General features: G+C 41.8%; 1 protein-coding gene and 1 pseudogene across 3 annotated transcripts; one reads left to right on the forward strand and one right to left on the reverse strand.

The window, feature by feature from the left end:
- Positions 1-683: 683 nt before the first annotated feature.
- On the reverse strand, positions 684-22,916 carry VPS36 (vacuolar protein sorting 36 homolog). 3 transcript variants are annotated; one of them, XM_087716936.1, is made up of 14 exons: positions 22,780-22,916; positions 20,413-20,481; positions 17,234-17,304; positions 16,576-16,690; positions 16,165-16,254; positions 14,235-14,321; positions 12,345-12,377; positions 11,749-11,826; positions 10,912-11,046; positions 8,010-8,075; positions 6,822-6,886; positions 4,647-4,731; positions 2,337-2,413; positions 684-2,233 (listed from the first exon to the last, which is right to left on the reverse strand). In XM_087716936.1, exons 1-14 carry the CDS (start codon positions 22,873-22,875, stop codon positions 2,140-2,142), a joined length of 1,161 nt encoding a protein of 386 aa, XP_087573062.1. In that variant the 5' UTR covers positions 22,876-22,916; the 3' UTR covers positions 684-2,139. The 3 variants fall into 3 exon arrangements, with proteins under 3 accessions (XP_087573062.1, XP_087573064.1, XP_087573063.1); XM_087716938.1 differs by lacking the exon at positions 22,780-22,916 and adding an exon at positions 22,551-22,726; XM_087716937.1 differs by lacking the exon at positions 22,780-22,916 and adding an exon at positions 22,546-22,726.
- A 13,825-nt stretch (positions 22,917-36,741) lies between these two features.
- Positions 36,742-43,055, forward strand: LOC148045651 (cytosolic non-specific dipeptidase-like; annotated as a pseudogene).
- The last annotated feature ends 29,034 nt before the right edge of the window (positions 43,056-72,089 follow it).

The following is a 72,089-nucleotide window of genomic DNA, read 5'->3' on the forward strand; positions in this document are numbered from 1 at the left end:
GGTGGGGTTACTTTTCACTGCTTTTATTGAGAAATTTAAAAAGGGATGTTCCCAATTTTCTAACGATCAGGACAATGTTCAAGCACTATTTCTTAACTTATTTAACAGAGAATGTACAAAAAAAATCACAAAAAATGCTGTCTCAACAAAAGGATATATAATTGGTACCCTTCAGAGTGGTAGTCAGCAGGTTCTGACCAGTTCTGGAGAATCAGTAGTGGAAATTTGGAGTAGTTTGGAGAACTGGTAAATACCACCTCTGACTGGCCTTGCCCTCATTTATTCTCTGCCTCCCGAGTCCCAGCTGATCAGGAGGGAATGGGGATTTTGCAGTATCCTTCCCCTGGAGTGAGGAGGAAATGGAGATTTTACAGTATCCTTCCCCTGCCACGCCCACCAAGCCATGCCCACAGAACCGGTAGTAAAAAAAATTTAATCCCACCACTGGTACCCTCCCCTCAAAGTAATCACACAAGGAAATGGAGGGTGGTCTACTTCTTTACATATTTTCTTGAAAAGAAAAATGTCAAGAACAAAGGCACTGATTCTGTTTGCAAATTAAGACATGAACAATTAAGAAAGTTAATGTATTTTTCCCCATTATGGACAACCTATCTCCAAATGAGCTAAATTTTATTCAGAAGACTCCCTGAGAAGCACACCACTTACAATATAAACACTGGTTGCTTTAAAGAGATTTATTGAAATAGACAGAAACTGCTGCCAAGTATAGTCACAGAAAAATACTGTGTGTTCCTTCTTAGCAGTAATGCCTCACATACACTTTAATATCTGAAAGTAGCAAAATATTAGAAGTATAAAATCAGCTGTTATATTGCACAACAAAAATATAGTTTCATCAAATAATCAAAATGGGTGATGACAGCAACTTTTAAAAAGATTGCACTGGCAAAATGACTTATTCTCTAGGTTTTAAAATTTCAGTGAATTCAACTGAAAATACAAATATAGAGTCAGAAATGTAATGTAACAAACTACAATCCTTGTTATTTGTATTTTAGTTTACACATTTAAAATTAAATTGAATTTTATTGTCAGAATAAACATTCAAATGATTTCTATGAATACAAATAGCTACACTGACTTTAATACCTTATTTTGGTAATAATGTATGTTTTAGACATGCTTGATGCTAAAACTCTATTGGCTATCCAAGTGTTAATTGTGGATCTGGTGGGGAAACAGAATAACAGCTATGAGATTATTGGTATTTAATAGGATATAATCTTAGTAAAAAAATAACAGATAACTTGTGAAACCAAAGTTCTCTTCTTGTTTCATATAAAAACTGATACAGTACCAGCAAATGTTTCCAAGATAAAGAATGAGTAAATCTTTCATCTTTATTTTTTAATATAAAGATGAAACATAAAACACCGTCTGGCTTAGAAGGACCCATGGCGAATGTCTTTCACAGCTATGCCAAAGAAAAGACAAAAATAGAAACTTTGTAGAATCAACAATTGAAGAATGGAAGGAAGGAAATTTGAGTTCACAGCGCTCCTTGTCTTAAAATTCAGCATGAAGCCATACACAAAACAGTTTTTTGATCCATTCTTCCTTTGAAAATAATTACAAGCAAATGTAGATAAGGTTTGTTCCTAAAATATGGACATTGCTAAAATAAATTACATTTTTAACATTTTGCATTAGACTGCTCTAGAAATATTATTTTACTCCTGTTAATATTTTATTGATTTCAAGTGGCAGATGCAAATCATGGCAAAAGATGGAATAGAGAGACTACATTTAACAAATAAGACTGCTTGTTGATTTGTCTAGCTTTGCAAATATCTGAGAGTTCACCTCCCCTCCATGCTTTTTAAAATTACTTCTCTTCCTTCCTTCCTTCTTGAAAAAGTCATTAAATGGACCTTCATGGCCAATTTGCTCTCAAGACCTGAAATAGCTGCAGTTTCATGATATCTGTAAGCTTTTAAGAGTTTTATTCTCTTTCTACACATAGCTAATCCCTTCTTCCCTGCCTGGTGCATTACTGGTGCATCATTACAATTTAGCAAAACCATGATATAAATGGATATATCTCTTGACATTGTTCTCTTCAGACTGCATCTAGCAAACATATTTAAATAAGAGAAAAATAGAGGAAATGAATAATCAACTTTGGGTAAGAAATAAATTTGGATAGAATCGCAAGCCTTCTACAGAATCATCTCTGCAAAGCTGACCCATCTTTTCAGCTAACAGCAACCTGCAAAAAAGAGTAAAAGATGTTTGAATTATAATCAAGTCAATTAATTTATTAATTATAATTTCTTCTGTCATTAAAATCAGAATATGTGGAGAGGTTTTACCTTTCTTTGGCTAAAAGCACAGACATTCCTACAAGCTTTGCAAACTCTTCAGCGGTAAGAGATCCCTTCTCAGAAACCTAAGAGGGAAGAAAAGGTTTGGAGCTGAATAAATATTTGTACGTTACAATGCTTTTCTACCATCTTATCAGCTTTTGTCTATTATATAGTGAATATCTATTTTTCTACTATCCTTGATTCAACAGCTTTGCCATTCTGAGCAACTTCCACCTATTTTTTCATGCAAACGTTATATCAATAGTTCCCCAAAATAAACCTACTAGAAATAAGCACCACTGCTTTTAGAGATATAAGACAGTCTTGTTATGATTGTACCCGTAAGCCATAGATGACTGGTGGGAAATCAATCAATCCAAAAGCTAGTCTCCCACTAACCGAAGCCCTAGGAGTGGTTGATAAAATGAGGAGTAAGGCAATGAGAACTCCCATAATCCAGTGGTCCTTCTGAAGAAGATTGCATGCCTGTTGGCCACAGTGATACCAGCATGTTTACAAAGACAAGAATGAATCTTGCACATGAGTATGTAATTGCAATTATGAATAATACTGAAGCTGGCTTTGTAAACATTCCCAACAGGAGACATGGATACCACCTTTGAATGATTAAGGCTCACAAGTCATTAATGGCTTGCTTAGTAAAACTTAGTATTATATGAAAACACAGGATTCTAGTTCCATCTAACATCCACTCCCCATGTAAACATTATAATCTGATAATTTTTAATAACAGGTTAATAAGTTTATTATTCATTGTGTTGACTAGCTTGCTCTGGGCAAAGTCAGAATATTGCTTACATATGTCATGCTAAACTTGCTTAATCAAGCTAATATATTATCAGCCGCCCATCTTTTCCCAGATGGATTCGACTCTGAAGAACTTAACGTGACATGCAAACTGGCCTGTTCAATGGAACTCAAGACTATAAATTTAACAGGAAGAGCATGTTGTGGATTAAGGAAATGTGGAACATTTTTTAAGTTTATATGTTGGGCTTTCCCCATAGAGTTGTTGTCTGTGGGATTTACATGAGAAACACAATCCTTATCTGGCCTTGAGAAATCCCGAGAGTTCTGGGAAAACAATTCTCTCTTGTCCTCTTCCCCAAGAATGTGATGAGCCAATGTGATAATCCCATATCAGGAGTATCTTCTATGGGGAGGGAAAGGGCTCAGACTGAAGAGATCAGAATTGCAATGTTCTGATGCAAGCATCACCTCTTTTCTGTACAGGTAGTCCTCGATGTACAACAGTTCATTTAACGACTGAAGTTATAATAGCACAGAAAAAAATGACAATTTTTCACTTTTGACCACTGCAATAACCATGCAAAGGTCACATGATCAAAATTAGATGCTTGGCAACTAACTGATATTTATGACAGCTGCAATCTCCTGGGGTCATGTGATAATCTTTTGTGACCTTCCGACAAGCAAAGTCAGTGGGGAAGCCAGATTCACTTAACTATGTTACTAAGTTAACTGCAGTGATTCACTTAACAACTGTAGCAAGAAAAGTCATAAAATGTGGCCAAACTCACCTAACAAATGTCTCACTTAGCAACAGAAATTTTGGGTTCAATTGTGGTCATAAGTCAAAGACTACATATATGTGATGCAATGCAACATGAGCCCCCAAAAGGAATACACTTTGTGGCACAAAGCAGTACTATTTATCAGAGAGAGATTCTATCAGCTCATATACAATCAAGTTCTTGGCAGAAGAAGGGGTAACAAAGGGGTAATAACATTTGATAAATATCTAGCTTATCTTCAATCCATGTGAAACAACTATCCCTTTTTTCACATACTCCCAGAAACAGGAAACCTTTTGAAGCTAGGCCTATGCCCCTAAACTTTGGGTCAATTACCAGGCTTTTCCTGCTTTGCAATTTAATTTAACAAATTCATTTATTATTTTAAAAAGTAAGGGAGAAACAAAAACGTCTAATGTTTAAAAACAGGGTTTAGAATTAATTTTAAAATTTTCCAAACAAGTATTTCCATGATGAATAGTCTAGATGGAAACAAGGGTTACACATTGTTTGTATTTGCAGTATAAGAAACCTGTTTCAATAAAGATAGGAAATAATATATGCAGATAGAGGGGGATCTGTCAACATTAAAGTTAAATATATTGAGCCGAAAGCAGATAGATGTCTTTTCTCCTGGCAGATTTAAATGTGTGGGTCTCTACGGATGTGTGCTTAACAAAAGATAATAGGCGAAAGGAAGAAGCCCATCTAGATGCCAGGCTAGGCAATAACCATATGACTGTTCCCTTAAAATACATACTGTCTCTAAAGCAGAAGCCACCATTTCTTCTTCGTTATGTGATAGGAGTTCAATTACCATAACGCCACTGTCGAATATACGTAACCTAAATCCCAAAAAGAAAAACACAAATCTGAACTCTAATCTGTCACCAAAGAGTTGGGCTACCACAAATATGATGTCCAATGCTAATAGCAGTAGCACTTAAGACTTATACAACGCTTAGCAGTGCTTTACAGCCCTCTCTAAGTGGTTTTCAGTGTCAGCGTATAGCTCCCAACAATCTGGGTCCTCATTTTACCGACCTCGGAAGGATGGAAAGCTGAGTCAACCTTGAACCCCGTCAGGATCAAACTGCTGGCAGTGAGCAGAGGTAGCCTACAATACTGCCTTCTATAACCACTATGCCACCACAGCTCTTCTCTGCTTTGGTACACTCTTACTTCCTTTGCGCTTAAAAGGATACAATGAAGTAGAATACTTCCAGATGAGGATTTAGAGGCAGAGGTCCCATCAGTTCTATGGCTTCAGTTACACAATAGGTTCAACCTGGATACCAAATTAACCTGTCTTCTTGGTTTAAATAGAACTGTAAGATGATTCCACATTAATACAATTGATCAAGTTTAGCATGTTGCATAAAGGCAGTGCCCAAGTTTGTAACTGAACTTGTATGAACACAGCTTACAGTTAGTTGCTGTACATATCCTGATGCCCGCTGAGCTCCTTTCTTGCAAATGGGCAGTGCCCCTACTAGATTTTTTTTTCCTTTGCTGTGCTTTTTCTCATATCTCCATCACCCATGGTTTCCTCAAGTTCCTGTTTTCCTACCATGGGTTATTTTGGCTTGCTTTCTTTAGCCATTTTAATTAGTCTTCCCCAAACTCCTCCTGTTTCCTCATTGTATGCAGCCTGCTTTGATCTGAAGAACATTGAAGGTTTTTCCCAGACCTCCTCATCTCTTAGGTCCTTCTTCACAATTCCACACTTCCTCTTTCCTGTTCCTGTAATATTGTTTTTTTTATTTATCCACCTTTCCAATGTCTTTTCCACACTGCACATCTGTAACATCGCCATGACTTGCACACTCTGCTTGATTTACAACCTATGTGTAAGCTTTTGTCTCAATCCAAATGTCACATAACTCTTTCCTCGTGCATTTACATTGTTAATGGCGAAGTTCTCTATTTTTAAAAAAAACAAAAACCTATAAAACTATTCATTTTAAACATCTCACTCGTACAATTATTGGTCTATGAAATATTAGTCCTCTTGAACTGGAGGACTACAGTTCTATTTGGAAGGTGTGGTGTGTGTGTGTGTAAATAAATAAATAAAAATAAAAATTTCCATTTAGTAGGATAAGTAGCTGTATGTTTGGCAAAGAAATCAAATCAAATCTCTTTGTGGTATTTCCATTCCATTAGTCTGAAACACAGTTGCTGATTTTTAAAAATCATCTTTATTCCTGTGTCTTTAATAGCCTGACAAATAAATTTCTGTTAGCAAAGCTTTTTCTACATATGGGGACAAAGTGATAATAACTTGGTATAACTTGATTGCAAATGTCAGAGTACTGTGAAAGACATTACAGGGCAGATGAAGAACTGAAACGTTTAGTCCAGTATGATTTCTACACTCCATAAATGCAAGAGAAAGCAGCATGCCCAACCTTATGAGAATGATATCTGACTGTAATATGGGCATTTTCATATGATGAGAAAACTCCACCCATAGATTTGGGTTTTGCTTTTTCTTTTTTGCCACTTCCTAATTCTGAATCCCGTTTTTCTCCACATAGGTTTTATAAGGATCTGAAAAACACATAAATAAAGGTTCTATGTGCACATCTGGAGATCCTGAACAAAGGGCAGGATGTAAATCTAACAAACAAGTAAATAGAGCCATAGTGGCACAGTGGTTAGAATGCAGTATTGCAGGTTATTTCTGCCCACTGCAAGCAGTTCAATCCTGAACAGCTCAAGGTTGACTCAGCCTTCCATCTGTCCAAGGTCAGGACCCAGATTGTTGGGGGCTATATGCTGACTCTGTAAACTGCTTAAAGAGGGCTTTAAAGCACTATGAAGCAGTGTATAAGTCTGTTATTGCTAAATACAAGGAAGGGAAAGGACTGGGCCCCATTCCACCCTTTGAGAGGTTTCCCCTGCACCCCTTTAGAATTTGAAGACTTCTTACCTTAGAGGTAACTTTAGCGATTCCAACATCTTACAAGCATTTACTAGATCTTCAGGGGAAAGCAACTAATGAGAAAACATACATAAGCTTAATCTTATACAGTAATAATCACACTTCTATATTTAGGATATCCCTACAAGGCTTTTGCATGCCTTTATGAGATTTAAAGAGCAATTAAGGGACAATGATTACAACTGAGTAATGTTGACATATAAACCCCATTCTTTCTTTAAAAAATGTGAGTGTGTGACACTTAAAGAATGGGATATAGCATACATTCATACTAGCTGAAGACTTTTGGAATGCTTCACTGTCATTCTTTAACATGATGTGTTGGATTAGATAACCTACAGTCCTACAGTCTTTAGTATCAGCCAGCTGTGATAATAGGCATTAAAAACTGATGCAGTTGGTTAGCAGCAGATCGAGGAAGCCTGTCCTACCTTGTTCTCCATGTCACTAAGCCTCTGGAAAGAACAGTGGAAGGCAGAATTTGCCACCATCTACTTCTTTATTTCAAACATTCTAGCCTCAAAATGCATAATAGATGGAATTCATCTCCCTTCCGTCACATCTGGCAATTCCACAGCAAGATGCTGGCAATGGAACTTCCCTTGGGTCTCCCGCTAGCTGATCTGTAGCAGAAAACCTTGCAGATATTCTAGTTTCTACTAAAGTTCTGTGAGATGTTTACATCTTCTAACCAGGTTTGTGCACATCCTTTAGCTATTTTACTCTATCAACAGTCCTAGGTTCTCAAAGCAGCAGTGTGTGTATAATGCAAACACAGACACACGTTAACAATTGGCAGACCCACCTTTTCCTGGCTTTCATTTTACAAAACTGAGCTATTTTTTAGCCATAGGATCCTCCTTATACTTTAACATGTGTTTACCTGTTTCCTAATAATAATCCTAGTAAGTTCAATGGAATTCCATTTCAGGTAAATTTGAACAGAGTGGTAGCCTTAAAAATGGCAATCTACACACTTGTTTACATTCTACTGATTTCTAATGCATTGCCAGATGACGTATCGTGCTAAGACAATCTTTATGCCGTTCACCAATAGCAAAAATAATGGTTAAGTTCCAGTATCTGCCATCAGCAATTACTCCAGAAAAGTTCCTTGGCATATTTAGTGAAGCTCAAATAGTTTCGTTGAAGTGGAGAAGACAATGCATTCCTTACCTCTAGGCCACGAGCACGATTCACCAGACAATAAACTTCTGTGAGGGACATTATTCCTCCCCGTTCCTGTTGATTTAAGAATAGCTCTTAAAATACAAATTCTGCTATCTCAAAGCAAATCTGGCAATCTGACAATATCAATATTTCCAGAGAGGGGACTGGAAAATTAAAAATGGTGCTGAAGTTAGAACCCGAGCAGATGTAGCTTCACAGCAGCAACATATCTGGTGCCAAAACCAACAGGTGCAGGACAGTGGTACAGAACATTCAACAGAGGCATAAATGTGTCAAATCCTTCCAGTCATTTTTTGCTAGTGGTACTTAACGTTGCCAAAAATATACCTCAAATCAACACTCTCTTTCTATCACCAGTAGAGATACGAAAGACTGATGGTGATAAGAATCCTTTTTGAAAATAGCCCACATTGAACAGTATAGCGCAGTCAAACATCAGCACAGGATATGTTTTATGACATTTTGAATTATGCCATAAACTGTTTTATAGTACCATATTTTTCGGAGTATAAGATGCACTGGAGTATAAGACACACCGGAGTATAAGACACACCAAGATTTTGAAGAAGCAAATTTTAAAAAAAGTTTTTGCATTCTGCAGACCTCACAAAAACGGGCCCATTTGTTTTCAAAAAAAGGGCATGAATAGACTAGGAAGCTTGTAGAGTGCTCCGGGGGGGGGGGCTCAAAAATGAGCCAAAAATGGCCTGTTTTTTCCCCCCAAAAGGGGGAATACATAGCCTTTCGGGGGCTTATAGAGTGCTCCTGGAGGCTGGGGCAAAATTGAGCAATACACGGCCCGTTTTTCACTCATTTCTGTCCTCCCCAGCCCCCAGGAGCACTCTGAAAGCCTCCTAAAGGCTATGCATGGCCATTTTGGTGAAGGGGGCAGGGTTTTGGGAGGCAAAAAAATGCTGTATTCAGTGTATAAGATGCACCCAGATTTTCAGCTCTTTTTTGAGGGGAAAAAGTACATCTTATACTCTGAAAAATACAGTAATTTTTATGTCATAAAATGTTCATAAAATTTGCCAAATTTCAATTTTATGGGAGTCATAGATCCTGGATTTTGGACGCGTTTTCCAAGTTAGCTCATTTGAGGCAATTTGGTGCAAAACATTTTGCCCTATGGTGCACCATTTCACCTTGTTAAAGATTATAGGAATCGAGTTTTAGTAATATGTAGATGTAAAGCAAAAAAAATAGAAACATGATCTATTTTTATATTGAAATGCCTCTGAATTGAATTGAATTGCATTATTTTATTTGCCATGCATTCAAATATCTCTCCTCTTAGCATGCATGGATGTCGATAACTACATTTCGTGTCCTACGATCATCTTTCAGAATGTGTCTTTATTCTATGGCATCCAAATTTAACATTTATGCTACAATAGATTTTAAAGAGCACTTCTGTACCTGACACAAATTCCTTGTATGTCGAATCACACTAGCCCAAATAAAGTTCAGTTCCATTCAATTCAATATTCTGTATGATGTTCAAGATGAAGAAATCTCTCTTGGATACTTTTGGTGTTCTCTTTAAACAACATCCAAACTATCAAACGTTTTATTTTTCATGTATTTTGCTGAGTTTTAGCTTCTACCTGCCTGGTTTTAATTTTTTTAAATTCTACTCTTTGTGCTATCTTTAAAGTGTCATTCTCAGTGATTTGCTTATCTTTACCGTAAGTCGGCTTTTTTTCCTGGGCCTGATCCTGGTTTTTTTCTCCCCACTCCCACCCTCTCATAGAATGGAGAAATTGCCTAAATAAAAAATCTCTTTTGTAGTTGTTTTTCAGTGCAGAGCTTTTAGTTTCGAGTTTCGAGTTTAATAAAATTTGTATGCTGCCCACTCCCATTGGGACTCTGGGCGGCTCACAAGAAGACAAAAGAAACATTTAAAATTTAAGAATAAAAAATACAATTAAAAGTCCACATCATCCATTCCATCTGGGGCTGGATATCAATCAACAGCCCCAGGCCTGCCGGAACAGCCAGGTCTTGACGGCAGAGTGGTAAGGGTCAGTGTTCCCCCAAAAGTGCTCACCCCAAATTGAGAAGCTCAGTTCTATGGTCTTAAATAGTTGGCTTGCAGATGCTGCTTGAAATTGAAACGATTTTAATTATTTTCACACCTTGTTTTTTGTTTGCCTCCTAAATGGCTCAGGGTTGGGAGCCAGGAGCGCCACCAGGCAAACAGCTGGTCCTAGCATATTCCTTTCCGATTGTGTGCATGCATCCTATCTTGTAATGCCTTTTCCTCAAATGAGTGTAAATACAAACATTACTTCTCTTCTTGTTAATTATTCCAGCATTGCGATGAACATCCCAAAGGACGCAGGAGTGGGGAAAAAGGAAAGCTGAAGGAAAATTGGAAGCGTGGTCAGTCAAGTGGTGTTCCACTTAATGACCATATCACTGAGTGACCAAGTTGTTAATCTCAATTGTGGTGACTAAATGAGGACTGCGTATTTTAATGGATGTATTTATAAACAGTTCTGATTTTATAAAGCAGTATATTTACTTCATTAGGTATGCTATTAATTTTTTTCTCTATTATAAGAAAGGAAAACAGAATTATAGTGGAGGAACTGAGATCCGTAGATTCAGGATGATGTATGAATAATGTATAAAATAAAGACTCCCTTAGTATCAAATATGTTAACTTATTTTTTTTTTTTACAACAGTTCAGTAGTGATTTTCCAAGATTTCCTTTTTCAAACTCTATATCTAGATGACAACCTCAGTATTTCCTAATGTTCTTTGATCTGTGTACTAAGTAGATTTGACTTCCTTGGCCTTCTAAGTTTGGCTAAAGTCACAATGTGCTGGTATATAAGGCTGCACATTAAAAAAAACAAAAACGACAGTTAAGTACTTTACCTCTAAAGGTGCCTGTAAAATTCCAGCTAATTGTTTTGCCAGTTGCATATGGTAATGAGTGCCAGATCCATGGGTTTCCCGGGTAACTGGATTGGCAATGCCCATGCTCAACAAGTAGGATTTGAATCTTATTGTCTAAAAAAAATGACAAATTAAAATTGAGAATATCAGATTCTTTATCAAACAATAAATAATTAAGACTATGTGAACTTGGAAGATCCTAATACACACACAAAAAAAAGAGGGAAAATTCAAAACAAAAGAATGATGTCCCCATACAGAAGAATAATAAAAGGAAGGAAGGAAGGAAGGAAGGAAGGAAGGAAGGAAGGAAGGAAGGAAGGAAGGAAAAAGAAACCATCTCACATGGTCATGATGTACACCTGGCATATTTGAAAAAAATGTAGCAGGGTCCCATCATTATTTTGTCACTTACTTTCTGATAAACAAATTTGAGGAAGTTTACTAATCCACAGTGGATTGGTAGATTTTCCATGAGGATATTCTATTTTGAGAAGCTTCCCTTAATGATATGGGAATCTCAGCTTGGGATGGCAGGAAAGAGATTTCAACTCAAGGGTAAGATAAAGTATAGAAATGGAATGAAATGGAATTTTCTTAAGTCCCCACTTGTAATAGTCCATGCAACCATATTGTGGACCACATGGCACTCCACTACATTGACTCTATTTACATAACACTAATCTTGTTTACCTTAACACTTGTTTACCACTATTCACTGAAAAAAATATCACACTGACCTAATTTACTGGAAAAGGAGGTGTTTTATAACTTAGAATGATGAAAGAATCATAATTTAGCAGATTATTAGCTGACCTCATCTTCAGTGATGTCACCCTGCTTTTCTCTAATCTTGCTAGCAATTGATTTGGACAATTCCACCATTTCCTTTGCCTATAAGACAAAATGAAACATAAAATCATGATGAGACACAACCTTGCTCCTTCATTGTGAGATCACTCTTCATGGAACAAGTCTGAGTTGCTGAACTGTTCAGCAGGCCAAAGCTAGGAAAGAGAATTCTTAGATTAGGTTTGGCTGGCATTTCCCTTCCTTCACAATCCAGTTAGGCGTCATTGAGTTGGAGTCAATTGTGGCTCACTGTATAGACAAATATCTACCATCTAGACATACTGTCAATAATTTTTCACTTTATTTATTTAGTTAATATGATAATAACTTCACAAGTAATCATTAAGTTATGACAATTCAAATAATGCACAGTATATGTATAGTCTGTGCATGTATGTATAGATATATATAGATATATGTATAGATATAGAATGATACAAGTTATACTTCTATATAGTCAAGTCCCAGAACCTCCCTCCCCTATTTTATTCTATTGAATAAAATTAGTTTCTCCAGTCCACAGTTAATCAGCACGCTTATTAATAAAGTGGAGGTATTACCTTTTCCATCAGCTTGCTGAGGTCTTCAAAAGCCTGAAATAATAAATTGATTTAGTAATACATAATTTCTTCCTATTGCAATAAAATGCAATTGCACCACACCTGTAATGTAACCATTAACTTTCCTCCCAAATTTTAAAAAAAACCAATCTGTTGCCATTTTTGGAGTTCAAGTATCAATAATTCTAATACATAAATAATTATATACATGATTCTGCTTTGTAATCTAAATGGATTTATTTCTGACTAGAAGAGCATACTAGAGACTTAGCTTTAAAAAGCCTATTTTCTAGCAACTCATTTTCAACATGGATTGAAAGTAGAATATTCTCATTTGACCTGTAATCATACATAATTTTACAAGCTGAAAGTAAATTAACACTAGGAAAATCTGGAAGAATTTAATAGGGCATGGTGCTATGTAGGTTTTTTTTTTACATAGATATTTGCAAAACTCACCATTCTAATTAAAATTGCATATTTACCCTTGCTCTCAACAACATAAACAAATTTCTTACGCAACAATAAAAGAAAAAAAATCTATGTCAACAGACAGTGTGTTTTAAATAATCCTTCTACCAAGTGATTCAGGCTTTACAAAGAAAAATGTTTATACACCTGAAAGGAACTTCCTGAGACAAATAACTAACAGAATCACTTAAAAAAATACGAATAGCTAACAGATGCAGGAAGTCTATTCTAAAATTCAGGGCACCTGTTTTAAAACTAAATGATCTGAAATTAGCATTACTTCACAATGGTTTCCCTCAGCAGACATCCATTCCTTGTATCCTCCCATAAACAGAGGAGGAAAGAGACAGCAGAGTTACATGTGGCTCATGGTCATATAAAAAATGCAATATTGGTATATTTTTGTAGTTCTGCTAAAAGAGTCTCCTTTGCGCTGGCAGTTCACAAGCTGAACAGTAGTGAGGAGATGACCATTTCTTGTAAAGATTTGTAGAAAATTAGGCAGAGAGCGACACACCCATGAATAGAGCTGCAGGATGTTTAACTTAATTCAACTTGGCATCTACCAGCTACAGAAAGCCTTTTGTTTGCCTTCATCTCTGTATGGCCAGGAAATGGATTTCAATTGTATTTGCTTTCATTTTATCACCTGAATCAGAGACTTGGCAGAAGCTGGGATAAGTAATGGGAGCTCACTCCGTTATGCAGCGCTAGGGATCTGAACTACTGAACTGCCAACCTTCTGATCAACAAGCTCAGCATCTTAGCCACTGAGCCATCACATCCCTAGAGGGTCAAAACATATGATTAAAAGTGGCTTATATTAGAAATGACCAGGGTATGCGCTGAACTAGGATTCTCAGTTCAGACAAAAGAAGAGGCTATGGTTTAACAAAAGCAACAATAAACAGTTTCCCCTCTTGAATGAGCAAGTGTGAGCAAGGGGTTAGTTGTGGTTTTTGCTTATGTGTTCAGCCATAGTTTGGCCTACACTAAAGGGAACATCTGCATTTTAACCGAATAAAGAATATAATCCACACTGAACAAAACATGTACATAATCCTGAATCGTAACTAGAAATATATCCAATAAAGATTTCCCAGCGATAACTATTTTCCACAAAAGATTTATTCTCCCCAAATTGAACATCCAAAAATAAGATAACCAAAAGTACAGAAGAAAAAAGAGAAAAAAGGTACACATTAAAAAAAAAACTTTTCACAATAGGAAATCCTCAGGTTTATAGAATTCTCTATTTCCATTCTTTTTGCGTGCCCCAAATAGGGTTTTCCTAACCTTGACAAAACATTTGTTATTGGGACAGGTCCCCTTCTCCAAAAGATGAATGCAATTTGGTCCACTTAAAATCATAAAGTATAAATGATTACAGTTATACTAGTTTTGAAGAAAATTACTTGCCTCAGAAATATTTTTATCCATCTCTTTTCTTCTTTCTTCTAGTTTCCTCTCAATGCCAACAATTCCAGCAGCTCTTATTCTTCCACCCTGAATAACATACGATAAACAAATTATAATGAAAAAGAAATACAAGGAAAGATGCAAGAAACACTCATAGCTGCATTCAGAAGCAGTATTACACAGTGACTTGCTTTTGTATCCAACAAAAAGCTGCTTTGAAGAAGGCAGAAAAAAATTAACAGTATTTTGCTGACACGAAAGAAAATAATATTAACAGTTCCCTAGTTTGTTTTCCCTTCTTTCTGCCTTCTTTATCTTGTATCTGTGAACTAGGTAGGGTGCAAAAATATAGGAAAAGAAAAGTGCTCACCTCAGTAATATTAGAGAAAATAAACCAACAAATCAAGTTTGCTACATGGTGATTTGTTACTTATAAATAAATAATTAAATCAATACAATTGTTTTTGCTCTAAGGCAAGAGTGTCAAACTCGCATCATCACGACATATCGGGACTTTTTTCCCCTTCGCTAAACCGGGCATGGGCATGGGCAGTGCATGATGCCTTCGGCCCGCGGGCTGTGAGTTCGACAGCTCTGCTCTAGGGGAAAACATGGTTTCTTTCCAGGTTCTGAGGTGAGTTGGCTGAAAGAGAGGGAATGGCCCAAAGTCATGTAACTAGCTTCCAAGGGGGGACTTGAACTCATGGTCTCCTGCTTTCTAGCCTGATGCCTTAACCACTAGACTATACTGGCTCTTTGAGCAATAAATGAATACAGTGAATGTTTAGAGGCTGTGGACTTGTCACCTCCCATTCATTATCCAATGCAGATTAGATGTCTTCCCTTTAATGTCAAAGGGGGTTAATTGCATGTGTACATTATTGATATAAACTGCATAAACTATATTTTAAAGTTCAGGAAATCACTGTTAAGAAAAAGCACAAATTGCTGTGTTCAGAGATAAAGGTAAATTCTTGGTAGTTAAAAAGGGGAGCCATATTTCCCTGTTTCCTTGTAGCTGTGCTAGAGAAAGAAAGAGGAACTGGTGAGGTTAAGGTTCACATGTTCATGTAGGTACACGTGAAACCTTGATTTAAGAGAACACCTGGGGAAAATGGATGACTATCATTCCTGATTTGTTTGTTAAATTAAAATGATTATTAGGGTAATCCATTATGCAATTTTGTAAAGTGACAGAAATACAGTGGAGATTTGTCTGTTGTATTTAAAGCCTGCTAAACCAAGTTTCATTGTAATCATAATTCACTAAATAAAGTCAGGATATCATTTCCTAAAAATTTTTTCAGCATACCAAATTATACTGGCATTCTAAATTATTATATTTTCCCATTTACCTAATAAAAGTTATCACCTATAAAATGAAATAAAGATCCAGTTATATATTTTATACTTTGTGTTTTCCCCAAAATAAGACAATTTTTTTCTTTTGCCTCACGAAATATGGCCTTGGGCTTATTATAGGGGGAGGGCTTATTGTTTTGCAAACTGGCTCCCGGAGAGCCGGGCACAGCTTCAGGGGCGAAGCAGCTGAGGTGACCACGCTCACAAGCAACTGCCTGGCAAACCCCCTCTCCAGCCGGGCAGAGCGCCATTCACTGACCTAGAGGGTATCCCTAAGGCGCCAATGCACGGGGGCTTATATTCGGCGGTAGGCTTATATTTTTGCCCACATGAAAAATGTGGAAAGGCGTTAGTTTCAGGACAGGTCATATTTTCAGGGAAACAAGGTATTTTGAAAGAGGTTCACTTGCAATTATATTGTATTAATCCAATGTAGTTGCTTGACAACACATCAAATCCTATGCTCCCAGGCAGCCTCTTCCACTTTGATGTTTTCTCTATCATCATGTGTTAAATATCATTCTTACTTAGAAATCAGGTATCCAAACATTAGAAACTGCATACATACCTGTGAAGCCTTATCAACATCTATGGTTTGAGAAGCTGGCATGTTCTCCCATCTGCGCTGAGACATTTCTTCCGTAAGCCTCCTGAAGAACTACGTGGCAATAATTTCCAAAAATGAACAATCGCAAAAGGCAGCTTTACTCAGAACAGCTTACATCCTGCAATTAAACCCGCTAACACCATCAAACATCAACATCTACCTATCTCAGGACTTTGGAAAAAAACTTGATAGGTGAATAAAAACATCAAATCCAGTCTGAACAATCTGGCTTACTGCACGACAAATGATTATAATAATATTCTTGGAATTCTGTATGATAGATTTCCTTTTCTCTCCTTAAAAGAGTCTATTAACTACACTAAAATTATTTCTGTTATTTTTATATAACAGTAATTTAGAAAGCATGCCTACCTCAATCTGGCCATGTTCTTTGAAAGAAAGCTTGACATATGAGTATTTACTAGTCTGGAATGGACCAGGATCCTTATTGGAACCTACTGGATGAAGATGTACAACTATTTTGGCACTAAAGATACAAAACAAAACAAAAAACAAAAAAAAGAGAAAGGGAGAAAATGTATTTTTGTTGTTAAAGAATAAATTCCTAAAATCAAAAAGCATTATTTTAAAATTTTCATTCAGATTAACTTTCATTTAAAACAAGTCAAAAAAATAAGTGGGGAAACAAAAAGTTTCCACAAGCTTTAAATCATTTTGCATTTTTAAACATCAGTTAAACATTCTACACTTTGAATAGATTTACTGGAACATTTGGGACAAACATTTGGTCAAAATAAGGCACAAATGAACTTCTGAAATTATGCCAATTGTCAGATGGCATCAAGTATAAAGTTCCTGTAAAATAGTTATAAGGTTGATAGGAGACAAATATTTAATTTACATCCTGTCTTGAGTTCAAAGGTCAAGGTGACATATTCTTTCCACTTTTCCCTACAATATCCCTGTTCTGGCGGGGAAAATGGCTGAATAGCTATTAGCATTGGAAGATACAACAATGGCCAAAAAATCTTTAATGCCTTTTGAAGATTTTTTTTTGATGATATTTTACCTTTTTCCTATCCCCGCTGCTTGCTCTTCAATGAAGATAATTTGGGAAAGAGGAACAGCCATACAGCATTCCTGCAATAAGACACAAAGGTAAAGCAAAGATGTATTTGGTGGAACACAGTATTTCTTCTAATAAACTGTAAATAGCTAACACTGATCCCACAACAGGATCTGTCATCAAATATACATTAAATTACATGGTATCATTATGCAAAAATATTAATCAATAGCATAAAACTAATATCCAGTAAAATCTTATTATTTTTTCCTTGGCATTTTTAAAGAAAGCTTATAAGAACCCATTTGTATAAACGGGTTCTTATAAGAACCCAAAGAACATCTGTAAGCTCTATCTTCTTATTTTCTTCCATATTGCCTGAGAAATTGGGGAGTGTGGATCTCAGATGATCTAGAAAGCAACACATTGGGAAAAACATACTCTAGCAGATTCTTCCTCTTTTTATTTGTTCATCGGATGTCTTGTGATATTCAGTAGCAATACTGACATATTTTACAGGTAGTCCTCGACTTACAATAGTTCATTTAGTGATCGTTCAAAGTTACAACAGCATTGAAAAAAGTGACTTATGATGGTTTTTCACACTGATAATCGTTGCAATTTCCCTATGGCCAGGTGATCAAAATTGAGGCACTTGGCAACTGACTCATATTTATGGTTGTAGTGTCCCAGTGTTATGTGATCACTTTTTGTGACTTTCTGACAAGCAAAGTCAATGGCAAAGCCAGATTCACTCAACAACCATATTACTAAGTTATCAACTACAGTGATTCACTTAACAACTGGAACATGAAAGAACGTAACATGGGGCAAAATTCACATAACAAATGTTTCACTTAGCAACAGAAATTTTGTGCTCAATTCTGGTCATAAGTCAAGGACAATCTGTACTTATAGACATCCTGAAATGTTCTTCACAGATTAAAGGGTGATCTTAAAAGCACAGTGAAGATATAAAAGTAGTAAATATATAATCTGTTAATTGAAGTTAAAAAGCCCTTCAATAAATAAATTATAAGAGAATATGAACGTATTGTTGCTACTACCTGCTGCAATGCAGAGTAAGACCCATTGAACTCATTGGGTTTACAACTGAGTAGTCCTGAATAAGATGGAACGGCAAATTATATGGCAAACATCTGGGATGTGGTAATAGCAATAGCATACACAGAAGAAAAAAACATTTGATTTCTGATTTCTATTTATCTATTTGTTGAAGAGGACAATAGGCAACAATACATTTATAAATGTAATCACTATCCAATAACATGGAAAAAAGGATAGAAGCTTAAATAATAAATAGAGGAGCACTTGCTGACTGGTCTAGAGCATAGGAGAGAATAATCAAGATTATGAACAAATCCTGAAAATGATCCAGTCATATATCAGGATGATCTTTGGTGTATGCTGGCTTATTAGGCCCAATTTGTTTTGTAGTAATTCTCACTTGGATAGATGTAAGGAGCTATAATCCTAAAAGATAACAGTATCCTTAAACCTGGTTGGAGTTAGAAACTTTCTAATAATGGGAAAACCTCTTTTGGACATTCAAAAAACAAACTGAGATTCCTTTACCAGATTTCTTTGGAAGGTAGTGTTACTATTAATTGAGAACTTTAATAATAAAAAGCAACAGGTTATTTTTAAAAAGTAACTCTTACTAATTGATCACAGGACTTTTTGGGCACAGCTATTTCAACAGCTTAGACAAAGTTCTTAGAATACAAGTTATAAATTTACAATATTTTATTAATTATTAATATATTTTGAAATGTTCATTGAATTCTCAGTAACAAGGCTGATAACTAGGTCAAATAACTAAATAAATTATTAGGCATATGCATTTTTTTGTACTCAAATTCAGTTTACAACTGCATGCAGGTAGTCAGAAGAAAGTATGAAATTATTTGCTTCCCAGTAAACATAGGGAATGGAATCCAAAGTTACTCATGCAGATTCTATTCACTCTGCATATTTCAAAAATTATTTGTTAGAAAAATGTCCTCTCTTTCATTCAAGAGCTCAAGGTGGGGAGCATGGTAGCTCACGAAGTCATTCGTAAGCCCACTTTCGAATCCTGATTGCTGCTGCATGGCGGGGTAAGCTCCCATCATTCGCTCCAGTTCCTGCCCACCTAGCAGTTTAAAATCGAACAATCATGATAGGTCCCATTTTGGTGGGCACATTAACAGAGATATGAAAAGGAGCCCCAATCAGATGTTCCCAGGCAAAAGTCATGACCCCGGCTAATCTTTTCAACCAACATGAATACAAGTGCGAAGAGCTAAAGGTGGCATACAGAGGGCTCCCTCTTCCCATGTTTTCTCACAGTAGCAACCCTTTGTGGTAAGAGAGATTGACTGGCTCACAGTCTGTGAGCTTCTGGAGCTGAGAATGGTCTCCCAACACTAGTTCAATCATCACACCAACTCTTTATTATTTTACCATTTTCCCCCTGAAATCCCTCCAACATTTCATCTACTGTGGTGGGTTCAGGGACCCTCCAGAGACAATGGTGAGAATGCACAGGAACTGTAAGAAAGGAATTACTCCCCTTCATTCCATAAACAGGAACCAATTCACAGAAATAAATGACTTAGGTCACAGAAGTTATACAATAATATGGCTTCTCCAAATTTTGCATGGAATTCCTGAACTAATAATCCTTAGCAATATTGATCTAAACAATCTTCTTGGGGATAAGCAAATATGGCCTTTTGGAGGCTTTTGTACTCTTTAGTCCTTGAGCTATGAAGGACCAAGACCTAACTCTCCTCTCAGTGGCTTCTGTACCTACCAAGCAATTGAAGCAGAATCTCCCAATAGAATCTGATGTAAACCAATAGTAAAAACTACTGGTCTTTTGGGGAATGGCTGGCCGTAGGCTGGTCTTTCATTGCTAGAACTGTTTTTGGTTTTCTGGTCCTAATCCCTCAGACAAGAGCTTGTATGTACGATAACCCACAGCTGTTTGGAGAACTTGTTGAATGGTCCAAATAAATCACACTCACTAAATTTTGAGTTTTCTCTGCTTGCCATAAAACTTTTTTTTAATTTAACAAAATGAAGAATATGAAGTTGAACATAAAGACATACAATTATCAATCAAACTTTATAATATATTACGGGAAAGTTAAATATACTAGAATAAATCTACTTACATGATTTTTCTGATCTCTCCAGATCAGTCTGTGTGTACTAAGGAGCAATACTCCAGTTTCAAACTTCAACTAGAGAAAAAAAGAGTAGATTTTAAGATATTAAGAAATTTTGCTTCCTTCAATATGTTATTTTTTGTAGAATCATACATGTTGTATTAGGAAAATATTTTATGAACATATTGTGTTTGATTAATCAAAATTTCAAAATTAGACTGTAATTTAAAGATGTGCATCCATTTTCATAGGAAAAACAATAAAGTGCAAGGCGACAAATTTTTAAAAAATCAATAGAAAATGTCATGCAAGAATTCAAGATGTAAAGAGCTAATAAAAATTATAACTAAGCCTTTGTTTTGTAGCAGACTTATGCAAGAGAAATATTTGCTTGTCGCCAAAACTAAGTCATTTTAATTAATGTTGTATGTCTTCCTCAAGGTATTTTCTTAACTATTTCTATCTACCTATCTATAGGACCCCCTTAGTTAAAAATATATGAGTTCACATATTACACTAGCCTGTCTTATGATTCCTTTATTTATTTAATTTGGTTAGCTTGAATCCAATTACTGTGCCTTATTAATGTATCATATACGATCCCAATTGTAGAGTTTTTTAATTGAATGGCCCAGTAGGATCATTCAAACCCACTATTTAACTTTCCTTCCTTCCAGAAACTTGAAAAAGGCTTGAAAAATGTAAGCGGCTAGAATGAAAAACCAACTGTATTCCAATGAAACTCCATGAACTAAGCCAAGCATTGCTGAAGTGAAAGTTTAATCTGAGACTACATGAATTTCTAAGGATGCCCATCACCAAGGCAATGTAGATATGTACAGAAAAGAACTCTGAGCAATAACTGCTACAAACAATATTTTTTTACTTCCTTTTTAAGACATGGTCACCGTTAACCGTAAGGAAAATAATTAAGTAGCAGATGTGAAGACACTGCTACTGGATTGATTCACATTTGTGATAAGCCATATTCTGTTTCATTATGATTTATTAATATACCACAAGTTTGTGTTCATAGACCATTGATTGCAAAATATAGTAGTTGGGTTCACAGAAGACAAAGTGAAGGAGGGAATATTTCTTTTAAACAGAGAATGCTTTAATGCTTTATCATGTATCATGCAAGAACAAAGTTATATTCAAAACTATTAATTCTACCCATTAAAATTTGGTAGGCAAGCTGAGTATTGAAAGTTTCTCAACCAAGCCTTTTATCTTTAAGGGTTTGGATTTTTTTCCTCCTTTTTGCTGGTAAACGGTGAAGGAATCTATGGTAAACACATGAGAAATTACAATTACAGACTCCACTACAGATTACAGACAGGAATCTTAACTAGGCTGCAGAAAGAACAATTGCAACCAGCCTGCCTTCCAGAGAGGATCTTGGATGTTGGATGGGTGAGAAAGAGGGCTGAGCAGATATCTACAGACTCTTCACAACCTAGATATAAACTGTTTCAAATCCTCCCCTTGGGAGGCACTATAGGGCATTGCATGCCCAAACAACTAGACATAGGCCAGTTTTTTCTTTTGTGCTTTCACACTGATGAACTCCTAATTTTCAGTGTTGTCTAATGTCTGTGTATATTTAGTCATATAGTATGGCTGCAATATTATTTATCCTTCATCTTCTTTACTACCCCACCTTATTGGGATTTTGAATATGATTCTATTGTTTTGTATGTACATTCTGAGCTTCTACACCAGAGACAAACTCCTTGTATGTCTAATTACACCTGGCCAAATAAAGTAATCAGTTCAGTTCAAATAGGAAACAATAGCAACTGCCCTATAAGATAGATTTGGGGACATTTACATTCCCACATTTTAACACTGTAATTTCATTATGTTTTCATTGTATTTGCACACCGTTTTAGATGTCTATGCCTAAGAGATGGACTATAATACTTAAAACAACTTCACATATGAGAGGCAACACGGCAGCCAAACGAGATGCACAAAATTACTAACAGATTGGGCACTCTACAGCTTTCCATATATATATATATATGGAGACATGGAGAATTGGACTTGAGTATAATTGCCACTTTTGAGTAACGAATAAAGAAGGCAAAGCTAATTAAAACAAAAGGAAAAGGACATTCGAGGAACCGGATCTACCATACGCATGATTCGCTGGGGCCTGAAATCCAGGATGGAAGTGGATTCCCGTTTAGGCGACTCCCCGTCTCTCAGTAGCGCACCCGCGGCTTTCTCCGGTCGAAGAACGACCTGGTGGGCTCCTCAATCCCCATTCCCCTCTTTGCTAGGCTGCCTTTAGGAGAGGCCGGGGCCCCTCCGCCCTCCCCGCCGGCTTCCCTCCCTCCTGGCGCAGCTTCCACCAGCCGCCCTGACCTTTTCCTCCCCATCGTACAGGCGGACCCCGCGCTGCTGCGTGACGAGGTTCTCGTGGATCTCCAAGAGGCCAGTAGCCCAGGCGAAGCGATCCATGGAACCTCCGCCGCGCACGAACGCTCCCCTTTCCCGGCAATACAGACGGCTGGCCCCGCCCATGGCGCCTCCCCCTTCGGGTGAGTCCTCGTGGTGACGAGAATGACGGCGGAATGTCATCACCGGAGGCAGGCCTTATAGGCATCGTTTAACACAGTGTTTCTCAACCTTGTCAACTTGAAGATGTCTGGACTTCAACTCCCAGAATTCCCCAGCCAGCGAATGCTGGCTGGGGAATTCTGGGAGTTGAAGTCCAGACATCTTCAAGTTGACAAGGTTGAGAAACACTGGTTTAACAGGACAGGACGACAGTTGGAAGGGACCATGGAGGTCTTCTAGTCCCTAGGTCACCAACCGGCGGTCCGCGAGAAAATTTTGGTGGTCCGCGGCGCACCCGGGCGAATGGAGATTTGCTCCATATTCCAGAGCAGCGGTCCCCAAACTTGGTCCCCAAACTTGGCAACTTTAAGACTTGTGGACTTCAACTCCCAGAATTCTCCAGCCAGCTATACTGGCTGGAGAATTCTGGGAGTTGAAGTCCACAAGTCTTAAAGTTGCCAAGTTTGAAGAGATGCCAGAGCTTCGCTTTCGGGGGCTCACCCGCGCTTCCCCAAGCGCGGAGGAGCGCCTTGAGCACAACTTCCGCGAGAAGTATGGGCGTGAGAGGAGAGTGGGGAGGCTGAGGCCGCTCCGACCATGCAATGACAGTCGTGGGTGTTGGCGCTGCTGGTCCTGAGACTGGCCGGGCAGTCGCTCCTGTGGCTGGCGGGGCCCAGCTTCGGCTTCTACCAGCCGCGCATCCGCGCCTATTCCTGCGGCAGCCCGGCCAAGGAAGGAGAGTCCTCCAGCTCGCGGTGCCTCGAAGACCCTCACTCACTGGGTCTCTTTCTTGGGACGAGCATGGGGAGGAGATAGCGGCGATAACGGAGGAGGAGGAGAAGGAGGAGGTGGCGGCAGGGACAGCCCCGGCCCCGCCGCTGCTTCTTCCTCTTGGTCCCTTCGCAGTGGCGGCGACGATGAGTATGAGCAGCGCTTCAAGCGGGCTTTCCCTCCTCAGCTCTGGGCCCAGCTGCGCGACGCCTTCGGCTACGACAACTACACGTCCACGCTTTCCCTCAGGAAGAAAGAAGAGAGAGAGAGAAGAGAGAGACAGGAGGAAGAGAAAGACGAGAGACAGAGGGGAGAGAAAAGAGACAGAAGAAAGAGTGAACAGAGAAAAGAGAGGGAACAGAGGAGAACAGAAAAGAGAGAGAAGAGAGACAGGAGAAAGAAAGAGATACGAGAGAAAAGAGAGGGAGGGAGACAGGAGAAGAGAGGGGACAAAAAAGAGACAGGAGAAAGAGAAAAGAGAGGGAGACAGGAGAAGAGAGAGGAGACAAAAAGAGAGGAGAGAGGAGAGAAAGAGAAGAGAAAGAAGTCAGAAAAGAGAGGAGAGAGAGGGACAGAAAAGAGAGGAAGAGAGAGAGGGAGGGAGAGAGAGAGGGAGAGAGGAGAGAGAGAGAGAGAGAGGAGACAAAAAAGAGACAGGAGAGAGGAGAGAAAGAGAAGAGAAAAGTCAGAAAAGAGAGGAGAGAGGGACAGAAAAGAGAGGAAGAGAGAGAGGGAGGGAGGGAGGGAGGGAGGGAGGGAGGGAGGGAGAGAGAGAGAGAGAGAGAGAGAGAGAGAGAGAGAGAGAGAGAGAGAGAGAGAGAGAGAGAGATATCCTGGTGTTTTGTTTTCCATGGGAAACTGGTCCAAATGGCTCTTTGAGTGTTTTAAGATTGCAGTGACCCCTGTTCTAGTCCAGCCCTTACTCTGACAGGAAGCCCTATACCATTTCAGACAAATGGTTATCCAATCTCTTCTTCAAAATCTCCAGTGTTGCAGCATTCACAATTTCTGGAGACAATTCGATCCACTTATTAATTTTCTAACTGTCAGGGAATTTCTTCTTAGTTCTAGGTTGCTTCTCTCCTTCATTAGTTTCCATCCATTGCTTCTGCTTTCAGGGGTTTTGGAAAATAACTTGACTCCCTTTTTTTAAGCAATGCACCACCCCGGCAGATGTTCCCTTCAGTCTTGTTCCGTGATAATTCTTAGACTGTGTTGTTTCTCTGTGTCATATATGTGGATATATGCATACTTTTGTATATGTATTTATTTCATCTTGTTTATGTAGTGTATATTGGAGGTGGAGAGCTTTTGAGAGCTGTATGGAACGAAATTTCATTTTAATGTATGCCAATTGGGGTATATTCATAGTGACAATAAAGTTATTCTAAGACTTCTAGTCTGTCTTTTAACTGTGAATGGGGAAAATGTTATTCTCCCGTTCAAGATGAGAAGATAAGGCTGAAGAAAATAGGCTTTCTTGAAAATTAAGGGGCAAATTTGATTGATGTCCACCCTAAACTCAGTCTGTGGAAATTTGTTTTTCAAATAAATTGTACAGATCAGATTGGACTTTGCATTTGTAAATGGCATCAATAAATCACAAGAACGAATGGCACATTTATACTGAATTCACCTAGACATTCAGTTAACATTCAAAAAACCAATTCGTTTAACAGAAGTGCTGGTATGCAAAATGTGGAAACTTGTATTCTATTTATTTTTAAAAACCTTCCACTTCCAGGAAACATTGCTATATGTATTTGGGATGAAATGCCATTGCATCACATTGTTTATCACCCCTCACCAATGTGTCCTATTAAATTAGTTCCTCAGTATCTAGATTAGGAACTTGGCTAATCTCCAAAAACTAGTTATATAGATGTAGCTACTAAATGAATCACAAATAAATTTTCAAACAAGAGACAAGACTGAGAATCTGAAAAAATACCTCAAAGGCAATGGCAAACCTTTTTCATATTCTTGGCAAATAAACTATATGGAAAGGGCCTTTAAGTCACAAGGAATCCAGCTCAACTCAAAACGATGCAAATGTATGGGTTCCCAAGAAAAGTTTGGGAAGATGGTTCCAAATTTTTATGAATGTCCCACTGCAAGAAAAGGAGATATCCTTGTCCTCGAAGAGATGAGCAGAGACCTCCTCAAGGTGGAGGTGGACGCAGCTATATTGTATTGGAAAATTATTGTCTATTTAACAACAAAATATCATACAAATGTATTCTGGATGAAAAGATTAGATTTCTTCAAAAATGCCTCTTGGGTACCATGAAGTAGAAGCATTTCCAGACCATAAAATCCACCACAGAACAGGCCACAGAAAGCGAGTAAGAGTAAATGAAAATCTATCACAATGGAGGATTATAACCAGTGAGATCTCCCATGGTTTTTTTCCCTAGGACCAATGCTTTTTATTATAATTATAAATGATCTGGAATTGAGAATTGAGGTCTAGGGTTTGGCAGAATTAAGTTTGCCAAACCCTAGACCCGGGATGGCGAACACAGGTGGCAAGTGGAGCCATTTGTCAGGGCACATGAGGCGTTGCCCTGTCAGCTGGCCAGCGTGCATGCTGGCACTAGCCAGCTGACGTCAGCCTTTTTTTGAGGCCATTTTTCGCCCTCCCAAGGCTCCAGATGCTTTATAGGAGCCTGGGGAGGGGGAAAACAGCCTCCCTGTCCGCTCCTGGAGGCCCTCCAGAGGCTTCAGGAGCTTCCCTGAAGCCTCCGGAGCGCAAAAAAACGGCCCTATGGGCAAACCAGATATTCGGGAATGGACTTCCGGTTTGATCGTAGGGCCGGTTTTAGCCCTCCTGAGCCTTCAGGGACCTTCAGGAGGCTTCCCTGAACGTTCTGGAGGATAAAAAATGACCATACAGACAAACTGGAAGTGACTCCGGTTTGCTCGTAGGGTCATTTTTTGCCCCCCAGAGCCTTCAGGGAAGCCTCCGGAAGGCCCCTGAAGGCTCCGGAGGGCTAAAACCGACCCTATGAGCAAGTCCTGGTTCTAAGTTCCGGTTTGCCTGTAGGGCTGTTTTTTTTGGGTTCCATCACAAAACCGCGTTCGACTAAAGCGCGCTCAACGAAACCGCATAGCTGACGTCATCACAGGGCGACAACAGCGCGGAGACAGAAGCACGCTGTAAACGCTAAACCTAAAATTAACCCCTAAACCTAAACCTAACCCCCCTAAACCTAATCCTAAACCTAATCCTAAACCTAACCCTAAACCTAACCCTTAACCTAACCCTAAACCTAACCCTAACCCTATTCCAACCGAGACGGAGTAAAGCTGAAAGACTCGAAGGTGGAGCTCCGATGAAGCCTTGAGAAGGTCAGAACTTCACAGATGAAGAGGTCAGAAAGATAGACAGAGCCGGTGGAGAAGTTTAGAGTTCTGAGAGAGTGCAGAGGTTAAAATATAAGGAACGCAGATAAGGGGATTTAGGAAAGTTAGATAAATCATATCATTTGGGACAAAAAGCTAGAGGGAAATAAGCGATGGGGAGATTGAAGGAAAAGGCAAGATAAAACTTCAGCTAAAGTGGGCCGCTGGGATTAGAAAGGACGTTTCCTTCATTACCCAGATTAGAAAAGGAGCACCCTGTGTTACAGTGACAACATTTCCCCCCAGTTGTGCGATTCTGACTTGATTTGTGTCCCCAAACTGAAGGCTGCATTTCTTGGTATTTTTCCGCCTTTACAAATGAAAAAAAAAACCGGAACATATTCCTCAATATCCCACTTCATCTTTGGCCACCACTTGGATCAATTAAGGAGGTGCCTCCCTACGGAGACCAGCGGGCCTAGGGATCCGGAACCGGACAACACAGCCGCCTTCCAGCCGGTGCCGACGTCACAGGCCTTCCCCAATCCAGGCCTTGCCTACCCCTCGTTATCAGACAGTTACGCTCCAGTTGAGCCTTCTCAAACTGACCCGCACTGAGAATGGGCCTTCCCCAAGTCAGGCCCAGCCTACCCGAGCGCCCCCTGTTGGGAAGCGCCCCAGCCATCTCAACCCGTCACGGAATTCCCGCCAAGCTACAGACCTCCTGAAGTAACAAAACAATAGAAGTGTTTATATTTTACTGAAATAATCCCCTAGGGGGAGCTATACCATATATGTGCCTTTAGATAATGGCGGGGAGAAGAAATGTGTAAATACTTAATTGGATAAGAGAACAAAGAACTGTAAGATGAATGGATAAAAATTGAGCGGGAGAAATGTATAGTTGTCTGATTGGTCAGGGATAATACCAGAAGCTGATTGGTTAAATTGTGATCCCAAATAAGGTAATAGCTAGGGTAATCATTGTCTCTGATTGGTCTGTAACCGCCCCAGTCAGACTAGCTGACGTAGGGGTAGGAGGAGTTAGGGAGGCTATAACTGCTGTTTCGCTCCTTTAGTGGGTGTGGCTCTCCTTTGTGACTTGGCGAAGTCAGGGTGAGACCCACCACGCTTTGCAAAACGTTTTCCTATTTTTATAGAACTTGTATTTGAAATAAAAGAAGCTTTATTCTTTCACCCCGAAACTCGTCTCTGGATTTCTGGTCAGTAATTCGACAAACAACCTGGGGGCTCGTCCGGGATTCAATCTCTTGCTGGGGCTCTAGAGAGATCCCCCTTGGGTGCACCCCTTTCCGAATTGAGAGGAGGAGGAACTACCTAGAGAACCGCGGAGCTCTTGAAAACCCGTAAAAATTTGTGTGATAGACGAGGAGTAGGGGGGGTCGAATAAAGAGGAAGAGACAGCCTGAAGATCGACCGGGAAACATCTGTGCACAGAACCCTGGTGAGTACTGGTTTTGAAAACACCAGAACACAAGACCCAGGGCGGTCAGGGAGTGTGTGGATGTGAGAACTGGCAACGGGGCCGGGTGGAAGTCCTTTTGAGGAATCTCAGGGGAGATTCGCAGGACGGAGTGAGTGATGGGGATATTGTGAATATCCGGAGACGGTGACGTATGGAATTGAAAAGAGTTGCTGGGAGGGACACAGGAACACATACTCAAGGGAAGGCTACCTACCAATAAGAGAGATGGGGGGGTAATACAAAGTCGACTGAGTCAGGGAAAAAGTGTGTTAAAAAGATCCAGAAAAACCCCAAACTGAAAATCAACCCGAATGGCCCTTTGGGCAGAATATTGGCTGGATGGGGATCCCCGCCCTATAACCGGGAGATTTTGAGGTTGGGGTTGAACAAAGAAGATATGGTAAATTTGTGTTGTTTTATTTGGTGGGAGGACGATAATGTTGAGTGGCCACGAGATGGCGCTGTAAATTACTTTCAATGCCGTAATCTGTATGATTACGTGAAACAGAAACAATGTAAAAGTTTAGACAATGAGTTGGATTATGCTTTACTGTGGAACCCAGATCTTTGGCCTTCGGAAAGAATTTTGATAGCCAAGTCTGAAAATATCAAACAGATAGAGGAAGAGGGACAAGAGGAGATGGAAGAGGGATTTGTTAAAAATGACCTCTCCTCCTCAAGTTACTGTTCCTCCCCCATATAACCCGGCTCATATCCAAAATCCCCCACATCCGGTAAATGTGTTAACTCCCCCTTTGTACCCTGAACTGCCCGGAGGAGTAAGCCAGCTCACCCCCGGCCAATGGTTCAGCCCTCCTATGCCAATTTTAAGCCCCCAAATGGTGGAGAGTAACACAAGTAATCCCTTTGAAACGTCCAATTTTGTAACCCCACCTATGCCGATTTTGACCAGCTCGGGGTCGTGGACTCCAGGAAGAAAGGGGGCTTGTGAGGGAAATGAGCTAGCAGATGTGAGGAAAGATTTAATGAGACAGATAGAGGAAGAGGAACAAATTAAGCAGTTCCCTTTAAGAGAAACCCCGAATGGGAACGATCCCAATGGGATTCCGATTATAACGTATGTACAGGAACCTTTGCGATCGTCCGAAGTACGGGCATTTAAAAAGGAAATGAAAAGTTTTGTTGAAGATCCTCTGACTGCAAGTGACCAGTTAGATGCCTTATTAGGACCTAACGTTTATACCTGGGATGAAATGCAAAATATAATGAGAACTTTATTTAGCCCAGAGGAAAGAAATCTAATTAGAACAGCTGCAATGGCGATTTGGGAAAGAGAAAATCCAGGGGTACAAGGAAATCAAATCAGGGGGGACGTTAAATACCCATTAGTGAGACCAAATTGGAATAATAATGATGCAGCGGGAAGACAGAATATGATGGATTTAAGATCGATAATAATAAAAGGAATGAAAGAAGCTATTCCGCAAGCGCAAAATATGACCAAGGCAGTAAATATAAATCAAGGGAAAGATGAAGACCCGGCGACATTTTTGCAGCGTCTTAAAGACGGAATGCGAAAATATGCTGGGGTAGATCCGGACAATGCTCTAAATATCCAATTGGTGAAAATCCAGTTTGTTACCAAAGCATGGCCGGATATTGCTAAGAAGTTACAGAAGAGGGAAAATTGGACCACAGAAGCTATGGAGGTTCTGTTAAGAGAAGCACAAAAGGTTTATGTAAACAGGGAGGAGGAGAAAGTGAAGAAAGATGGACAGAGAACCAGTAAGATGATGGCAATTGCAGTAAGGGAAGTAATGCAGGCGGAGAAGAGAGAAGAAGAAAGGGGTTGGGTGCCGCGTGGGCGAGGAAGAGGAACTGTTGGATTTAGAGGTAGGTTCGGGATGAGGAATAGGGGTGGAGCCACCCAAGGGATGATGAGAGGAGGGGTAATGGGAGAAAGAGGAACTTGCTTCCATTGTGGCAAGACAGGACATTTTAAGAGAGAATGTCCTGCTCTGGCCGGGGAGGAACAAATTAATCGATTGATGGAAGAGGACGAAGACATATATTAGGGAGGTCAGGGGCCCCTGATTAGAAGTTCCCACCGGGAGCCCTTGATAAATTTGGAGGTGGGGACTCAGAAATATACCTTCTTGGTAGACACCGGGGCATCTCGAACCTCTGTATGTGTGATGCCAAGGGAAGGAAAAATCGATAAGCAGGCAAAAATCAGAGTCAGTGGAGTGAAAAGGAAAGCTTTTAATGTGAAACAGTTAGAACCAATCAAAATAAAATATGGGGAAAATGAAATTCGAACCCTAAAATTATTGTATGTACCTGAAGCAGGAATTAAGGGATCTGATGTCTGCCTTGGGACTTACAATAAGTTTTAATAAAAATGAAACAATATACGTTTTAACTGAGGAGAAAGAACAAAAGATTGACCCTTTGGTTTGGGTGCAGCCAGGGAATAGCGGTGGATTAGAAATAGAACCCCTAAAAATTAAATTAAAACCTAATAGTGACGTAGTGAGCCAGAAACAATATAATATCTCAATGGAGGGAAGAAAAGGTCTCCAGCCAGTGATAGATCAATTAGTGGAGGACGGATTATTAGAAGGGACTATGTCGCCCTATAATACCCCCATACTGCCTGTAAGGAAACCGGATGGTACCTACAGGATGGTGCAGGATTTGAGGCTCCTGAATAAAATTGTGGAAACTAGGCACCCAGTAGTCCCAAATCCTTATACAATTTTGAGCAAAATACCTGTGGACCACCGCTGGTTTAGTGTAATTGATTTAAAAGATGCCTTCTGGTCTTGTCCTTTGGATAAAGACAGTAGGGCTTTATTCGCATTTGAGTGGGAAAACCCCTTTACCAACAATAATATCAATATCAACAATATTTAACAACAATATCAGTGGACAGTATTGCCACAGGGATTTACAGAATCCCCAAATTTGTTTGGACAAGTACTAGAACAAACCTTAGAAAAGTTTAAGTTACCAAAAGGAGTAAATATGATCCAATATGTAGATGATCTATTGATATCAGGTAAAAAGAAAACAGACACTGAAGAAGGAACAATAACCTTACTGAACTTTTTGGCCCAACAGGGTCTGAGAATGAGTAAGGGAAAGCTTCAGTTTGTAGAACAAGAAGTAAAATATTTGGGACATTTAATTAGTCAGGGCTCAAGGAAGATCAGTGCTGAAAGAATTCAAGGGATTATAGAACAACCAAGACCTAAAACGCAAAAAGAGTTGAGAAAGTTTTTAGGACTAATTGGATATTGTAGACTATGGATAGAAGATTATGCCAAATGGACAAAAGGATTATATGAACAGTTAACTCAAACAAAACCATTTAAAATTGGGTGGACCAAGGGGTTGGATGAGGACTTTCAGAGACTTAAGCACTTGTTAGTCAGTGCCCCAGTTTTAAGTCTTCCCAATTTGGAGAAACCATTTCACCTTTTTGCGTCAGTGGAAGGAGGGACAGCCCTGGGAATCTTGACACAAAGTTGGGCAGGGCAAAAGAAACCAGTAGCATATCTGTCCGAAAACCTTGACCCTGTAGCTCAAGGATGGCCCATATGTATTCAAGCCATAGCAGCAGTAGCATTATTAGTAAAGAAAAGTGAGAAAATCACAATGGGAGGGGCGCTAATTGTAAGCAGCCCACATCAAGTGAGAACATTGCTAAGACAAAAAGCTGGGAGGTGGTTGACTGATTCAAGGTTGCTGAAATATGAGGGAATGTTACTGGATCATGCTGACCTAGTCCTGACAACTGACTCAGCATTGAATCCAGCACAATTCCTCAATAAAACCAGTTCATCTGAAAGTGAAGAAATTGAACACTGGTGTAGTGAAATAGTAGATTTAGAAACAAAAATCAGGCCAGATTTACAGGATACCCCTTTGGAAAAAGGAGAAAGATGGTATATTGATGGCTCTTCACGAGTGATAGAAGGGAAAAAAGAAAATGGATATGCTATAATCCAGGAAGGCACATGGGCTCTTCTGGAAGGGGGGAGATTGCCAAACCATTGGTCTGCACAGGCAGCCGAATTGTATGCCTTGAAAAGAGCTCTCATATTGGGGGAAAAATCAAATTTAACGATTTACACCGACTCTAAATATGCGTTTGGAGTGGTGCAAACCTTTGGAAAGATTTGGAAGGAGAGAGGATATGTGACCAGCCAGGGAAAGGACCTGATCCATCAGCAACTAATCAAGGAGGTGTTATCAGCCCTTGCCCTGCCCCATAGAATTGCTGTAGTACATTTGAGAGCACACCAAAAGGGAGATGAGGTTGAGAAGAAGGGAAACAGGTTGGCAGACCAGAAAGCTAAAGAAGCTGGTATGAGTGAAGTCGTTGAACAAATCAAAATTATGATTCCCCATGTATTTGAAATAAAGGAGATACCAATTTTTAATGAGAGAGAGAGGAAAACAAAATTAAACAGATAGGGGGAATAAAAGATGAAGATGGAAAATGGTGGTTACCAGATGGGAGACAAATTCTCAATTACCCCCTCATGAGACAAATTTTTGAAAGGTTACATGAGGGGAGCCATTGGGGAACTCAGGCTTTGATTGATGAAGTACTAAAGAAATATGCAGGAATAAAAGTTTATACTGCAGCACAACAAGTAACTCAAAAATGTATAATTTGTCAAAGAGTAAACCGAAACCAATTAAGGGAAAAACAAAGGGGAGGGAGGCCTTTAGCGCTTTATCCTTTTCAAAATATACAAATAGACTTTACTGAGATGCCACAGGTTGGAAGATATAAATATTTGTTGGTTATGATAGATCATTTGACAGGATGGGTGGAAGCCTACCCATGTTTTGATGAAACTGCTAGGACTGTTGTTAGATTATTATTAGAACATATTATACCAAGATACGGGATTGTTCAGAGAATTGATAGTGACCAAGGGAGACATTTCTCGGGAAGAATTACTCAAGGGATGGCTAATGTGTTGGGAATAAAATGGGACCTACATAGCCCATGGCATCCACCATCTAGTGGGAAGGTGGAAAATATGAATGGAAAGATTAAAACAATGCTGACGAAACTATATTTGGAGACCGGAATGAATTGGACAAAAGCTTTGCCAATAGCTTTATTTAGAATAAGAACACAACCCAGGAGGGATGTGGGAATTTCACCTTATGAAATGTTATTTGGGATGCCACTAAGGAATGCTGGGATACGAATGGGGAATTTACCTAGCAAAGACAAGGGGTTGATACAATACTTGCAAATACTGTCCCAGACTTTTGATTCTTTCAGAAAAGCGGGCTATTTAATACAGACTCCTCCATTGAGCTTCAAAGTACATTCCATTGAAGTGGGAGACCAAGTGTAGATAAAAACTTGGAAGGACGATTCCCTAAAGCCAAAGTGGGATGGACCATTCCTGGTGTTGCTGACCACAGACACTGCCATCCGGACGCAAGAAAAGGGCTGGACCCACTACACCAGAGTGAAGAGAGCCAATTTGGAAGAGCCAGGAACCTGGAGGGCGTTTCAAAAGGAGCCATTGAAGTTGGTGTTGAAAAGGCAACAACTTTCCTGAAAGAAAGGTTATCCGTGGATTCCTGATTTGTGACCAATGCGCTGGTTTTGTTCCTGTCCTTGTGCCGTGCGACATCATACTAATTGAACAATACTTGGGTCAATTACTCCAATGGTACAAGAGGCACTGAGTAATCCCTTCTCTGATAACTATCACGCTTGTTAGGAAATGAAGATCCGACCTGCGCAAGTTATTGGCCGCCCTTACGTTCAAAGGGTAAAGCAACCACGATGCCCTTTCATCAGAGGATCATTACCGGGACAAGAAGAAGGGTTCTGGGATTATTGGGTTCCACCTATGTCTTTCAAATATTTTCTATGGCATTTTATAGGGATGATAATAGTAATGGGAATTTTACTTTTAATCGTATGGGGGGTATGTACGCATGAAAATAGAGGCAGGAAAGGGATAGTAAAGGAAGTCTATGGAATCCCTTTCCCGCACAATCGCTCAAAAAGATCAATTGTTCCATATTCTGATGGACCAAGGTGCAATCCCGAAGGAATATGTATTTACCCTCACCATATACATGGGAAAGCTAGTACTTGGATAACTTTGACATGTTGGTTACAGGATACAGAGGCACCATGTTTCACGACGTGGAAAGTCTGGCCTGCGAATAAGAAAGCTCCCCGGTATGTGAGAGGTATGTCATATTCTGGAAAGAATAGGTGTCGGTCACGAATAACCATCAAGGTGACTGAACAAACGATAGGATGGTATCAGTGCACCCAGTATCAATCAGAAAGGACTGAAAAATTTATAATGGCAGAAGTAACCTCCAGAGCGAGTATAGGATATCCTCCTCTTAGTGAATGGTTCCTGTCCTTTTTGGAACAACAGCAAGAGTGGGGAAGTGACAGTTTTAGCCATCTCGAGAAAAGAGCATTAAGATTAGTTAGGACAAGAAGAGAATTGAAGGATGACACCTGTAGGGCCTGTCTACAAAAGACTAAACAAGGTACAAAGATTTCTATGACCTTAATATATTATACTATGAAGCCAGAATGTAATGAGACCATATTACCAACATGTGTATATAATAATACTCAATACAACCAGTGCCACACTCCAAATGGAATACAGTGCTATGAGCCAAAAGCTGTAGGACCTATCAAGAGTACTGTTACTATTGTAGGATATAAGGGAGATGGATCTGCAGATAAGGTAGCACAGTACAAAAAGGGAGAAAATTCCCTGGTGGGATCCAATACCACTAAAGGAACCACAATTGATATTTGCTTTGATGTTTGTGCAGCTATTGAGAAAGGACAAGGGCAGAAGTCCTGGGGAGGGGTTACTTGTGGGTCGCATTCTTGGGAACAACAATATATTGTCAATCGCAGGTACCTGTGGCAGGAGCCATCTTCAGGATCCACATATGGTGGTTACGGTGGAACTACCTATTGGTATGCCCCTATAAATCATCAAACTGCTAAGGGACCCCCTGGTATAACCTTATTTCAACCCTCGGTAACTACAGACTGTCTGTCAGGTTCTTGTACACCTCTGTGTCTTCGACTTAATTTAACAGAAGTCAATCACTATTATACTAAAGATGATAAACATCCTACCATTAGATATTTCACTTTGGGACTTGGGGTGGATGGAATAGGAAAAGACCCTTATGGTTGGATTGTCTGAAATAGCACTATACCAAAGAAACTTCACTTTTAAAAATAATTTCAATGAAACCTGGCAGGTGACATCCCATATAGTAGGTCATATATGTTATACTAGAAATAAGAATAACCAAACTAATCGGAATAAACCCATGGGCTTTTTGAAATGTACTAATGAATGGGAAAATAATATTTGGAGTTCACAAATTAATATGAGTAAACCTGAGAACTCGTTACTGAATGTAACTCAATTACAAGGAATCTGGGACCCAGAAAACGATACTGTTGCATGGAATTCACCTGATGGATTGTATTGGATATGCGGTAACTTTGCATATAATATGTTACCTGCAGGTTGGTATGGGTCATGTGTTCTGGGGGCCATTCAACCTTCATTTTTCCTAATTCCTATTGAAAAGAGACAAAGATTGGGAATCCCTGTATATGATGTTCTCGCACGACGTAGACGTTCAGTGGATCTCTCTAAAGGGATAAAAATAGGTAACTGGAGGGATGATGAGTGGCCCCCTGAGAGAATTATTGCATATTATGATCCTGCAACGTGGGCACAAGATGGATCGTGGGGATATAGAACGCCAATTTACATGATTAACAGAATTATTAGGTTACAAGCAGTATTAGAAGTAATTACAAATGAAACTGCAAAGGCGTTAACAAAACTTGCAAAGGAAAGTGTATTATCAAGAACATATATTATGCAGAATCGCTTAGCCTTAGACTATTTGCTCGCTGCAGAAGGAGGGGTTTGCGGAAAGTTTAATCTTAGCAATTGTTGTATACAAATTGATGATTCTGGAATAGTAATAGAGAAAATCACCCATAAAATGATACAGACAGCTCATGTTCCTGTACAGACCTGGACCGGCCTGTTAGATGAAGGAGGGTTCCTAGGGGACATTTTCAGAAACTGGAAGCAAGCCTTATTTATGGTTGGTGTAATTTTTATTGGATTAATGTTGTTGCCATGTCTAATCCCGGTAATAAGAAACTTAGTAATCACAACTGTGAAAAGTATTATGCAGGCCCAACAAACAGAGAAAACAATGATGGTACTAAAAGAAATTGGTAACCAAATACACCTGTTGGAAAGTATGGACACTCTACACCCTATGAAAAATACTGAAACTGAGAAAGAAAGATTGAAAGAAATAAAAGAAAATATTAAACAAATCACCAAATAAGAAATGGGGGAATTGGAGTAATAAAATAATATAAAGTGTTTATATTTTACTGAAATAGTCCCCTAGGGGGAGCTATACCACGTGGTAATGGCTGAGAGAAGGAATATGTAAATACTTGAGAGGAGAACAATGAACTGTAAGAGGAGTGGCTATGAATTGAGCGGGAAAAATGTGATTGCTTGATTGGCCAGAGGGATGCCGAGGGCTAATTGGTTAAAAATTGTATTCCCAAATAAGGTAAAAGATAGGGTAATCATTGTCTCTGATTGGTCTGTAACCACCCTCGTCAGGCTAGCTGACGAGGAGTAGGAGGAGTTAGGGAGGCTATAACTACTGTTTCACTTTCGAATTTGGTGTGGCTCTCCTTTGTGACTCAGGTGAAGTCAGGGTGAGACCCACCAACGCTTTGCAAAACGTTTTCAAATTAGCTCTAATATTCTTTGAATAAAAGGAACTTTATTCTTTCACTCCGAAACTCGTCTTTGGATTTTTGGTTCAAAATTCTGCAAACATAAGGAATAAGGGGAACTTGGGCACAAAAGAGGTTGTGTAGAAGCAAACACAGGGTCAGTCAAAAAAAACCACACCCTCCTGATGCAGAAAATGACAGGCGTTAGACTTCTCGGGATACAGGAAAAGTTTATTTGGCAGCCAGGTTCAGAAAGCTCCCCATGGCTTAGCATTGCCAGTTCTGAACCACCTTTATCATTGAACTCCACCTATTGTTTAACTGCCGGGGCTGTGACCCCAGGACTTCAACGACGGGTTCCTCGCTGTGCTGGCTGTGTTGGTTATTGTTTGCTGCTGTTGCCATCTCAAGAGAGCCATGTCCGACAGAACTATTTACTGAACTCTTCTACATTGGACGCCATTGCTCTGGAAAGGCAGGGTACCTGGAGCTTAGACTCCCTCCAGTGGCCACTACTGGTACTTTTTTCATCTTTGGGCTGGTTTATTATTTTAGACTCCCCACTGTGGCCATTACTGGTACTTTTTTCATCTTTTGGCTGGTTTGTCATCTTCACTGCCTCCTTAATTAACATCTACCCACCCTTTCTGCAATTACATCCTCTGGGCTTCCACATGCGCGAACAAACTGTATCTGCCCGACCAACATTACTTTTCGCCACCCCAGGGAAACCATCTCAGTCACCTAGACTTTGCCTTCCCCAACATCGTTGGCAAACCGGACTAAATATCATTGGCGGTCTTTTTAACCACCTAGACTCTTGGGACCTTTCCAACTGCATAAGAAGGGAAGAAATGCCATCTTCCCCTTCTGTATATCTTTTGTATGACCTTTTGTAACATCTTCGCACGCTGCGCAAATTTTTTTAAATGGTATGGTGAGTGTATGGGACTTGTATGTGTGAATTGAATGATCCCACTTTTATTGTTATTATCGTTGTATTTTTGTGTTTTAATTATCATGTGGGGATTGTTTGTGTGAGCGCCTGAGTATGTCTGATTCGGAGGACCTTCCGGGGAATGCGGGGGTCACCGGGGTGGTTGGGGGGACCATGGCCACGGGAGTGGGTCGGAGCATTGCGGTCGTAACAGGGAGGGGCAGATATGGCAGGGACTTTAGGGCTGGCCATTACCGAGGAAGGAGGGTTCGCTACATCACAGAGATCCCTCCTTCCGGCCCTATGAGTCCCACTCCGAGGCCAGATGGCGCGAGTAATCAGGACCCTGGTCTCAGGCTGTTGTCGCTAAATGCCAGGTCTGTTGTTCACAAGGCTCCCCTCGTCTTAATTTTAGATGAGAGGGCAGATCTGGCATGTATTACTGAAACCTGGCTGGGCACGGAGGGAGGAGTCCCCCTCGTAGAGATGTGCCCAGACGGATTTCAGGTGCTTCATCAGCCGAGAGCCCAGGGAAGGGGTGGCGGTGTGGCTATCGTTATCCGGGAGTCTTTAGCACCTCATAGGATCCCTGCTCCGGAGCTTGTCGGGTGTGAGTCCCTGCTGGTGAAGTTGGACCTCAAGGGTCAAGTGGGTGTGCTGCTAATGTACCTGCCTCCCAACAGCGTTGCAGCAGCCCTCCCCTTGCTTCTCGAGTCAGTAGCCGAGCTAGCAATTGAGTTTCCCAGGCTTATGTTCCTGGGGGATTTCAATTTGCCTTCGCTCGGTGAACACTCTGATGGGGCGCAGGAGTTCATGGCTTCCATGACAGCCATGGGCTTGACCCAGGTAATTCGGGGCCCAACTCATTCAGCGGGTCACATGCTTGACCTCGTATTCCTCTCGGAGCAGTGGACTTGTGATCTTGGTCTGAGGGGTAATGAGATCATACCCCTGTCGTGGTCAGACCACTGCCTACTGAGGCTTGACTTCTGGAGGCCAAACCCCCACCGTAGGGAGAAGGAACCGACCAGGTGGTTCCGCCCCAGGCGACTTATGGACCCTTTGAGGTTCCAGATGGAGCTTGGGTTTATTCCTGATACTCTCGCCCACAGTTCGGCAGAGGCTCTGGTTGCTGCCTGGCACTCGGCAGCATCGGAGTCCCTTGACCGGATTGTGTCACTACGGCCCCTCCGGGTCGGCAGATCCCGAAGGCCTCCTTGGTTCACCGAGGAGCTCCGGGAGAAGAAGCGCCGGAGGAGACGCCTAGAGCACTTGTGGAGGTCCGATAAGTCCGAATCGAACCGAGCACTTTTAACAATTTGCACCAAGGAATATATCAGGGCATTGAGGACAGCAAAAAGAACGTATATTGCCACCTTGGTTGCGTCCTCTGAGTCCCGCCCAGCCGCCCTGTTTAGGATAACCCGCTCCCTCCTAAATAGGAGGGATACGGGGGACCCCCTGCAGGGTAAGGCTGAGGATTATGTCCAGTTCTTAGCGGACAAAGTTGCTCGGTTTCAGTCGGACTTGGACTCCACCTTTGCAGATCCAGCCGAGGCACAGGGGGATAACTTGGCAGTCCATCTCTGGGTTGAGTTTCAGGATGTTGCCCCTGGGGATGTGGACAAGGCCATACGAGCTGTGAGTGCCTCCACCTGTGTACTGGACCCGTGTCCCTCCTGGCTGGTTGCCAACAGCAGTGAGGTGACACGAGGCTGGATCCAGGCGGTCGTTACCGCCTCACTTTGGGACGGGCACTTCCCCGCCGCACTTAAAACGGCGGTGGTGAGACCCCTCCTGAAGAAACCATCCTTGGATCCAGCCATTTTCAACAATTACCGTCCAGTCTCCAACCTCCCCTTTGTGGGGAAGGTTGTTGAGAAGGTGGTGGCCTTCCAGCTCCAACGGTCCTTGGAGGAAGCTAGTTACCTTGACCCCTTCCAGTCCGGCTTCAGACCTGGTTACAGCAAAGAAACCGCTTTGGTCGCATTCACCGATGATCTCTGGAGAGCCAGGGATGGAGGCCATGCATCCATCCTGGTTCTCCTTGACCTCTCAGCGGCTTTCGATACCATCGACCATGGTATCCTTCTGCGACGACTGCGGGAGGTGGGGGTGGGAGGCACTGTTTTGCAATGGTTCTCCTCCTACCTCTCGGACAAGTCGCAGTTGGTGTTGGTTGGGGGGCAGAGATCGTCCCCTAGGCCCCTAACATATGGGGTGCCGCAGGGTTTGGTCTTATCCCCCCTACTATTTAACATCTACATGAAACCGCTGGGCGAGATCATTCGGAGGCACGGGATAAAATACCACCAATACGCGGATGACACTCAGTTGTATCTGTCCGCCCCGTGCCAACTCAATGAAGCGGTGGACGTGATGAACCGGGGTCTTGAGGCCGTTAAGAAGTGGATGAGAGCTAACAAACTGGTACTCAACCCGGACAAGACCGAGTGGCTGTTGTGTTTCCCTCCCAATAATTTGGCCAGTGTTCCATCGCTCAGGCTGGGGGGTCAAATTTTATACCCCTCAGATAGGGTTCGCAACTTGGGAGTCCTCCTGGACCCACAGCTGACCTTTGACCATCACCTGTCGGCTGTGACCAGGGGGGCATTTGCCCAGGTTCGCCTGGTGCGCCAGTTGCGACCCTACCTGAATTGGGAGGCCCTCACAACAGTCACTCGAGCCCTTGTGACCTCTAGGCTGGAATACTGCAATGTGCTCTACATGGGGCTGCCCTTGAAGAGCATCCGGCGACTTCAGCTAGTCCAGAATGCGGCCGCGTGAGTGATCGTGGGCGCACCGCGGTTCGCCCACATAACACCTATCCTCCGCGAGCTGCACTGGCTACCTGTTGATCTCCGGGTGCGCTTCAAGGTGCTACTTACCACCCATAAAGCCCTCCATGGTAGTGGATTTGAGTACTTGAGAGACCGCCTCCTGCCAATTACCTCCCTTCGACCTATTAGATCGCACAGATTAGGCCTCCTCCGAGTTCCATCCGCCAGTCAGTGCCGACTGGCGACTACGCGGAGGAGAGCCTTTTCAGTGGTAGCTCCGACCCTTTGGAATGATCTCCCTGTGGAGATTCGCACCCTCACCACCGTCCAGACCTTCCGCACAGCCCTTAAGATCTGGCTATCCCGTCAGGCCTGGGGATAAAGATTTTAATCCGCCCCACCCGAATGTTGAATGAAAGTTGTGTTTTATTGTTTATTTTTTTATTCACGTACTGTCTTATGTTTTGTCTTGCACACCCCCTCCCATGAATTGTAAGCCGCCCTGAGTCCCCTCAGGGAAAAGGGCGGCCTATAAATAATAAATAAAATCTAAAATCTAAAAATTGAAGCAGGCGTTCTTATACATTCTCAAAAGCCTTGCAACACGCAAACACTTAACTCATTTCTTAGTGGTTCCCTTGAGGAGAGAAGCCTTATAAGGAGATGAAGGTCTTACTTCTCCTTTTGTTTATGGAGTACGTGTCATTAACGAACTTTAATTGAACCTTGGACTTTTGACATAGATTTTGACATAGGGACATCGGCTCAGAGCATCCTGTGGTTAGGCCCTGGCTTCCTGTTCTTTTGCAAGCTGCAACTCTGCCTATGTGGCTTTTAATATAGAAGTAAAAGGGGTTCTGAGAGGCTGTCCAGCCTGACCCAGTAGGTTTCACACTTAATGTCCAAATCTCACTTTACGTCCTACTTTATCTCAGTGTCTGTACATCAGTGCATAAAGTATGAGAAAGAAACAGGGTGAACTAGAAATTCAAATAAAGGAAAGCAGATATGATATTGTTGCCTTTATGGAAATTTGGTGAGATAAAAGCCACGGATGAAACCTACAGCTGGGGTGGGGGGGATTTAAAAGCAACAGAAGAGGTGGGGCTGCACCGTATCTAAGAATTTTAATTTCATGAAGGAGAGGGAAGAAACCGAGTACTATCAAATCTGGAATAGATGATATTGCTGACTTGAGAGTAAACATAAAACCTAAAGTATAAAATGTTAAAGTATAATATACAGAATGTAAAAGGTATAAGAAATATAAAATATTGATTTGATGTTCTTGTAATTTAAATAAGGATGTAACTTAGGATAGTGAAATGGAGATAGAATTTTTGTAAATAGGATTGTTATGAAAGATATTGATACCGATATGGAAAAGCTGTTGTAAGTGTAAATTTGCCTTTTGTCTTTTGAAGATAAGGAAATTCAATCAATCAATACGCAAAAGATGTTGGAAAACTGCACCATGACACAAAGGAAATGATTTGGAGGCACAGATGGAGGCACCCATCCTTATCCCTTCGTGGCATCGGAGGGGAATTCTCGGGATCTGTAAAACTGTTGATACCGTGAAACATGATTGTCAGATTTTCAATCTGACGAATGACAGGCAGTTGTGTCCTGAAGTTGAGACTAAGCAGGATGGAGGTTGCTTATCCCAAGCTGGGTTTGCTGAGTTGCAGAGCCCCAACGAATTCAGTGTAAAACTGGGCCTTGGGTGTCAGATTCCAATCATGCCCACTCTACGTATAGTTGGCAAAAGAGCCACGGAAGCTGCCTTTGGTGTGGAGCCAGGAGGAGGGAGCATCCCTGGCACACCGGCCTTTCAAGAAGCAGCAGGGAAGAAGCAGATGCCGCTTCCTATTGGGCCTGCGATTGACCAGAGCCCGTCCTCCGAGTGAGAAACTTAAGAGGCACAACTATATTCAGGGAGGGAAGCTTCCGGGTGCTTGCCTTTTATGAAGTTGCCAAGTCGAAGAACTTTAATCTAAATTAATTTCTTTTTATTTCATATATTTTTATTTTATTTTGCAAATGGTGCTTTGGCATCTGGAAGACCATGTCCATCACAAACATGATAGTTGCTGCTGATTTTCTTCCTTTTCAAATAAATAAATAAATCATGTCCTCTCTGCAACGCATTATTCCAGCCCTCCGACTGACTTCCCTTCCCTTTCGAACAAAGGATGGGGAGTGGGACCTGTGGAAAACTCCTAATGATTGGGTGATCTAAGAAAGCAGCAGCCAATGATCACATAATGCCTCCCCTTGACTTGCCCCTCCCCCCCAAAGAAAAACCAGAATCTGAGCCCAGTTCTTTGATCTTAGTGGGGGAAAACAACAGCTTACAATTGAACTTACAAAAACAACACATCCTTCTAGAAAGATCCAAAAGGAATGAGAATAGAGCCATGGGTTGGTGGTGGTCAAAGAGCAACAGCGGCTTCCTTTTTCCCTGTGGGACTTGTAGTTGCTTATTTGCAGATATTTGCAATCTGTGTAGATTATCTCATAACAATACATTAGTATTTTTCTACAGCAGGTATTTTGTGCTCCATGTGGAACAGATGCTAAATAAATTCAAGTTTGATCTTTCAAAAAAAAAAAAGAACATTAAGGCAGTTGATTAAAAAAAACCACATTTTTGATAGTGCACCGTCCCATATGCATTCATTAAATAAGCTGGTAAGGAATAAGGGGAACTTGGGCACAAAAGAGGTTGTGTAGAAGCAAACACAGGGTCAGTCAAAAAAAACCACACCCTCCTGATGCAGAAAATGACAGGCGTTAGACTTCTCGGGATACAGGAAAAGTTTATTTGGCAGCCAGGTTCAGAAAGCTAGCCCATGGCTTAGCATTGCCAGTTCTGAACCACCTTTATCATTGAACTCCACCTATTGTTTAACTGCCGGGGCTGTGACCCCAGGACTTCAACGACGGGTTCCTCGCTGTGCTGGCTGTGTTGGTTATTGTTTGCTGCTGTTGCCATCTCAAGAGAGCCACGTCCAACAGAAGTATTTACTGAACTCTTCTACATTGGACGCCATTGCTCTGGAAAGGCAGGGTACCTGGAGCTTAGACTCCCTCCAGTGGCCACTACTGGTACTTTTTTCATCTTTGGGCTGGTTTACTATTTTAGACTCCCCCTGTGGCCATCACTGGTACTTTTTTCATCTTTTGGCTGGTTTGTCATCTTCACCGCCTCCTTAATTAACATCTACCCACCCTTTCTGCAATTACATCCTCTGGGCTTCCACACGTGCGAACAAACTGTATCTGCCCGACCAACATTACTTTTCGCCACCCCAGGGAAACCATCTCAGTCACCTAGACTTTGCCTTCCCCAACATCGATCCCTGCTCCGGAGCTTGTCGGGTGTGAGTCCCTGCTGGTGAAGTTGGACCTCAAGGGTCAAGTGGGTCTGCTGCTAACGTACCTGCCTCCCAACAGCATTGCAGCAGCCCTCCCCTCGCTCCTTGAGTCAGTAGCCGAGCTAGCAATTGAGTTCCCCAGGCTTATGGTCCTGGGGGATTTCAATTTGCCTTCGCTCGGTGAACACTCTGATGGGGCGCAGGAGTTCATGGCTTCCATGACAGCCATGGGCTTGACCCAGGTAACTCAGGGCCCAACCCATTCAGCGGGTCACATGCTCGACCTCGTATTCCTCTCGAATTTTCAGAATTAAGCAAAAATCTAGAGAAAATTGATTTTGTATCCATATACTCTGATGCATCTAATCATAAGGATATCAAATTATTTCCAACCCTTATTAGATTTTTTGATTCGGAAACTGGAATAAAAATTAGAATGTTAGATTTTGTTTCTTTGCCTGGTGAAACTTCGGAAATAATTTTCAGTTCCATTGTTAATATTTTGGAACAAAACAATCTAAAACACAAAATAATTGCATATTGTGGAGACAATACGAATGCAAATTTTGGAGGAAAAGTGAGAAGGGGTACAAATAATATTTTTTATAAATTAAACCAAAACCTTAATCGAAACATTATTGGTGTTGGTTGTGCAGCGAACATAATACATAATGCCATTCAAACAGCTGCTGACTTGTTGCCCATAGATGTGGAAAATATTATTATATCCCGGAGGCACGGGATAAAATACCATCAATACGCGGACGATACACAGTTGTATCTGTCCGCCCCGTGCCAACTCAATGAAGCGGTGGACGTGATGAACCGGGGTCTTGAGGCCGTTAAGGACTGGATGAGAGCTAACAAACTGGTACTCAACCCAGACAAGACCGAGTGGCTGTTGTGTTTTCCTCCCAACAATTTGGCCAACGTTCCATCACTCAGGCTGGGGGGTCAAAATTTATACCCCTCAGACAGGGTCCGCAACTTGGGAGTCCTCCTGGACCCACAGCTGACTTTTGACCATCATTTGTCAGCTGTGACCAGGGGGGCATTTGCCCAGGTTCGCCTGGTACGCCAGTTGCGGCCCTACCTGAATCGGGAGGCCCTCACAACAGTCACTCGAGCCCTTGTGATCTCCAGGCTGGAATACTGCAATGTGCTCTACATGGGGCTGCCCTTGAAGAGCATCCGGCAACTTCAGCTAGTCCAGAATGCGGCCGCGCGAGTGATCGTGGGCGCACCACGGTTCGCCCACATAACACCGATCCTCCGTGAGCTGCGCTGGCTACCTGTTGATCTCCGGGTGCGCTTCAAGGTGCTACTCACCATTCATAAAGCCCTCCATGGTAGTGGATCTGACTATTTGAGAGACCGCCTTCTGCCAATTACCTCCCTTCGTCCCATCAGATCGCATAGAGTAGGCCTCCTCCGAATTCCATCCGCCAGTCAGTGCCGACTGGCGACTACGCGGAGGAGAGCCTTCTCAGTTGCAGCTCCGACGCTTTGGAACGATCTCCCCGTGGAGATTCGCACCCTCACCACCGTCCAGACCTTCCGCACAGCCCTCAAGATCTGGCTATCCCGTCAGGCCTGGGGATAAGACCCTAACCTCACCCCACCCGAATGCTGAATGAATGTTGTGTTTTACTGCTTTATTTTTTTTTATTCACACGTTGTTTTTTTCTCTTGTGTTTTGTCTTGCACCCCCTTCCTATTTATTGTAAGCCGCCCTGAGTCCCCTCAGGGAAAAGGGTGGCCTATAAATGTCATTAAAATGAAATGAAAAATGAAAATGTGATATCGCAAAGCAACCAATTCAAAAAAGTATCTTGGACATCTTAGACAAAAGGAACCAAATACACACTTCCATGATGCCATGAAGACTTGGGTTTCACCAATAAGAGTTGCGACTGTTGCCATAATGCCAGCCTCGGATGGTATCATTAGCAGGGCCCCCAACCTATGATATTGCAAAAGAACTGATAAAAAGAGGATGGTCATCTGAGAGAGGGAAGCAAATAGTCCATCAACCAACTTTTTTTTCTGGATTGCATTGCTTTGCAGAATAAAGTTGTTTCTCTGACTAAGAATTTATCTAATGACTTGGAATCTGTTTCCTGGGAATACTTGTGCTGTGACCGTGAGCTTCTTCAACATCACTGTCTATGTAGAAGCCAACCTTTGTCACTCTCACTTCAAGAGGTTGGATTCTGCTGTGAATTCTCTAAACCATTTAAATGGATTTTCTGGCAAGGATCGTCCAGGAGAACCAAAGAACAGCCTTTTCTCCATGGCGTCAAATATTTACTCTCCCGAGGAGAACAATGGTCGCCCAACTGAATGTTGATCTTGGCCAACTCAACCAAAAAGGCATCATAAAGATCACTTGCAGGTGTCAAACACTTCCAGCGTAATCTACGAATGCCCTCTGCATGGGTGGTCCCAGTGGCCACTTGGGACAGACAGGGAGGAAACCTACCACTAGATCGCAAGAACAAAAGCGAGCGGTCAGAGGAGGAAACACGAACAATAGCAACCGCAGCAATGAAGGAGGACACAATTTCGCAGCTACTCAGAATGCTGGATGAAAGAAACCAGGGAAGAGATTGAAGCTGGGAAAGGGACTCCGTTGTCAGTCAACAGGAGTGTTGATTTTCCACCAGTATTTAGAAGGCGAGGGCTGGGCAAGACAAGGCAGCCAAGGCTAATGACTTAAAAGGCAGCCTTTGACACACCCCAAGAAACCTCCAAAAAGCCACATGCAGGAGACGCTGCAAATGCCACCCACAGAACAGCACACGCTCTGCTAGGGAGAAGATCCAAATCCGAAAGTTCAGAAGATTAAACTTCCAGAAGATTAAATCCCAGCGACTGTCCCAGAATGAATCCTGCAGCTCAAAACCTTCTTCCAGTGTGAGGGACAGGTCAGAGGAACCCCCATGGGATCATGGCTTCCAGGACTCATGGCTGGGACCTTAATGAAATGCCTGGAACCTATAGCACTCCTACACGTACAACCCAACATGTGGATCCAGTAGACGGATGACACCTTTGTCATATTAAAAAGCAACCAATTAGAGAAGAACATGAAGCTCTCGTCAACAATGCCAACTGCTCCTTCAAAGGAATAAAATTCACCAGAGATGAAGACAGACACTCTAAGCCGTCCTGGATACATCAACAGAAGCAGTGATGGGAGAAATGTCTATATATAGGTGATCATTAGAGGGTGTTTCTCTCATCACGTATCTCATTTCTCTCCTTGTGCCTGTAGCTGAGTGGTAAGGGATTTATCTACGAAGAGTATGTCGATATAGATGCATATATAAACCACTATTAATTGTCTAAAGGCTTTGTGTGCTGTGTTCTCTGTTTTGCTCCTGGGTTTATCTCATAATAATAGCCACGTTGCCAAAACTCTGACAGGATCCAGTACATAGATGACAACTTTGTCATATTAAAAAGGGGCCAACTAAAGAAGAATGAAGAAACAACAGGCTACATAACTCCCACTGAGATTCTGACTTTGAAAGATTGTCTTTCCTGTTGCAAAAATTTCACATACAAGAGCTATGTAAATGCTCTCCACCTTGATGTCACAACACTTTTCACATCCATAGATCCAGAATCAATAATCACTAATAGGGAGAATATCAACAATCAAGATGAATATACTACCCAGGATTTTATATTTGTTCCAGAGAATTCCAATTAAATTAGGGAAAGATTACTTTGGCGATTTAACCAAAATAATGTTGAAGTAGATTTGGCAGGGAAAGACAGCGAGAATAAAATTAAAATTGTTACAAGATGCTAGAACAAGAGGAGGATTGGTCTACCTAACTGATGCAATACCATAGGTTAGCAGGGCCCCCAACCTATGTAAGCACCCAATGAGGGAACACGGAACCTTTGAAGTAAACCGCTGACTTAGGAGATGGTTACCATCCAAAGACCTTTGATTCTTGGACCACAATCTACAGTACCTACATGAGGGGCTTCCGGCTAGATAAGCAGGAGGCATGTCTTTGGAAACCAACTGGCTCACCTTATCAGAAGGGTTTTAAGATAGACCATTAGAGGGAAGGAGGGAGACAAACTTTTAGGAGTTTATTCCAAGCATTAATCTCAGGACAATCAATGGAGTGGCAGGAAAGAAGGGGAATTCTGGTATAAAACAAATAAAACAATATAAATTGAAAGATGCAAGTAGGATGATTATGGTCATAGGTGGGAAGAAATAGATACCAGAAAGGATGAGAAGAATAATATTAATGCAGTCTTAGTAAATTATTTGACAGTGGTGTGGGAATTAATTGTTAAGCAGAGTGATGGGTTTCGGGAAAAAACTGTCCTTGCACTATAGTGTCATTTTGAGGGTAGGAGTTGATACAATTAATGTCCAGGATATGAGGGGTCTGTAGATATTTTCACAGCCCTCTCTTTGGCTCATGCAGGATAGAGGTTCTTCCCTCCCCAGGGAAGACCCTGACCACAACACACAGGTGAGGCTAACCGGTGAAAAATTCTTCCCTTCCCCTCTCGACCTGTGTGGCTGTTGGCTATTTTAAATGCTTGTCTTGTACTTTTGTGTTCCCTTTCCCCCTTGAGTTGTTCGCCGCCCTGAGTCCCTCTGGGAATAGGGCGGCATATAAATAAAACAAATCTCAATCTCAATCTTTGCGACTTAGAAGCAGCTTTTAAAAACCACAGAAGTTGATCGGGAGAGTCACGAAAACGCAAGGAAAGGGAAGTCACAGAAGATAGAACCAACTCAAAGCAGAAGCCCTCAAAGGACATTGTTAGTAGGGAACACAACATGTGACATTGCAAAGCAACCAATTTAAAAAAGTATCTTGGACATCTCAGACAAAAAGAACCAAATACACACTTCCACGTCACCACGAAGACCTGGGTTTCACCAACAGGAGTTGCAACTGTTGTCATAATGCCACCCTCGGATGGTATCATTAACAGGGGCCCCAACCTATGATATTGCAAAAGAACTGATAAAAAGAGGATGGTCATCTGAGAGAGGGAAGCAAATACTCCATCAACTCCCCACTACGGTGCCTCCAAAACAATCAAAGACCACAGAATAAAAGAAAATGAAACCGCCATCTGATTTCATGTCACGTGGCCCCTTTCACATCCAGGATTGGCAAAAGAATCCATGGCAGCATAATTACAATTACGGTTGGTTTAACCAAATACACTACAGTTGAGATACCCAGAATCATGGACCTCGTCATCCTTGAGTTCACGGCCTTCTTCCAAATACATTAATACATCAGAGAAACCCTCATGGGATCCTGGCTTCCAGGACTCGTAGCTGAAACCGCAATGTGATGCCTGGAATCTATAGCACTCCCACACATCCAACCCAACAGTATCATATCCAGCCAACTCAAACAAAAAGACTGTTGTGGCCTGCTGGTGGCCAGCAGAGTTGGCTGCAGAGTGGGACAGTGTGGTCGTTGGGGAGGAACATGGGCCAGTCCCGAGGGCAGAGGAAATCTCAGTCCCCAGTGTAAATGCGCAGAGCTTCCAGAAGACAATGAAGAAAACAGGGTCGACTTAAGAGTAAAACCACACCTTGGAGGTGGCTGGCCCTTCCAATAGGAAACAAAAGAGGAACGAACAGGGAGTGGACCTCAAGGGTCAAGTGGGTCTGCTGCTAACGTACCTGCCTCCCAACTGCGTTGCAGCAGCCCTCCCCTCACTCGAGTCAGTAGCCGAGCTGGCAATTGAGTTCCCCAGGCTTATGGTTCTGGGGGACTTTAATTTGCCTTCGCTCGGTGAACACTCTGACGGAGCGCAGGAGTTCATGGCCTCCATGACAGCCATGGGCTTGACCCAGGTAATTCGGGGCCCAACCCACTCAGCGGGTCACATGCTCGACCTCGTATTCCTCTTGGAGCAGTGGATTTGTGATCTTGGTCTGAGGGGTAATGAGATCATACCCCTGTCGTGGTCAGACCACTGCCTACTGAGGCTTGACTTCCGGAGGCCAAACCCCCACCGTAGGGAGGAGGAACCGACCAGGTGGTTCTGCCCCCAGGCGACTTATGGTCCCCTTGAGGTTCCAGACGGAGCTTGGGGTTATTCCTGATACTCTTGCCCACAGTTTGGCGGAGACTCTGGTTGCTGCCTGGTATTCGGCGGCATCGGAGTCTCTCGACCGGATTGCGCCACTACGGCCCCTCCGGGTCGGCGGACCCCGGAGGCCTCCTTGGTTCACCGAGGAGCTCCGGGAGAAGAAGCGCCGGAGGAGACGCCTAGAGCACTTGTGGAGGTCCGATAAGTCCGAATCGAACCGAGCACTTCTGACAACATGCACCAAGGAATACATCAGGGCATTGAGGGCAGCTAAAAGAACACATATTGCCACCTTGGTTGCATCCGCTGAGTCCCCCCAGCCACCCTGTTTAGGATTACCCGCTCCCTCCTAAATAGGAGGGATGTGGGGGACCCCCTACAGGGTAAGGCTGAGGAGTATGCCCAGTTCTTAGCGGACAAAGTTGCTCGGTTTCGGTCGGACTTGGACTCCACCTCTGCAGATCCAGCCGAGTCACAAGGGGATTACTTGGCAAACCATCTCTGGGATGAGTTTCAGGATGTTGCCTCAGGGGATGTGGACAAGGCCATACGAGCTATGAATGCCTCCACCTGTATACTGGACCCATGTCCCTCCTGGCTGGTTGCCAACAGCAGCGAGGTGACACGCGGCTGGATCCAGGCGGTCGTGACCACCTCCCTTTGGGAGGGGCACTTCCCCGCCGTGCTTAAAACGGCGGTGGTGAGACCCCTCCTGAAGAAACCATCCTTGGATCCAGCCGTTTTTAACAATTACTGTCCAGTCTCCAACCTCCCCTTTGTTGGGAAGGTTGTCGAGAAGGTGGTGGCCTTCCAGCTTCAACGGTCCTTGGAGGAAGCTAGTTACCTTGACCCCTTCCAGTCCGGCTTCAGACCTGGTTACAGCACAGAAACCGCTTTGGTCGCATTGACCGATGATCTCTGGAGGGCCAGAGATGGAGGCCATGCATCCATCCTGGTTCTCCTTGACCTCTCGGCGGCTTTCGATACCATCGACCATGGTATCCTTCTGCGACGACTGCGGGAGGTGGGGGTGGGAGGCACTGTTTTGCAGTGGTTCTCCTCCTACCTCTCGGACAGGTTGCAGTCGGTGTTGGTCGGGGGGCAGAGATCGTCCCTGAGGCCCCTAACATATGGGGTGCCTCAGGGTTCGGTCTTATCCCCCCTACTATTTAACATATACATGAAACCGCTGGGTGAGATCATTCGGAGGCACGGGATAAAATACCATCAATACGCGGACGATACACAGTTGTATCTGTCCGCCCCATGCCAACTCAATGAAGCGGTGGACATGATGAACCGGGGCCTTGAGGCCATTAAGAACTGGATGAGTGCTAACAAACTGGTACTCAACCCAGACAAGACCGAGTAGCTGTTGTGTTTCCCTCCCAACAATTTGGCCAGTGTTCCATTGCTCAGGCTGGGGGGTCAAATTTTACACCCCTCAGATAGGGTTCGCAACTTGGGAGTCCTCCTGGACCCACAGCTGACTTTCGACCATCATTTGTCGGCTGTGACCAGGGGGGCATTTGCCCAGGTTCGCCTGGTCCGCCAGTTGCGACCCTACCTGAACCGGGAGGCCCTCGCAACAGTCACTCGAGCCCTTGTGATCTCTAGGCTGGAATACTGCAATGTGCTCTACATGGGGCTGCCCTTGAAGTGCATTCGGCGACTGCAGTTAGTCCAGAATGCAGCCGCGCGAGTGATAGTGGGCGCACCGCGGTTCGCCCACATAACACCTATCCTCCGCGAGCTGCACTGGCTACCTGTTGATCTCCGGGTGTGCTTCAGGGTATTACTTACCACCTATAAAGCCCTCCATGGTAGTGGATCTGAGTACTTGAGAGACCGCCTCCTGCTGATTACCTCCCTCCGACCAATTAGATCGCACAGATTGGGCCTCCTCCGAATCCCATCCGCCAGTCAATGCCGACTGGCGACTACGCGGAGGAGAGCCTTTTCAGTAGCAGCTCCGACCCTGTGGAACGACCTCCCCGTCGAGATTCGCACCCTCACCACCGTCCAGACCTTCCGCACAGCCCTTAAGACCTGGCTATCCCGTCAGGCCTGGGGATAAGTTTCTAATTCGCCCCACCCGAGTGTTGAGTGTTGAATGAAAGTTGTGTTTTTACTGTTTATTTTATTCACATATTGTTTATGTCTCTGTATTGCACCCCCCTTTTCCTATGAATGTAAGCCGCCCTGAGTCCCCTCAGGGAAAAGGGCGGCCTATAAATCCCAAATAAATGAAATGAAATGAAATGAAATGAGTGGGCTTTTGCAGGAAACAATTCTTTCTTTCAGTCCAGAAAGTTGTGACTATAAGAGACTCTGTGCCAAGTTTTGCCTTGCCCTGCATTCGGAAACTAGTTATCTGGTAGCGCTCTAAACAAGATAAGGTACATGTCGATAAATATTCCTCTGAAAGACTGTTTGCTAAAGCCTTGCTGACTGTGAATGAAAGGGATTCACAGCCACGTATATGTGCAAGAAGCAAATTTGCAGGTTTTGCAGGAAGCATTGAGGAGACAAACACTTCCAGTGCAATCTACGGATACCCCCTGCATGGGTGGCCCCAGTGGCCACGTAGGACAGACAGCGAGGAAACCTACCACCAGATTGCAAGAACAAAAGCGAGCGATCAAAGGAGGGACCTGAACAATTGCAGCCCCAGCAATGAAGGAGGACACACAGTCCATTTCGCAGCTACTCAGATTGCTGGATGAAGGCAACCAGGGAATGATTGAAGTCAATCTAGTCCAGCTCCAGATTGTTGGAGTTTAGCAGCCCATCTCATGACTTTCCGTTGGAGGAAAGTGAGCCGACGACTCGAGAAGGCCCATCACCAAGTGTACCAATTATACAAAAAGGGTAGACCAGGCTTTTTGGAAAAAGAGAAAAAAAATAGCATGTGTTGATGATAGGAGACTCGCCAGTGAACCATGAATTTGTGAACCAGTCTAAAGACGGTTTGCAGTCTCCCAAGAGCAAAGATCGAAGATGTGACTGATTGGCTTACAACTACTCAGAATGCTGGATGAAAGCAACCAGGGAAGTGATTGAAGCTGGGAAAGGGACTCCGTTGTCAGTCAACAGGAGTGCTGATTGTCCACCAGTACTTAGAAGGTCAAGGGCTGGGCAAGACAAGGCAAATGACTTAAAAGGCAGCCTTTGACACACCTCAAGAAACCTCCAAAAAGCCACATGCAGGAGACGCTGCAAATGCCACCCACAGAACAGCACATGCTCTGCTAGGGAGAAGATCCAAATCCAAAAGGTCAGAAGACTAAACTTCCAGAAAATTAAATCCCAGCGACTGTCCCAGAATGAATCCCGCAGCTCACAACCTTCTTCCAGTGTGAGGGACAAGTCAATCCATCAATCAATCCATCAATCAATCCATCTATCAATCAGAGGAACCCCCGTGGGATCATGGCTTCCAGGACTCATAGCTGGGACCTTAATGCAATGCCTGGAACCTATAAGCACTCCTACGCGTACAACCCAACATGTGGATCCAGTAGATGGCCGACACCTTTGTTATATTAAAAAGCAACCAATTAAAGAAGAACATGGAATATGGTCAACAATGCCAACTGCTCCTTCAAAGGAATAAAATTCACCAGAGATGAAGACAGACACTCTAAGCCGTCCTGGATACATCAAGAGGGGCGGTGAAGGCAAAATAGGAACACATGTCTATTGTAAAGCCATCCACAGACCCCAGAGAATGAAGAAGCATTGTTGTCATCTGTCAGGGCTGCTTCGCTCAGTAACCAAGAAAGAAACCTCTCAACTCCAGTTTGCAGAATTAAGAGTACTCTTACTGGTCATGAGTCGATAGTAGCTAGGCAAAGCAAGGTTTGAGGCAAAAGCGCGTGAGAACAACTCCCTTATTAGTCTCTCCTGCACAGAATACTTCCCTCACCCATTTGCCATGCCCCCCTCCCCGTTTCAATGGCAGCCGAAAAGCAAGCAGCAAAAGAGAGGCTGACATCATCACTGACTCTTCCAACTCGTTCTGTATTCTGCATTTTGCAACTTCTGCAACAGGGGGGAGGGGCAATGACCGGTGGAGCCAGAAGAGGATCCGCCCTTTTCCTGAAGACAGGCTGACAAGGACAGTTGGGACTGTTGTCATAATGCCAGTCCTGGATGGTATCATTAGCAGGGCCCCCAACCTATGATATTGCAAAAGAACTGATAAAAAGAGGATGGTCATCTGAGAGAGGGAAGCAAATACTCCATCAACTCCCCACTAGGGTGCCTCCAAAGAATCATGGACCTCATCAACCTTGAGTTCACGGCCTTCTTCCATTGTGCGGGACAAATATATCAATCAATCACAGGAACAGAAAGACTCCAGGCCCAGACGGTCTGCCAGTGGAATTTTACGCAAGATTGTAGGAATCGTTGTCTCTTCCATTACTAGAAGTTATGAATGAGGTGATGTCAGAGAAGAGGATACCCAAATCATGGTCAGAAGCATATATCGCACTTCTGCCAAAAGAAGAAGCTGATCTATTACAAATTAAGAATTACAGACCTGTCTCTGTTAAATTCAGGTTATAAGCTGTTTGCTTCAATATTGGCAGAACGACTCAAAAATATTGAAATAGTTTCATTCACTCTGATCAAAATGGGTTTTTACCAGAGACAAATTAAAGATAATATGAGAATAATTCTGGACACTTTGGAGTATTATGAGGCGCATTCTGAAAAACAAACGGCTTTGATGTTCTTAGATGCACAGAAAGCATTTGATAATGTAAATTGGTGATTTATGTTGTTACAACTGGAACAGATGGGTTTTGATAAGAAATTTACTCAAACTATATATCACAAACAGCAAAGATGATGAGAAATGGAAAACTGACAGATTCTATTGAAATAAAGAAAGGGATGAGACAAGGCTGCCCATTATCCCCTCTACTTTTTGTTTTAACATTAGAAGTTTTAAATTGAAACATCAGAGAAGAAAAAGAAATAAAAGGAATGAAAAGCATTTGCAGATGATCTGGTTTTCATCTTAGAGTATCCATTAGAAACTGCATCTAAATTGATAAGAAAAAATAGAGAAATATGGAAAAGTAGCAGGCTTGAGAATAAATAAAGATAAAATGAAGATTTTGACAAAGAATATATCAAGACAAAAGCAAGAATTGGCAGAAGCCTTGGAGATTCAAGTCACGAATAAGGTTAAATATTTGGGGATATATTTAACCGCAAAATGCAGTGCACTCAAAAGAGAACAACTGCCATAAACTTAAACAGCAGATTGCGATGGATCTGACGAAATGGGAAAATCTACAACTATCAAAGATAGGGAGAATATGTCAGCCTCTGCTTTGCTGCTACTTCGGCTGCCATTGAAACGGGGAGGGAGGGGCATGGTATTTGAGAGGGGAATCATGATGTGCTGGAGGAAGATTCTAGATGCTGACCTGACCATCTTACTGCACATGTGGAGGAAGGGAGTTTCCAGCCAAGGTTAACTGTCCGGCATTCCATCCTGGTGATGTCTTTTGAAGTTATCTCCCACCTGACGGTTGGGTGCATTATAATTGGACTATGAACGGGGGTGCCAAGGGGAGGGGATTGAATTATACATGATATTATTCGCTTTTCGCCTAATTAACCAGATTCAGCTTAGCTTTGCTACTGTTCATTTATAATTAGTTAAAGTACACTTGATTTCAAACGGAGTTGAGTGGCTTCTTTCCTGGTTATTAAATGAAGTCGCAGCTGACAATATATCTACAATCAAAATGAACATCTTACCCAGAATTTTATATTTGTTTCAGACAATTCCAATTAGATTAGGGAAAGATTACTTTGACGATTTAAATAAAATAGTGCTGACGTACATTGGGCAGGGGGAAAAAAGCAAGAATAAAATTAAATTTGTTACAAGATGCTAGAATAAGAGGAGGATTGGGCCTGCCTAACAGAGAGTTATATTATCAGGCAACAAGTTTGATGTGGGTTAAGGAGTGGATAACATTAAGGAATTCCAGATTACTGACTGTAGAACGACATAATTTATTTTTGGGATGGCATGCTTTTTTATGGAACACGGGAACTAAAAGGCAGGGACACTATTTACGGGAGGCTTTGCTATTAAACTGGGAGAAGATTAAAAGGCAACATTATTTAAAAATTCCAGTCTGGCTATCAACTGAAGCTTTTTCATATCCAATAATATACAAAAAGGAACAAACAGATACGGTGAAATACTGAATGCAGAGGGTGAACTTAAATCTATGCAAGAGTTGGAACAGGAAGGAATAAGGATGGTTTTCATATGTGCAAATACAATCTAGATATGACAAAAGATCATAAAACAGAAGGTTTCTATGACAAAATGACTGAGCTAGATAGAATTCTCACAGGTACTGATGAAAAAATAATCAAAAAATTACATGAACACTTACTAGAGGTTAAGCTAGAGGAAGAACAAGTTAAGGAACCTATGATAGCTTGGGGGGGAAATTTTGGACATGGGATTGAATTAGAGAAGTGGCAGAAATTGTGGTCTCAAAATTATAAAATGACAATGTCAACTGCATATAAAGAAAATTTGTATAAGATGTTTTACAGGTGACATTTACCCCCCGACGAGAATAGCAAGAATGTTCAAGAACAAATCGGAAAAGTGTTGGAAATGTCATCAGACACCGGGCTCATATTCCCATATGTGGTGGACATGCATAGAAGCCAAAAAATATTGGACTGCAATCCACACAAGATTGATGAAAATGATACAAAAACACTTTAAACCAGAGATTTTTTTTTTTATTGGGAATTATACCGGAAATATACAATAGAGATCTGAAATATTTGATTATAAGTGTCTTAACGGCAGCTAGAACTGTATTTGCAAAAAATTGGATAAATGAGAAAATACCAGCGTAGGAGGAAGTTATTCAAAAAATAATGGAATGTGGTGTGTTGTGGCCCAGCAGGATCTGGATGAGCTGCTGATGGACTTGGATAGCGAGGAACCCTATGAGTCTGCCATGGAAGATGTGGAGGACCCTGGGCAGGGTTCAGACTCAGAGCAGGGACCAGAGAGGCTGGTTGGCCACCAGGAGACACCTGAGGCATGAAATGGTGGAGAAGATCAAAGGCAGTTTGTCCCTGATGCCAGATTGAGAAGGGCTGAGAAACGGAAGCAGCAGAAACATCAGAAAAAAGAACGGAAGAACCGTAGGCAGTCTCATAGAAGATAATTAAGCACAGGTGGTTGTGGATTGGCCCATCCCAAGAGAGTTTATAAGGGAGGTGCTGGGAGGGGACATTTGCAGGAAACAACCGTTCAAATTAGTAGGGAAGAAAATCCATCTGTATTCTAGCCGTGTCTGTTTGTTTGGATTATCTGCGTTGCTTCATTTGAACTATCTGGGTTGCTGCCAAGCTATTCTATTGAATGTGAGTTGTCTGGGCCCTCAGCCAAAGGATTCGTTATCTTAGTAATTAAATAGTGGCAAACAGCCAATCCTGTGTTCTGGATTATTCACAGGCGGGGGGGGGGGGGTGTCAGAACAGTGCTGAAATGAGTAAATTGACATTTGAAATTAGAGAACAAGAAGATGAACAATTTTATAAGGTATGGGATCTGTTCTATCAGTGGTTAGATAAAAAAACACGGAAGTGAAAAACGTTGAAGAATTGTTCATACTGCAAGAATAATAGAATTATATAGGTGGTATTATAAAAGCATATTTGTGGGGATCTGCCCCATAATTGGCCAGGTAAAATTAGCTGAGATCAAAAGAATAATAAACTATTTGAATTGATCCCAGTGAACATTTGCCAAAAGCCATATGGAAAAAACAATCCTGGGAAAGCTTTAGATAAGAGAGAGTCGAATTCATTTCAAGTGTTTATGTGAATAGCAAAACACAGATACACACAGGAATGAGAGGCCTCTATTATCTGAGATATAAACACGCAGAATTAGCCTTGCAAGCTTGAACATCCCTTTTGCCTGATAATACCGCCTCATGTAACAGATCAGTCACTTCCATATGCCTAGGCTGAGATGTAACTTTCTATGTGATTTACAATTCTATACCTCCTCATTTCCCCTTATCAAAGCAACAGTAAAACCTTTTGTTCCTCCTCCCTGCCTCCTCTGTCAGGATGTGGAATGATAGAATGTGAAATCCTTTTATCAAGAAGTGATTTGTAACATACTGTGAAATCCTTTGTTTGTACTAACTGCTGATGATCTAGCCTCTTTGAACTTTCCTAATAAAAGGTGCCCTGGTAAAGCCAGAAATTTACCATTCTCACCCGGACTGTAATGTGTGTGTGTGTCTCATTACCAAAGCAGCCTAGGAATTAGAATTCGTGGAATGGTCCATCGGATTGGGGGAATTCTTGCATTCTCATTGCAAGCTTTTTCCTTCAAGTAGTGACCCCGACGTGATTCATTTTACAGCGCCAGGAGTCAGTCAAGGTGCGACGCAGGGAGGCCCGGACAGGTCGGACGGACCCACAGCGTGCCCAATATCCCCATCTCTTACCCAGCGCATTTTGTAAGTATGGGGACAGGTTTGTCTAAGGGGCGGGAGGCCCACCTTAAGGAAACAGGACCCCTGTCCAGAGAGCAGAAGGCTCACCTTAAGGAAATTGGACAGATAATTGGAGCTCATAAAATTATATTAAAGGATAAAAGTGAACTTCCCACAAAGAAAGAGGTTAAAGAATTAATGAGATACATTTGGCAATACTGTCCAGCCTATCCAAAATTTGGATCTCTTAATATAGACACATGGACAAAAATAGGTTTTTATTTTCATGAAGAGCCGAGAGCGCCAACATCCATATTAATCAGCTGGAAGGCAGTTTTAACCGCTCTCTGTCTTCATCACGGAGACACATTCACGCTTTCCAAAAAGCAGGCGGATGAATTACCACCTTTAAACCCCACCGCCCCTCCCAAATATGAGGAAATAACAACAAAGGCTATAGGGGGAGAAAAAGGGGAAAGCAAAGAGGAAATTTTAAAGCAAACTCCTCAAGAAGAAAAATCCAATACCCTAGAAAAATCTGATATCCCTCCAAAATATGAAAAAGTAACAACAGAAATTGTAGAGGAAATTAAGGAAAAAGAGATCAAACAACAAGTTCCTCAGGCAGAAAAATCTAATATTTATCCAGTTTTAAAAAATACTGAATGCTCATTCGGTCCCCTCACAGCAGGAATGCAAAAAAAAAAAGAAGTGGGGAGGACGTAAAATTGGAAGACTTAAAGATGTTAGCTGCTTTTCCTGTTGATTTTACAGGACAAAATCCTGTCTTCACTTCCTTGCCATCTAGTGTTTTAAAAGATTTAAAATCAGCCATAGTAACTTACGGCTTATTGTCTCCATATGTTCAAGGTTTAATTGCAAGTTTAGCTGACAATTATGTTTTGTTACCCGGCGAATGGTGTACACTAGCAAAAACAGTTCTTAGTATGACACAAGCAATGATATGGAAAGCCATATTTAGGGAACAATGCGAAGTGTTGCAAAGAGATCATGCTAATTTCACTGTTCACCAGTTACAAGGAAGGGGAAATTTTGCCACATATGCCCAACAAATAGCCATCCCCGAGAACTGTTTGAAGGTAACCGGGAAAGCTGCAGTATTTGCCTTTGCACATTTGGATGATATGAAATCTGCTGCCACTTCTAGCTTCACTACTATTAGACAAGAAAATGGGGAATCGTATAGCAGTTTTGTGGAAAGATTGCAGACTGTAATAAATAGAGAAATTAATAATGAGGTAGCTCAAACAGAATTGATGATAAAGCTAGCCTTTGAAAATGCTAATGAGGATTGTAAAAAAGTCTTGGAACCTCTGAGGGGGGATCCCACAAAGACCTTGGTAGATTATCTATGCAAGGCTTCAGTGGTAGGGTCTGCTATGTATCAGGCACAATTGATGGCTGATGCATTCATAGTAAATCAGAACAATCAAAAACCCAGGGGACCAAGGGTAGGAAATTGCTTTAATTGTGGGAAGCCCGGTCATTTTAAAAATCAATGCAGGGCCCCCGGGGGGGGGAGCAGGTCCACCCGCTAAGAACGAAGGAGCCCGGCCAAAAACCCCTTGTCCCAAATGTGGGAAAAACGGCCACTGGGCAAGAGAGTGCAGAGGAAGAGGTGATCAGAGGGAAAATGAGAATAGACAACAGTTCTCGGGAAACTAGACAGCGGGCGAGGTTCCAGCCCGCTAATTAAAGGAGCCACTTTTAACGTAAATTGTCCAGATTTCATTTCCAAAAATCATAAATCCATAGTTTCATTGCCATCTGATAAACCAGAACCCATAGCCATAGTAGCCTCTCCCAGAAAACCGGTTGATTTTGCAGAAAAGGAGGCAGTTGTACAATCAGTGGTAATTCAAGCCTCAGAAACAATTGAAATGTTTACTCCAGGATTGGTGTACTTTTTGCCATTAAATATGTCAGCAACTCATTTTCCACCAGCAACTCCCTTAATTTTGTACCCTCATAGGGATCTTATATCCCGTAAGATTTTGGCGTCACCTTTTTTGCTAGAGGACACAAATATCTCCTCCCTAGCTTTGGCATGCATTTGCAGCAGCCCGCTCACAGTCAGGGCGGGGGAGGACGCTGCTATTGTAATACCTGTTTCCTTAGAAGTCGATCCTTACCAATATAATCCTCTTAGGCATTGTGAAAAAATACCTCTGGGAGATTTAATTACTACCCATGAAAATTACTTTACTACAGGAGTAAAAGCTCAAAAACCATTTTTGACTATAGTTCTTAATGGCGTCCCTTTTACTGGAATTTTAGATACGGGCGCTGATGTTTCAGTGATAAGCTCTGCACAGTGGCCCTCTTCTTGGCCTTTGCAAACTGCTGCTGCCGTTAAAGGAGTCGGTGGAGTCCAATTGGCCCAGTCTAGCTCGGAATGGTTAGAGGTGTCCATCCCAGGTTCAATAATTAAGGCACGTATTCGACCGGTCGTTTTAAAATTGCATGTTAACTTGTGGGGGAGAGATTTGTTGTCTCAATTTGGGGCAACCTTAACTTTGGAATGAGAAAGAGGGTAAAGAAAGAATGATAAAAGAGTGGGAGAGAGAAAAAGAAAGTGAACAGAGGTAAAAGAGAAGGAGGAGAATTGAATTTAATTGATGTTTGATCAGCTAGCTAAGTTTATAAATGGGCTTGGGCTTGAAGCCGTGAGGGAAAAAAGAGTAGTTAGGATTTAAACTGCTCCCTGAATTTCCCCGCTGCTTGAAGAATGATTGAAATGGGATTTTTGTATGTGAAATTAATTTACACAGGCAGTAAGAAACAGTAAGTTGCAAAGTTGTTTAATGGTATGTTGTATGCTTGTGTGTTATTATTTCCAAATTTGTTGAGAGAAAACATGTCTTAAAGAGCAGGATAGCTGTCTGTAGAATCGTTAAACCCTGAGCTAATCCATTTAAAGTTGATTGTTAACTTAAGTGATTGCGTGCGTGAGTTCCACCCCCCTCTTCCCCCCTGAGTCATTCTTTGAAAGGAAACAGGAGAAGGGGGGAGAGTGTGTGTGTGTGTAACTACTTTCAGACCTAGAGGGACATTGAGAAAATAGAGCTCATTGGCTTATGTATAGCTCTTTGAACTGATGGTAATGAATGTTTTGTATTAAGAATAAATGAAATGGATCCCTTAATGAAGCTTACACTAAAAGATGACACTCCCATATGGATTGATCAATGGCCACTTCCTATTGTTAAATTAGAAGCCTTAAAAGAAATTGTGCAACAGTTGTTATTAGATCAAAAAATAGAATTGTCAAATAGCCCTTATAATACTCCTGTATTTTTAATAAAGAAAAAATCAGGGAAGTGGAGAATGCTTCAAGATTTAAGAAAGATAAATGAAGTGATTCAGCCCATGGGACCTCAGCAAAGCGGTCTGCCAAATCCTAACATCATTCCTCAAAATTATACCTTAACAGTTATTGATTTAAAAGATGCCTTCTTCTCAATACCCCTGCATAAAAAGGACAGAATATTATTTGCATTTACAATTCCTGTACTAAATTATAGTGAGCCAACAGTAAAGTATCAGTGGAAAGTCTTACCCCAGGGAATGCTAAATAGCCCAACGCTTTGTCAATATTACATAAATAATATTTTAAAACATTTTAGAGCCAAATATAGAGGTATCCTATTTTACCACTACATGGATGATATCTTGCTAGCAACAGAAAAGAATGCACAGGATGCACATTCACAAGTAATAAAAGAAATCATACAAGTATTTAATGATAAAGGATTTAAAATTGCTTCAGAAAAAATTCAAACAATGCCACCGTATTTGTACTTAGGACATAAGATAATGACAACTCATGCCTCACCAGTAATTCCAAAACTGCCTGAAATGGATAAATGCACCTTAGTACAAATGCAACAATATTTGGGTTCAATTAACTGGGCACGCCCTTACATGTTACAACCCTTATTTGCACTTTTGGCAGGGGGGAAAGAGCCTGCTGCAGTTCTCACCATAGGGAACAAAGAGAAACAGTGTATTCAGGTCATTGAAGCGGCCCTAGCAAAGGAATGGGTAGATAGGATGATTTCACACGTTCCTATTTCAGCAGCTATTTTCAATACTAAAAACTTGCCCACAGGGTGTTTGTTGCAAACACAACAGAAAAAAGTGTTAGTGATTGAATGGATACATTTACCAAACACCCCGGGGAGAACAGTTTCAACAAAACCTCTATTGTTATCCCAGATAATTATAAAGTTAAGAGAGAGAGCTCGAGCTGTAGTGGGAATGGATCCAGAAGTTATTTACGTTCCATACCCATTACCTTGGTGGGAGAAATATTTTCAAATATCAGATGCACTTCAATTGGCCTTAAGTGACTATTTAGGGACAATTAAATACCACTATCCCACAGACTATAGGTTTTTGTTACTGAATCTACAACATTTACAATTGACTTCCTTACAAAGTAAATTACCAATTAAAAATGCAGTTACAGTTTTCGCTGACGGAACTAAGAATAGGGGAGCTTGTGTGTATCAAATTTCAGGACAATGGGTGACTTATCACACCCCCCCTCAGAGTTCAGCCCAGCGTTCTGAATTGGCTGCCTCTATACTAGCTTTTGAGAAATTAAAAGACCAAACATTTAATTTAATTGTGGACTCATTGTATGTTTACCAAGTGATTAATAATTTGTTTGATGCCTATCTTTCACCAGCCTTAGATAAGCAATTGTTAGATATGTTTTTACAGTTACAGCAATTAATTGTGGATAGAAAATTTCAATATTTTGTGGCTCATATTAGGAGTCACCAGTCACTTCCTGGAATATTAACAGAAGGAAATGATTATGCAGACAAAGCCGCTAGAGAAAGTTTTATTGGATTTGCAACTCCATGGGAAAGCCATGAGTATTTTCATCAAAATGCAAAAGCCTTGATGAAGATGTTTGGAATTTCAAAGACAGAAGCTGTAGCAATTATCCAGCAGTGTTCAACCTGTAGCAGGCAAGGTAACGCAATTCCTATGAGAGTTAATCCCCGAGGAATTAAGCGTTGTGAGATTTGGCAAATGGATGTCACTCAATATCCTCCTTTTGCACCCTGGAAATATATTCACGTTACGGTGGATACCTTTTCAGGTTTTATTTTTGCAAGCCCACAGCGGGGGGAAACAACCAAACAAGTGATCAACCATTGTATGCGCTCTTTTTCAGTTTTAGGAAGTCCCCTGGAGATTAAAACAGACAATGGACCTGCATACAGTAGCGCTGCGTTCGCTACCTTTTGTGATCAATGGAAAATTGTCCATAAATTTGGCATCCCATACAATTCCCAAGGACAAGGAATTGTAGAAAGAGCAAATTTAACACTAAAAATGATGCTTGATAAGCAGCAAGGCCCCTTTAAGATAGGGCTGCCTGAAATCCAAAACCGTTTGAGTAAAGCCTTGTACACACAGAATTTTTTAAATCTTACAGGCTCGCCTATACCCTCCACAGCTGGGGAAAGACATTTTCAGAATAGCGTAGTCTCTCCCCGCCCTCTTGTTTATTACAGACAATTACCAGACCCTCAGTGGAAGGGCCCCGTGGAGCTCGTTACCTGGGGACGTGGTTACGCTGCCATGCAACTCCCGGACAGAGTGTTGTGGGTTCCTGGAAGATGCATACGACCGTTTCATGAGAAATCAGTGAAGACGGGTAATACAAAAGATCCCGAAGCAAGCCTATCCCTTTTGTTTCAAGCAACAGACGACTAAAATTGCTATTGCGACCAATGTGCTGGTTTTGCCCTTGTCCCTGCGAAGCCTGTTGCTGCTCCCACTGTTATTCCTGTGAACTTTGCACTCATTGCAAAATCCCGTGTGACATTGTGATAATTGAACAATTCTTTGAACAATATTTTAACTACACCGATCCATCCCGTATCACTACTGAACTTCGTATTACACCCACAGTACAACAAGCTATCGATAATCCTTTTTCTAACGATTATCATGTAAGATCTATTGATCCCTCTTTTGACGTCTAGTGCTAAAAATGAAAATCCGTCCGGAACAAGTCATTGGCCGTCCTTATGTCCCAAGAGCACGACAACCAAGATGCCCATTTTTCAGAGGACCTTCGCCTGGACAGGAAATGGGATTTTGGGATTTTTGGGCTCTTCCGATGTCTTGTAAGCATTTTCTGTTGCACCTTTTGCTAATGATGTTGGCGGTGGGAATTGTGCTTTTAATTATATGGGGGGCATGTGAATATGAACGCAAAAATAAGAAGGGAATAGTGGGGGATATTCAAGAAATTCCTTTCACACACAACCGCTCAAAAAGAGCGATCATTCCGTACTCCAATGGGGAAAACTGCAATTCTCAAGGGATATGCATCTACCCTCACAATACATACGGAGAAGCCAATACACAAGTTACTTTAACTTGTTATTTGAAAAATCCAGCTGCAGCGTGTTTAATTACATGGCAATTTTTGCCTGCAAAATTCAAAAAGGCATTCCAGTATGTGAGAGGTATCTCACACCCGAAAGAGAATAACTGTTTATCACACATTAAAGTAAAAATTACAGAGAATTCTATAGGTTGGTATCAATGCATACAATACCAAAAAGGGTTACCTAATAAAATGATAAAAACAGAAGTAACTTCAAGAGCAAGCATAAAATTTCCCCCAGTTAGTGAGTGGTTCTTAACATTATTGTGTTATCAACAAGAGATGGGAGGAGGCAGCTTTCGCCACCTTACAAAAAGAGAGATAAAAGAGGACATTTGCACAGCCTGCTTACAAAAAACCAAACAAGGCACAAAAATTTCTATGACCTTAATATATTATACTATGAAACCTGAATGCAATGGAACTTTAATACCACCATGCACACATAATACACAATACAATCAGTGTTATACACCAAATGGGATACAATGTTATGAACCAAAAGCGGTAGGACCTATAACAAGTAGCATCTATGTTTATGGCTATAAAGGAGGATCTAGTTTAAAACATCAATTTCATACAGCACAAAGATTATCAGGGTACATAGCCCATAATGTTTCAAAGGGAATAGCACCTGTTACTGTTTGTTTTGATACATGTTTAGCAATTGATATAGGGCAAGGAACAGGATCCGCGGGGGTAACCTGTGGAGGACAGTCATGGGAACAATCATATATCCAAAACCGTAAATATTTATTCACTCGCTCGACACTTTCATCACATGGAGGCTATACCCAACCGAGTGTATATTGGTATACAAGTGGCTATGGACCTAATAATTTCGATCTTTCTATTACTCCAGTCACTACTGATTGTCAATCCCATCACTGTACGCCACTCTGCCTTTCTGCGCAGGTAGCAGGTACTTTAGGTACCCGATACTATCATTATGGTATTGGTATAGATAAAACAGGGAAAGATCCTTATGGATATATTATTGTAAAGACTGAAGCAACAAAATTAACAAATCAACCTGTAAAGTTTTTTTGGAGTTATGAGCAGGAGATTGCTAAACTTAACGATCTACCTACACCTCCAAAAGCAAAAAATATGTTTATTAATTTGGCTCAAGAAGTTGCTACAGAACTTATGTTAAAAAATTGTTTTGTATGTGGAGGAACCACAATGGGAGATCGCTGGCCATGGCATGTACAAGAAGCAAATTATACTGAAATAGCACAATGGAAAGGGAATTTCACCTTCAATAATAACTTCAATGAAACCTGGCAAGTTACCTCCCATATAATAGGTCATATATGTTATACCAGAAATAAAAACAATCAGACTAAAAGAAATAAACCTATGGGATTTCTAAAATGTTCTAATGAGTGGGAAAATAATACTTGGGTTTCACAAACTAATATGACCCAACCTGAAAACTCATTGCTGAAAGTAACTAAATTAAAAGGGCTTTCAGACCCTGAAAATGATACTATTGTGTGGAATTCACCTGATGGGTTATATTGGATATGTGGTAATTTTGCCTATAATATGTTACCTGCAGGTTGGTATGGCTCATGCATTTTGGGGGCAATTCAACCTTCATTCTTCCTAATGCCCATAGAGAAAAAACAGAAATTGGGAGTCCCTGTATATGATACTCTTGAAAGACGAAAACGATCAATAGATCTCTCTAAAGGGATAAAAATAGGTAACTGGAAGGATGATGAGTGGCCCCCTGAGAGAATTATTGCATATTATGATCCTGTGACGTGGGCACAAGACGGGTCATGGGGATATAGAATGCCGATATATATGATTAATCGAATTATTAGATTACAAGCTGTATTAGAAATAATTACAAATGAAACTGCATTGGCGTTAACAAAGCTTGCAAAAGAAAGTGTATTGTCAAGAACTTATATTATGCAAAATCGTTTAGCCTTAGACTATTTGCTTGCTGCCGAGGGCGGAGTGTGTGGTAAATTTAATCTTAGTAATTGTTGTATACAAATTGATGATTCTGGAATTGTAATAGAAAAAATAACGTGAACCATGATACAAACTGCACATGTTCCTGTACAAACTTGGAAAGGCATATTGGACACTGATGGATGGCTTGGAGGTATTTTTAACAATTGGAAGCAAGGATTATTTTTTATTGGAATGATATTTTTGGGAATAACTATGTTGCCATGCATAATACTGTTAGGTTCCAGACGGAGCTTGGGGTTATTCCTGATACCCTCGCCCACAGTTCGGCGGAGACCCTCGTCGCTGCATGGCACTCGGCAGCTTCGGAGTCTCTAGACCGGATTGCGCCGCTACGGCCCCTCTGGGTCAGTGGCCCCCGGAGGCCTCCTTGGTTCACTGAGGAGCTCCGGGAGGTAAAGCGCCGGAGGAGACGCCTAGAGCACTCGTGGAGGTCCGATAGGTCCGAGTCGAAACGGGCACTTTTAACAGCATGCACCAAGGAGTATATTCGGACTTTAAGAACAGCAAAAAGAACATATATTGCCTCCTTGGTAGCATCCGCCGAGTCCCGCCCAGCTGCCCTGTTTAGGATAACCCGCTCCCTCCTAAATAGGAGGGAGACGGGGGACTCCCTACAGGGTAAGGCTGAGGAGTATGTCCAGTTCTTGGTGGACAAAGTTGCCCGGTTTCGAGCGGACCTGGACTCCACCCCAGTAGATCCAGCCGAGACACAAGGAGAAGACTTGGCAAACCATCTCTGGGTTGAGTTTCAGGAAGTTGACTCTGGGGATGTGGACAAGGCTATGCGAGCTGTGAATGCCTCCACCTGCATACTGGACCCGTGTCCCTCCTGGCTGGTTGCCAACAGCAGTGAGGTGACACGAGGCTGGATCCAGGCGGTCGTTACTGCCTCTCTTCGGGAGGGGTACTTCCCCACCGCGCTCAAGACAGCGGTGGTAAGACCCCTCCTGAAGAAACCGTCCTTGGATCCAGCTGTTCTTAATAACTATCGTCCAGTCTCCAACATCCCCTTTGTAGGGAAGGTTGTTGAGAAGGTGGTGGCTCTCCAGCTTCAGCGTACCTTGGAGGAAGCTAACTATCTTGACCCCTTCCAGTCTGGCTTCAGACCCGGTTACAGCACAGAAACCGCTTTGGTCGCATTGACCGATGATCTCTGGAGAGCTAGGGATGGAGGCCATGCTTCCATCCTAGTTCTCCTTGACCTCTCAGCGGCTTTCGATACCATCGACCATGGTATCCTTCTGCGACGACTGCGGGAGATAGGGGTGGGCGGCACTGTTTTGCAGTGGTTCTCCTCCTATCTCTCGGACAGGTCGCAGTCGGTGTTGGTGGGGGGGCAGAGATCGTCCCTGAGGCCCCTAACTTATGGGGTGCCGCAGGGGTCGGTCCTATCCCCCCTACTATTTAACATTTACATGAAACCGCTGGGCGAGATCATCCGAAGGCACGGGATAAAATACCACCAATATGCGGACGATACACAGTTGTATCTGTCCGCCCCGTGCCAACTCAATGAAGCGGCGGACGTGATGAACCGGGGTCTAGAAGCCGTTAAAGACTGGATGAGAGCAAACAAGCTGATACTCAACCCAGACAAGACCGAGTGGCTGTTTTGTTCTCCTCCCAAAAATTTGACCAACATACCATCACTCAGGCTGGGGGGACAAAACTTACACCCCTCAGACAGGGTCCGCAACTTGGGAGTCCTCCTGGACCCACAGCTGACTTTTGATCACCATCTCTCAGCTGTGACCAGGGGGGCATTTGCCCAGGTTCGCCTGGTGCGCCAGTTGCGGCCCTACCTGAATCGGGAGGCCCTCACAAGTGTCACTCGAGCCCTTGTGATCTCCAGGCTGGAATACTGTAATGTGCTCTACATGGGGCTGCCCTTGAAGAGCATCTGGAGACTTCAGCTAGTCCAGAATGCGGCCGCGCGAGTGATCGTGGGCGCACCACGGTTCGCCCACATAACACCGATCCTCCGTGAGCTGCACTGGCTACCTGTCGATCTCCGGGTGCACTTCAAGGTCCTACTCACCACCTATAAAGCGCTCCATGGTAGTGGATCTGGCTATTTGAGAGACCGCCTTCTGCCAATTACCTCCCTGCGTCCCATCAGATCGCATAGAGTTGGCCTCCTCCGTATTCCATCCGCCAGTCAGTGCCGACTGGCGACTACTCGGAGGAGAGCCTTCTCAGTTGCAGCTCCGACACTATGGAACAATCTCCCCGTGGAGATTCGTACCCTCACCACCGTCCAGGCCTTCCGCACAGCCCTCAAGAACTGGCTAGCCCGTCAGGCCTGGGGATAAGTCTACTTTCGCCCCTCCTGAATGCTGAGTGAATGTTGAGTTTTACTGTTTAATTTACTTTTGTTCACCTTTCTTTTGTATTGTCCTACACTCCCTTTCCTTTTTGATTGTAAGCCGCCCTGAGTCCCCTCAGGGAAAAGGGCGGCCTATAAATGTCCAATAAAACAAAACAAAAAACAAAAACAAATAATACCATTATTGAGATCCACTATGCAAAGTATTGCGGACGCTGCAATCCAGAAGCATAACGCATTATTAATAAGTGTCAACACATCAGAATTAATAATTCCTGGATATCCAATGGAAGGGGGATTTGCGAGAAAGAAACAACCCATGGCAATTGCCCCCCCTCTTTAAGAAATAAAAAAGGAGGAAATGTGGGGATCTGCCCCATAATTGGCCAGGTAAAATTAGCTGAGATCAAAAGAATAATAAACTATTTGAATTGATCCCAGTGAACATTTGCCAAAAGCCATATGGAAAAAACAATCCTGGGAAAGCTTTAGATAAGAGAGAGTCGAATTCATTTCAAGTGTTTATGTGAATAGCAAAACACAAATGCACACAGGAATGAGAGGCCTCTATTATCTGAGATATAAACACGCAGAATTAGCCTTGCATCCTTTTGCCTGATAGTTAAAATACCGCCTCATGTAACAGATCAGTCACTCCCATATGCCTAGGCTGAAATGTAGCTCTCTATGTGATTTACAATTCTATACCTCCTCATTTCCCCTTATCAAAGCAACAGTAAAACCTTTTGTTCCTCCTCCCTGCCTCCTCTGTCAGGATGTGGAATGATAGAATATGAAATCCTTTTATCAAGAAGTGATTTGTAACATACTGTGAAATCCTTTGTTTGTACTAACTGCTGATGATCTAGCCTCTTTGAACTTTCCTAATAAAAGGTGCTCTGGAAAAACCAGAGATTTACCATTCTCACCCGGACTGTAGTGTGTGTGCGTGTCTCATTACCAAAGCAGCCTAGGAATTAGAATTCATGGAATGGTCCATCGGATTGGGGGAATTCTTGCATTCTCATTGCAAGCTTTTTCCTTCACATGGTATTTGAGAGGGGAATCATGATGTGCTGGAGGAAGATTCTAGATGCTGACCTGACCATCTTACTGCACATGTGGAGGAAGGGAGTTTCCAGCCAAGGTTAACTGTCCGGCATTCCATCCTGGTGATGTCTTTTGAAGTTATCTCCCACCTGACGGTTGGGTGCATTATAATTGGACTATGAACAGGGGTGCCAAGGGGAGGGGATTGAATTATACATGATATTATTCGCTTTTCGCCTAATTAACCAGATTCAGCTTAGCTTTGCTACTGTTCATTTATAATTAGTTAAAGTACACTTGATTTCAAACGGAGTTGAGTGGCTTCTTTCCTGGTTATTAAATGAAGTCGCAGCTGACAATATATCTACAATCAAAATGAACATCTTACCCAGAATTTTATATTTGTTTCAGACAATTCCAATTAGATTAGGGAAAGATTACTTTGACGATTTAAATAAAATAGTGCTGACGTACATTGGGCAGGGGGAAAAAAGCAAGAATAAAATTAAATTTGTTACAAGATGCTAGAATAAGAGGAGGATTGGGCCTGCCTAACAGAGAGTTATATTATCAGGCAACAAGTTTGATGTGGGTTAAGGAGTGGATAACATTAAGGAATTCCAGATTACTGACTGTAGAACGACATAATTTATTTTTGGGATGGCATGCTTTTTTATGGAACACGGGAACTAAAAGGCAGGGACACTATTTACGGGAGGCTTTGCTATTAAACTGGGAGAAGATTAAAAGGCAACATTATTTAAAAATTCCAGTCTGGCTATCAACTGAAGCTTTTTCATATCCAATAATATACAAAAAGGAACAAACAGATACGGTGAAATACTGAATGCAGAGGGTGAACTTAAATCTATGCAAGAGTTGGAACAGGAAGGAATAAGGATGGTTTTCATATGTGCAAATACAATCTAGATATGACAAAAGATCGTAAAACAGAAGGTTTCTATGACAAAATGACTGAGCTAGATAGAATTCTGACAGGTACTGATGAAAAAGTAATCAAAAAATTACATGAACACTTACTAGAGGTTAAGCTAGAGGAAGAACAAGTTAAGGAACCTATGATAGCTTGGGGGGAAAATTTTGGACATGGGATTGAATTAGAGAAGTGGCAGAAATTGTGGTCTCAAAATTATAAAATGACAATGTCAACTGCATATAAAGAAAATTTGTATG

Source organism: Thamnophis sirtalis, unplaced genomic scaffold (genome assembly GCF_051295495.1).
Source record: "Thamnophis sirtalis isolate CommonGarterSnake01/CBP01778 unplaced genomic scaffold, rThaSir2_p1.2 scaffold_5, whole genome shotgun sequence".
Taxonomy (NCBI): Eukaryota; Metazoa; Chordata; class Lepidosauria; order Squamata; family Natricidae; genus Thamnophis; species Thamnophis sirtalis.

Excerpts from the sequence above, each read along its gene's own strand:
- VPS36 (XM_087716936.1), bottom strand. The coding sequence starts at position 22,875 with ATGGATCGCTTCGCCTGGGCTACTGGCCTCTTGGAGATCCACGAGAAC. Across the intron at positions 14,322-16,164 it reads ATGTTGATAAGGCTTCACAG|GGTGGAAGAATAAGAGCTGC; the intron begins GTATGTATGCAG and ends TATGTTATTCAG. Across the intron at positions 4,732-6,821 it reads TCGCTAAAGTTACCTCTAAG|GTTACGTATATTCGACAGTG; the intron begins GTAAGAAGTCTT and ends TTTGGGATTTAG.